Genomic DNA, 72,089 nt, shown 5'->3' on the forward strand with positions numbered 1-72,089 from the left:
TCAGAGATAAGAGTATTCTTTTTGTCCTCTAACGTTTTAATTGTCTCTTTATACTCATGAGTACGGTGTTGAAGATTCCTACAACAAACTAGCATTGGCCTATGGTCACAAATGAGAGCTTCATATTTTTGCCTCAACTCTTTCCAGCTAAGATCCTCAAGACCACGCATGGGAAAATTATCCACTGAGGTGCTAAGGAGATCTAAAAGGGCATCATTATCATCATGAAGTCTAGACGCCTCTTCGGTCAAGCTATAAAGCTCTGCAAGTATAAGTAGTAGAAGAAACATAAAGATAAAGTGAAGACGATGAGGAGCAAGGAAGTGGAAAGAAACACACCTATTAATTGATTATTTCTCTGACGAAGGGTTTCGGCATCCTTGGTCTTATCCGAAAGTTCCCCTCTGAGCTTCGCGTATTCAGTCTCCGAAGATTGACTCTTCCTCTGTGAGTCAGAGGGAACTGTATGAGAAGTTCGCGCCGCCTGTGAAGATGAGATAACAAAAGAATTAAATCAAAGTATGAAGAAGGAATGTCAACCTCGGACTCACCCAAAAATACAAGAAGAAGGATACAACATACCATAGAAACCAGGGAAAACAAGAATTCAGGAGAAATAGCTGAGGCAGATCCTCGCAGGGATTTATCACTCAAGGTAGGAGCATCACATATGGTTGAGATCATCTGGCATGTGCGAATTAAATTATCATCACCAACAGCTGTGAAGGGATCTTGGAAGATGAGAGACAACTGAGACATTGGAGAAACTGAGGAAGATGCATTTGGGAACGACAAATCATCTCCCTGAAGTTGTGGAACGGAAGGATTAGGAGAATAGGTTGTAGAAGAAATCTTCCTTTTCTTTGAGCGGTTGTTCTTCTTGCTAACATTCTTCGAAGAAGTTTTAGAGGCAACAACCTTGCCCTTTGCTTTCGCACGAATAACAATTTCCTCTTCATGCTCAGAAGAATCTTCATCACCAGAGCCATCAGAATCCTGCACGTCCACCTTCGCACACAGATAAAGATAAGAAATAGAGGAAACAATATTGTTCAAGTGCGAATAAAAGTATTTCTTACTTCAACAGTGACCGAATGTAGTGCTTTCAGAGTGTTTGGTATCTTTTTGGCCTTGTGGTCCTTCTTTAGTTTGGAAATCTGCGAAAAAGAAAAGAATATTGTTAAGAAAAGGAGGAAAGGAAAATTGGTAAAGGAGCGAAATTCAGAATGACGTACCACTTTGACCTTCTCGATCCAGCTAAATTCCCAAGGAGAACAAACTGGAAAACCCTCACGAAGAGGATTTATTGATTTATTATCACCATAGCCAGTGATATATGGACCTTCAAGAATCACAAGATACACATCCCAACGATTATCTTTGGAGTTTCGTGCAGTACGATTGGTCTTGTAATTAAAATCAACATCTCGCATAATCCTCTGGTTCTCTGCGAGGCCATCTTTTCTCTTCAGGCGAACATCCCAGCGAGACGACTCATACTTCATGATATTTACTTCATAGTTAGCAAAGAAACTGTCAACAATATAATCAGCAGGATTAATTTCTAAATCAGCGGACGCTGCATTCCTATATTCTTTAGGATAAAGGGACTCTAATCTAGCCGCACGGCGTGCGAACTCTACCATGATTCTTATAGCATCCCCACTTAATTGAAAAATCGCACGTTTAAAGTTTTCATGCGATAAGATTTTATAGAAAAGAGGAATTTGCGTATCCACAAGAGGGACAGGGAGGCAAGAAAGAAGTTTCCCTACAGAGATTATGATCTTCTGATCATTCCATTGATCAAGCTTGAAGATTTTAGGGTTAAGCGTCATAGTAGGTCCTGACGAGGGAGGAGCGGATAGTGTGTAACCCCTATCTCCGAGTTCGACCCGAAATCTTGGGAACTGTTCTACCATTCTCCACTCTGCTTTATGCTCCATTGATTGCACTAACAAAAGGGGATTGTAAATATCAAAGTTGATAAAGACGATCAAAAAAGTGAAATAAGTAGAAGGCTGAAGCAAAATGGAGGAAAAGAAAGTTGCAGAGAAAAGAAAGTTGCAAAGGTCGAAGGAAGAAGAAGGAGAGAGTAAAAAAAAAGAGAGAGAGAGAGAAAGAAAGTGAAAAGGGGATATATATAAAGGATTTTGTTCCCACCGATGAAAAATCGCTTTTATGAAAGCATTTATGGGTGAAAGGATGTGAAGAGACGGTTACAAATATCAGTCATAACGTGTCCAAAAGTGAGACGAGGAAAGCGACACGTGGAGTAAATGAGGCCGAGATCTCGGAATATTGTCAGTTAAAGAATATGGACAGTTAAAGGGGTGCGAAAGTCATCATATAAAGGAGCGAAAATAGCTAAGAAAGAATTTTTCTCATCGCTCTTTCCAAAATAAAGATCGATAAGAGAAGAGGAAAAATGTAGGGGTTAAATATCGCACACATGAATAATTGTGCGAGACAGTTGAAGTACTAAGGAGCGAACAGAGTTCGCACATAGCATATCTTGAATGACAGAATCAATGACGTCACAAAGGCACGAGTAAAGTGTGAGAGTTGTACGAAGTCCAAGAGTATGTGCGAGAAGACACATTATACAGGAGCGATCAATTCACATGCTAGATCCGAAAATAGGGGCTTTATTAGCTGTTCTCCACTATGTAAAATCCCTATATATAGGACCAACTACCCTTGTGGTAGAGAGAGATCTTTTTGAGAGTGGAGATAGAACTTTAGGAGAGAGAAAGTTATTTGGGGTTCTATCGATCATCTTTGTATTGATTTCTACACTTAATAAAACTATTTCTTGATGTTCTTCATAATATTTTCTTAGTTTGATACATAGATTGTTTAAGGGGTGTAGTAGTAGGATTTTCTACTACTACATTTTGGCGCTAGAATACAGCTCGGGATTGGGATTTGATCTGTTTGTGGAAAGTTAAGATGAATTTCTCTTTCAAATTTTTTTTTAAAAGTAAAATTTCTTATTGCTCTTGTTTTTGCGAAAGATTTAATCGCTACCATAACACGGTTTTCATTAAGAAAAGAAATTTTAGTTTACTTACGTTTTAGCTGTAGTTTTCATAAGTCTGTATAAGTATCATTTCAAGAACACAAAATGGACGGACAAACATCTGCAGGAGGAAACACACCACCGGTTAGGCGGAGTCGGAGAATTGCGGGTAGAAGAAGAGGTGAAATAGCAGAGACATCAAGAATGGGCGAGAGAAACAACAGATCTCAGCCGATCAGGTCCGAGATACAACAAGAACAAAGAGAGAACGACCAAAGAAATTACGATGCAGTAAGTGTCCATACTACGGATACGGATACCGCTGAGGAAAATGATGAAAGGACACATGCGGAAGGAGCTGAGAGAGAGATTGAAGACAACATAACCATTGCAGAATTAAGGCAGCGACTGTCAGAGGAAAGAAGAAGAGAAGCAGAACTACGTGCGAATTTGACACGAAAAAATGATGAGTTAAGAGAGGAAAATAAGAGGTTACAAGAACAAAGGTCCCAATCAAGATCCATAGCAACACATGCGAGCTCAAGATCAAGGACAAGCAGGAGTACCACTAGGAGGAGTAGATTTGAGCATGAAGATAATACACAAGGACAATTTTTGGATAATACTTTTCAGGAAAATGAAAAATTCGCAGGAGGAGCATGAAGGGTATCACATAGAAAATAGGTATATCCAAGTGGGAGAGGATGAACTAAGGCGAATGCGTCGTAGAGAAGGAAGATTGAAGCGGAATGAGGAGAACAATCGCGCACATGATGACGAGCAGCGATAGAATGACATAGAACAAGCAAGGATGATACTCCATGGAAGAGAGATGCTGACACAACAGAAGGAGAGAGACATAGCAGCACAAGGACATGAGAGAAATGAAAGTGAAAGGCTAAGAGAAAGAAGAAATGATGAAGAACGACAACAGCTAGAAAGAGCAATATGGCAAAGCAGACATGAAAACAGGATTAGGGAAGCCCGGTTAAAAAGGCCAAGGGAACAACAAGAAGAAGACATTCCCAAATGCTGAAATCCGAAGAGAAATATCGGAATTAAGATAATTAGTAACTAAAGGGAAAGATGGAGGAAGAAGACAACTAGAGGATGCGATTGAGGATGCAGCAAGGAAACCCTTCGCACGGAGGATACAATCAGTAACAATACCAAGAAAGTGTGCACTACCCACGTTTCCTAGCATCCTTGATGGATCTACATGTGCGATCCAGCATATAAAGACATACAACTTAGCTTTGTTATAATATGAGGACAATGAAGCAGTCTTATGCAAGTTTTTTCCAGCCAGCCTGCAGGAGAAGCCTTGAAGTGGTTTGATGGGTTACCAGTAGGAACAATAAAGTCACTCTATCACTTGCAGAGTCTTTTCTTGGGGAAATACATCAGCAGTAGTATGCTAAGACCAGGAATTGAAAAAGCATTCAGTCTGAGAAAGAGAACGAACGAAAGCATGTGAGATATGACCAACAGATGGAGGACAATGAGTAGTGAAATGGCGGGGCGAGTGGATGAAAGAAATCTCATTTTGTCATACATCAATGCACTGTTATCAACTGACTTGTTATTTACATAGATCTTTAGAATGAAAGATAGAATAAGAATGGCCGAGCTACGCGAATACCAACGAAAGAGATATGGAGTCTTACCCGATAGCAGTAATGAACGAAAGGACAGTAAATGCTAGTCTATTACCAAGAATGGCGAATGCAGTTGCGAGTACTTCGCAGGGAAGCAAACAGAAATCAATCGCAGAGGATCAATCAATGCAGGTCGATATGAGTAGCCGAGACGAAGAAATGTATGAACAAGAGTACAAAGAGAGGCAATACAATAACTATGGAGGAAACAGCAAAGTGGCAAGATATGATAATCGTGAAGACGGGTATGGAGGAAATACGAGATATTACAATCAGGGTACGAACTACAGAGGACTAGAGTTCAGGATGCCACCTCTTAACACAACAGTGGAGAAAGTTTGGGAGCTGTTATATTGATGAAAGAGATAACACCACCACCTAATCTTGGACAAGAACCACCATCGGGAAGGAGAAGCAAAGAGTTTTTCATTTATCATCGTTTTCACGGTCACATAACAAATAACTGCAAGAATACTCAAAGAATAATATTGTTAATGATCGGACAAGGAAAACTTAATCACTTCCTAGCTACACCACTACCTCCATCACCGCCAACGCAACCAATAGAGGAGGGTCATCATTAGGAGCAGACAAAGGAAAAAATACATTTCTCATTGAAGTGGGAGCGAGTGCCAAAAATTTACAATGCAATTCAATAATACACTAGTACAAAAGCATAGAGGACTTACATGACAATGTGTTGAGCCGGGTATATGCGAGTGATGCTAGAGGAAAATAGATTCTTAATTTAGCAAAGATACCAAAGCTCAAGGAACAGAAGAAACAACCAATAACATTTAGTGCAGACGAAGTAACTGGAGGAGGTGAACTTCACGAGAGTCCATTACTGGTTAAATTAGAGATAATCCCGAAAGAAAAACCTAACAAGTTAGAAGGGGAAGAAGACCTCGCGTGGGCGATAAATAGGATACTAATTGATTCAGGAAGTTCGGTGGATATTATCTTTTGCCACACATATAAGACAATGGGAGGAAAAGATGAAGATTTGATCCCGTCAACATGCAAAATATAAGGCTTCAATGGAACGGCAAACAAGCCGAAAGGAGAAGTCATGTAAGGACCCTCAAGCTCGTCAACGCTATTAGACTAGTCAAGTGACGTTTTAACCGATAATAACTCGATTAGTTTAACATGAATGTTAATTTATAAGATTTAATCTAACTACGATCTAGATACAAAATTAGTGTCATTGGATTGATCTCGAAAAGTTATGAGGAATGGACTACTCGAACGTGTCATTTGGACACCGGGCGAAGAGGATATCATCAGTCTAATTCGAAGGGCATAATGGTCTTTTTTCCTTGGTGTAAGAAGAACTGCGGTCGGCCTTATCTTCACCCACCGGGATGATAAACTCTATTCTTTTCTTATTCTTCTCTTTCTTCTTCTGTTTCTTCTCTTCTCCCGTTCTTCTTCTTCTGCGAGCGATTGAGAGTCTGTTTGAGAGATATTAGAGGATTATGTTTGAGATAGAGAGAGAGATACAATCGTTGAGATGGAGTAGATGAATTAGAAGATGTTACTGAAGAGTTGGGAGCGGTGTTGATGTTTTATCAGACCGATTTTGGGTTTCCGAGATTTGATTTTGAGATGAATTCGAGGATAAAATAAAGTAACTGGTGATGGGTTTTGTGAGTGAAGAGCAAGGAAGAAGGATCCACAACTGGTTTTCAACTCAAAGTGATTAATTTAAGAATTATTAGGGTTTTTCATGAATCAGGTGAAGAGGAATTATGGTTCTGAGTTTTGGGATTGGGTGTAACTAATGGAGTTATGGAGTTGATAAATATGAAAGATTAAGAGGGTTGTGATTAATCGAAGCTGTGGAGTTGTTTTGGGGACTGAAAAGAAACTAGGGTTTCTCTGTGAATCGTTGTTGGAGTTAGGAATTGAGAAATTGGAGTTGGGTATTGATCAATTTGATGAATTAAAGTTAGAGATGAAGAGTTATTCTACTTTGATGAAGTTCTGTAGTTTGGCAAAGAATTGAAGATGATTAGGGTTTCTGTTCTTCAAGAAATAAGAATTAAGGTTTCAGCAGAATTGGTTTGGTGAATTAACAATTCAGGGGAGGCCAATGGTTGGGTAAGTCTCTCTGTTGTTTAATTTTGCCGTTTGAAGTTGAATTGTTAATGATTATTGAGTTTGTATTTTTATGAATGAAATTGAGGTTGAGGTGGTAAAACAATGAAACTGTGACTGCAGTTAGAAGTGTAATTCATAGTGAAGAGATTGTTGATTTTTAGTTGAACTAGTATGAGTCAGGGAATGATTATGATTTGTTTGTGAGCTGCAATGGATTTGTTTAACTGGTGATGTGGTTGAACTGAATTTGGAGATAATGGAATTGAACTGGAGGTGTAGTGAACTGAAGATATCATATGGAGGGGAGGTTGTCTTGAGTGAACTGAGTTTTAGATGAATGCAAGGGCTAATGGTATGTGAAGCTGAGAAATGTTGTATGAGTTGAACTCAGTGGTTGTGAGGTGCTGATAGTGTTTCTTATATTTCGAGTAGAGTGTTAACTGGTTTTGTTTATGAGATAGATTTTGGTGTTGCAGTTCATGAGTTAGATTGAATTACAAGATTTTAGAAATGGTGATTGAAGTAATAGATTGAGACATTATTGGGGATGTGAATCTGAGTTGCAGTTACAGTCTAGTGTGGGTGGTGTGGTCTGGGTATTGGAGGTTTATGTAATTGGATTTTGCAGGTGTACTTTAGTAAGAGAATGAGTCTGGTTATAGTGTTGGGAATGAAGGTTATGAACTGCCAGAACTGACAATTGTATTGCTGTTGAGATTCCTGTTGTGTGTGCAGATTTGGAATGGATGAGGGTTGTATGAGTTGAAGTTTAGATGTAGAAGATGATAGTAAATGGTGTTGTTGTATGATAGTTGCAGTTACAGGATTTGGCTCTAAAGAAGATAGGTTGTTTTCTAAATTAGAATTGATGTTAGACTCAATGGAAGCTTGCAACTGCTGCAATTGCATGTAGGCATATAGTTTGTAATTGTAATTGAAATTAAGTTATTTGAATATGTGAATTTATGCAATAAGTAAATTGAAGTTGAATTTGAGTAGAGTTGTAAAGCTAGAGTTGTAGCTGTGTGAATAGAACCTTTATCCTATCTGACTGAACTTATTCAGTCTGATTTAGTTTACCTTAGCTGACTCAGTTAATCTGACTGAGTCGGATCTGTTGACTCACCGATTCCTGTTTGACTCAGTTGACTGAGTTAACTCATTGACCTTTAGTCCTGGACTTTGACCTTTGACTGACGATGACTGTTAGATGAACTCTTTGACCGTTATTGACTGTTAGTTGACTTGGGCTTGGAACCATTAATTCACTTAGCTTATAACCAGTACTTGTATGAATTATGTTATGAGCCTTGTGTGAGCCTTTTGGCTAAACTCTTAGAGTGCTTGTATGATTAACAGTTAGTCTATTAACAACGATCGATTCAAAGGATGAACCGGTAGATCGTGGATCTCGAGGTAGGCGTGGCTTGTCATCAAAAGAGGCGGGAATGCATTTGACTCTTTTGTAATCATTATTATTGTTTTTATAAAAGTTTATGCTTAATAAACTCGTGCATTGTCTGTTCATGCATTTCATGCTTTGTTTAAATTCCATTACGATAATTCTGTTGATTTTGCAGATCTTTCCATAATTTGGAAAGTACTTGTACTGTTTGCTTGAATTGCTAAGGGAAATAAGGATTTCCACTTGTGGTATATAGGATATGCTCTTTCGCATTTATATCTAGTGCATTTATAAGTAATCGGAGTGGAAGTGGGCTTCAATATTAGTAATTGGAGTGGAAGTGGGCTTCAATATTATACATTGTTTGAAGAAGGAGTTTGTCCATATACTTGTTTGTTTATTTCAGTGACTAGTGACTTGGTCACTATTTAATGTTTGAGGAAAACATTATTGTTTTCAAATTCTTGCCTATGATTACTTAGAAGTTAAATGTTAATTATTCTCACTTTCAGTTTCAGTGACAGATCAGAGTAGCGCAGCAAAAGCTTCAAGTGTTGAGTTCGCTAGATGATTAACTTCTGCTATGTTTATTATGTTGCATATTCTTTGTAAACTAATGACTATTGTATATGTATCATTTGAGAGGAGATTTTATATATATGTATATTTCAGAGCGGGGCTAGTTTTGGGTTAAGTTGTAGTAGATTTTCTTATTTGAATGCTTAAGTATTTGATTTAGATTCGTTAATGCCTCTTTATTTAGTTAAATTCTTGGATTATTCAGCTGCTAGCTTAGAGGGCGCTACAAGTCACCATGCGAATACCACTTAAGACAATCTCTACAGAAGTACCATTTTGTGTTGTAGATGTTGAATCTCCATATAATGCATTAATTGGGAGACCATGGTTACATATCATCCTGGGTGCGGCTTCCACATACCATCAGTGCATTAAGTTACCATTGCCCCAAGGTGTTGGAATCATAAAAGGAGACACTAATGAAGCAAAAACATGTAATGAAATCGATGTGGAGAAAAGTGAAGAGCGTGCGATTAAGAGAAGGAATGTCTGGAAGCAAGACGCAAAAGACAGCAAGAGGAGCGAAATACTGATGGTTCATTTCATAACAAAAGAAGAGGAAGATGATAAGAGTGCAAAATCCTTGAAGGAAGAAGGGAGTAATAGTGACCTAACTCAAAAGGGAGTCGAAGGAACAGAAGGGATAAAAGGAGTGAATGAAGGGATAAAAGGAGTGAAGCAGTGACTAAGTTTTAAGGTACTAGTAGGATATTTATATGTGTGCGAATAAATATGAAAAAGAAAAATCAGATGCATACGAGCAACAACTATTACAAGAAAAATTCTATTTTTTCTACAACTGAGTATTTTAAATGTGCAGAAAGAGGACAAGGCAAAAACAAAAAATCAAAGTAAGACCTCAAATAGGGGGCTATAAAATTTAAAACCTCTAACTAGGGAGGCCGGGTAACCAATTATGACGTGCACCCTAGTTTGCACTTGTGCAAGAGGCAAAATAAATAAGCCCTAACGCGCGTCATAATTGGGGAAAACCTAGTAATGCATGGCTCAGGCGAAAGCAATACCAACCTTAGGATCTGAGTCATGGAAGGTGGGGGCGAAATAAAAGCCCATTCGGTAGAGACTCCTTGGTAGAAAGTCTAAGGTACTAAGTTCTCTATTATGGAGTGTAGAAACTCGATTAGAGCGCCGCGGTACACGGTTGAGCCAAGGGTGCCGGGGGCGTCTGGAGCGTACCTTGCCACTCTTGTCAAGTCCTGGATATGATACACTCGGTCCTCAAGAAACCCCACTTAGGGAGCAAACTCGAACGAATCTGCGAAAACAACTGGTTGTTGCATCATTGGATGGGAGGAGCCCACCCCAACCCGGTAGGGGTACGTCTCCTTGAAGGGGAAACCAGGGGGAAGATAAGGACGACACCCTCCACTAGGGAGATGAATTGTGTCAAAAGAAGTCAATATCATGGGACTATAACTCAAACAAGAGTATAGACCTGTCATATTGGCGCATAAATATATCCTGCAGAGGCAATAATACGAAAGATGATAAGGCGAGATCAATGGGTCAATACGCGAACGCGTAAAGACCTCCTGCGATTTCGTCGCATGACCCAAATGAATACCCTGGGGCAAAAATAAGTCATGTTAACAGGGGAGGCTGATTAAGACCTCTGCTTAGGGAGGATCAATAAGACCTCATGAACAAACACAACAGACCATATTAACATCATTTTTGCAGACATAAAACCAGAGGCAAATGAGAGATCAAAATATGAAATACAACCACGCACAGGTAATCACAAAGGTAACTTGAAAAAAATAAGGATTTAATGGAGGCAATTACACTGTTGCGAATATCATAGGCAAGAAGGGGATTGTAAACTTAATAGGAATATGATATTCGCACTAGCCTAGTTTCCTCGTGTCAAACATGATAAAAATTGTATATTCACACGTACGGTAGATCCCTACACATGTATTGTTACATTCGCACATATAACAGGATCATAACATGTATTACTATTCGCACGTATGGTAGATCCCTACACATGTATTATTGTATTCGCACATATGACAGGATCATAGCATGTATTATTACATTCGCACACATAAAATACACATACACATGTATTAACATATTCATTGAATGATGAACTTATGCACATAGGTTATCATACCTATCCCTGAAACTGACATAAGTTGTTAGAAAGAAAACATTCATTCTCTGATGAACATCCAGAAGAAAGGGCGAAATCTATTGAAAGAGGAAATTTGTTCAAAATATTGACTTCAAGGTCATGATCGTGTACAAGGAAGAAAATGTCATATAAAGAGCGTGAAAGAAGAAAAAATTAGACGACTAATTCTTCCCAACATTATCTCTATCAACTTCAGAGTCACGATCCTCCTCAGTACTTTCATCAGTTTCAGAGTCATCACCATCCTCATCAGAATCTCTGTCCACAAAGTCACTATCAGAAATCTCAAAAAGTTCCTCATTCTCAGGGAGATCTGCGAACTCGTAATGTGAAGGAAAAGGAATTTGATAATGAGATCAGAGCTCGCCCACTTCTTCTTTAAGGGTTGAATCACGTATGCGAATAACATCCTTAGTCATATTGGAAATAATGGCCTTGATCTTTTTCTTGAGACGACTGTACTTGATATTACGAGCATCAAGCCTCGTTTCCAACCTTTGAATTTCAGCTTGAGATTTTGTCTGTAGACTTTCAATATTTCGCTGATAGTTCTTCTCCTTTTCAAGAAATTCCTTCTCTGAAGCTGTGAAGAGAAAAGAACAAATGTTAAAATCACGCATAACTTATAGCCAATGGGAAAAATAAAGCGGCAGCAGGGGCATAAAGCAAATGGGAAACCTTCTTTTTCGGAAATGATGGTTGAAAAAGCGGGGGTCTAACAACACCACCCAATATTTCGCTTAGCAATCTGTATGGACTAACTCCGAAACACTTTCTAGAGAATCAACTAGACAATGAAACTCAATCTAGGTAAAAGTATCTCAAGAAGTTAATATCTCTCTCTTGTTTTGAGTTACTCAAGCTAATAGAAATCAGCGAGTCTTTAATCAAACAAAAGGAATAACTTCGACGGTACCAAAAACCAATGTCCAAGGATCAATCAATGACAACCAACAAACAAAGATTGGATCACTACAAAAACAGGTACTATTAGTGACGTTGTTTTTATAAGGGAGTCACAAATAGTGACTGTTTGTGAGAGTTGTTGACCAACCGTGGGAAATAGTAGGTTTAGTCAAAGGAACAGTTTTCTTATGTCAGTTTCGTGTTCCCGGCAATGTAAAAAACAGTTCAGGAAGGATTGGCTCCGGTTTCTTTATATCGCAATGAGAGAGAAAAAAAAGAATAAACCTAAATCTATCTTCTTCTTCGCTCTTCCTCACCCTCTCTTCTTATCTTGCCATGAAATTACACAGAGATCTGAAGAAATATTAAGGTAATACAACCTAATTCGTGTTTCCGTTCTTCTTGAAAAAAGCTACAAGTAACAGTATGTAGATTCCTGTGGATTAGGTTTTTAGATTCATCTCCAGATTTTCTTCTTGTAAATCTGTTGATATTTTGTGAAATTAAAAATATTGATTCGATGTCTATGTAAACTAGTGGTTCGTTTTGCATTCCTGTTTTGTAATTTGTATGATTTGTTTTGTAATTTTTGTTTTGAAATCTAGGGTTTTATTTAGATTGGGGGTTTGGTGAATTTGTGTTTGTATGATATATTTTTATCTGTGTTGGGTTTATTTTCCTAATTTTGATTGATTTTTCATTACCGAGAAAGACTAAATTGTTGAGCTAAAGCTTGATTTATGTTTTTTGAATGTAGAATTTCCTTAGTTTTGTGGGGTTTTCACTTGATTCATTGTTGAACTCTCTCGATCTAATGAATTTAAAGATAAGTGCGTTTCTCTATACTTTGTTCTTTTATTTTGTTCCCCCTTTAAAGATTGCTTCAATTTCATTGAAACATTTTCTGTTGTTAGGGATCAGCTTCTCTTAAGTCTCCACTTGCCAGTGCTAGTTCAATTTGAAAGCATTGAGGGACCATCTTCTCCTAAGTCTCCACTTGCTGTGCTAGTTCTTTCGAAAACATTGAGGAATCAGATAATGTGGATTTGACTGGCAATGGAGATGCTGTAAGTTTGTCCTGCAACTTCTGCAAATATAGGGTTAGGGTTTTGGAAACTACCCTTTCTTTGATGTGTTTCAAAACCCCCCAGGAATGTTTTATTTTTCAAATTTCAGTACTTATTTTTCATTAATGGGTGGTTTTTAATTCCGGGTTTTTGTTTTTCAGGTGTTTAATTTGATGGTGGAAGATCTAGTACAGACGATTGTCACGGTTTTGAAGTCATCGATTATGTGTAGAGTTTTGCCTTTTGAGAAAGAGGAGTTTCTACAGATTGGGAGTTCGATATCGAGGTTTGATTGCGAAGAGTTGGTTAAAGCTTGTTTGGATATTATTGGGAGACTAGAAGAACATCATGGTATGTGCTATTTATGAGGTTTTTTCTGCAATTTTGTTATTTTGGTAAATGTAAATGTTTGTGCAGTTTTGATTTCCTTAACCTCCACTACCGGTACATCGTGCTTCATTCGTTCAGTGGTTAGTGTAAGGAACTTTCGTGGTTAGCTTGAAACTCCTAAGCTTTTTCGCAGCTGATATGCAAATTCTTTAGCACAATTTTCATTTCCTGTAGCTGTTGGATCAATAAGAACCATTTTTTATGCATAATGCTCTGTGGTGTGTCATGTTTGCAGGAACCCTTTCACATATGTTCTTTCGTTCTGTGCTGAGACTGACAGCATTAGCTTCGTCTCATCAGATCTTGTCCTCATTTCCATATACCAGCAGCGAAGTATCTATTGAACAATGATATGACAAGCATGATGTGGAAAGGGTTCCCATGATCTTCAGATCTTCTGAAGAAAACGTGCCTACTATGAAAGAGGGCTTGCTTTCTTCTTCGTGATAGAACTTTTGTGTTGTAATTATATCCTTTTCTCTGGTATCTCATTATTCAGGTCAGACCTGAACCAATTGAGCTTTCGGGGATTTTACACCGTGCTTTTGGAGCGAAACAATGAGCTCATCTCTGTGGCAGCAGTTAGGTATGCTATTCTATATCATATTTACTAGTGAATTAAATGGTATAATGTTCCACCATCTAATTGTTAAGTCCACAAATCTTTTCCAGGATACACGATGAAAAGCTCGCAGAAGTACCGCTTGTTTGTACACGTGTTCAATATCGTAGGCAAGGGATGAGTCGCATTCTATTTGATGTTCTTGAAGAGGTTAATAGAAAGGCTTTCACTGGACCCCTCTTAAATGTTTAGGTGAGACTCGTAAAAGAACGATTCATTTTGTTTTCTACTTTGTTATTTCAGAAGCTCAGAGAATTAGAAGTGGAGAGAGTGATTTTACCTATACCTCAAGTGCTACACACATGGTCGACTTTCTTAGGTTTCTCTAAGTTGACAAAATCTGAGAGCTTAGAGTTTCTTCAATACACTTTTCAAGATTTCCAGGACACCAGAACGTGCCAGAAATTCCTTAGGATGTCGCCAATAACAGACATACCAAGAGGTGCATAATTTTCCCCTTATTCCAACAAATGTAATGAATCTCATCTGAACTCAGATTTACACACCTTTATTCTTGCTCTGGGACACGGAAATGATGTATAAACAACTCTTTTCAACAGAATTACCGAGACAATCAAATGCAGATGCACCACGGTTAGTTGGTACATGTACTCATGTAGATGCTCTTGTTGCTACAGTAATTCAAGCAGAACGACTTGAATGGAGTCAAGTTGCAGAGAAACAGCTAGGACTAGAGTATGCTTTTCATTCTAGTAGAATAGAAATGACCTTCCCACACAAGCGTACTTCTGATGTTTTTAAAACGGTAAAATATGCTTTTTATTTGCATATATGTAAGTTTCAAAGCTTTGTAAAACTTTGTTATATATGAATATAAGTTCAATGGATAACTTTCTAAAACTTTGTTATATATGAAGTTTCTATCTAAGATTTATGTTTTGAGAATTATTCGACTCTAAAATCCAACTCTGGTGACCGGTTAATGTTAACGGACGGCGGTCGGAGAATATTAGTGAGGTTTTGTAAACCGTCACAAATACGAAACCGGACTTGGGAGCCGTTGCCGGAAAATTTTTAGCCGGCGGTGGTCGTATAATTGGTGAGGGCCAAACAACCGTCACAGATAGAGGATTTATTAGTGAGGGATAACCAACCGTCACAAAAAGAGAAAAACCGTCACAAATAAACATTATAAAATTTTTAGACGGCGGTTTATGGACCCTCACTAACGGGACTTATTTTTGTAGTGGATTATACTAATTGATGATCTAAACGCACAACCTGTATTATTTCAATTATAAAGATAAAATAATATAATGCGGAAACTGAAATAACACAGACAACAGAAATTTTGTTAACGAGGAAACCGCAAATGCAGAAAAACCCCAGGACCTAGTTCAGATTGAATACACACTGTATTAAGCCGCTACAGACACTAGCCTACTCCAGGCTAACTTCGGAATGGACTATAGTTGAACACCAATCAATCTCCCACTGATCCAAGGTACAGTTGTACTCCTTACGCCTCTAATCCCAGCAAGATACTGCGCACTTGATTCCCTTAGCTGATCTCACCCACAACTAAGAGTTTCTACGACCCAAAGTCGAAGACTTGATAATAAACAAATCTGTCTCACACAGACAAGTCTATCGAAGGATCAATCTATCTCCCGCAGATAAACCCTAAAAGGTTTTGTTCTGTCTTTTGATAATAATCAAGGTGAACAGGAACCAATTGATAATCCGGTCTTGTATTCCCGAAGAACAACCTAGAGTTATCAATCACCTCACAATAATCTTAAACGTATGGTAGAGAAACAAGATGTTGCGGAATCACAAACAATGAGACGAAGATGTTTGTGATTACTTTTTATATCTTGCCTATCGGAGATATCAATCTCGAGCCAATCAATATGATTGTACTCGTACAATAGAAGAAGCAAGATCAGATCACACAACTACGATAAAAGTAGTATCGGTCTGGCTTCACAATCCCAATGAAGTCTTCAAGTCGTTTAACCTGGTTTTAGAAGAAGAAACCAAAGGTTAAAGGAGAACCGACTCCAGCACGCAAACTAGTATCACACGTAAGGTGTGGGGATTAGTTTTGCAGAGTTGCTAGATGTCCCCTTATATAGTCTTTCAAATCAGGGTTTTGCCTTGGTAACAAAGCAATCAATATCCACTGTTAGATGAAAACCTGATTTAGATTCAAGCTAATATTTCTCAACCGTTAGATCGAAAACTTAGCTTGTTATACATAAATGAAATGCACGCTTCTAGGTTTGTTAACCGTACCCAAACGTGTACATTGTTGGTTCAACAATAGTCAACCAAAAGGTTAGCCATATGAGCTTTCATATCAACCATGTTCTTCTTCACCATAACTAGTTCAAATGAACTATAGAAAGAGAGTTGTTCAATTGCAAGGAAATCTTATGTAACTACACAAGACACAATTGAAGCAAAGATGATTTGATTCACTTGAATCGGTTCATGAACTTTTATAGCCACGGTTTGCAAATCGCATTCCTTAGTCTTTTTAAGTTTAAGTTCAGAAATCATCTTTAGATATATAACTTTCTCAAGTTCGCAGACTAGGTTCGCGGACTTAAGATACCGGACAAAGTTTAGAACTCCAGCAGAAATTCCTGGGATGAGAACTTCGCCGATTCGCGGTCTGGGTTCGCGGACTGAGTTCGCGGACTTAGCTTCACGCAAGTAGTTTGTCAACTCCAGCATAAATTCTCGGGTTTGAGAACTTCGGCAGTTTGTAGACTGAGTTCGCGGACTTGGCACTTGCCATTCTTCCGTTTCTCTTCATCAACAAAGTTCGAAAACTTTGGTTCAAGGAATAGGACTTATACATAACTGTGTTTCCACAACAATGCTTATGTCCACCATTGGTTATGTAATCTAAACTCTCATTCCAATCATTGAAACATTTTTAGAGGACGTTATATAATTGTTACACCATTTCTCGTCAAAGCAATTTTCAAAGTGATTGATACATATCATGACTTTCGTCACTAGGTAAAGATAAACTTGGTCGAAGAGAAAAGCTTACCAACACATATTTCGAGATATAGATAGGCGAGGTATACTCGTACCGAAATACCAAATGTGTATAATCATAGTCTATATATATAGCATACGAATTTTTGTCTCAAAGAGTAGGAGATAGAATAGATAGACTTTTGAGTGACAGATAAGTTCAAGTCTACACATACCTTTTTGTCGAGAAGTTCCACCGGTTCCTTGAGTAGATATTCGTCTTGTATGATGAATCTCCATGGAATCCTTGAGCTCAACTACACTTACTATCCTAGTCCGAGACTTAGCTATAGTAGACTAGAAATCAAGACTTATAGTTTTGATCACTAACATAGACAAACATGCTTGAGATAGCAACGCATGCGAGTTCGACCGAGCAATGTTCTAACAATGTTTTCAATTAGGGAATCATGTTCAGAATTTAAACTAACACTTGTAGCCAACTCCAGTCTAGCATTATCAAGGATTCTATAAGCCCATGCGAACTCAACATCACTCTCAATCAGAAGGCAAGAGCGAATTTCATTCTCACGAGCGAGAAGAGAATTCTTCCCACTAATAGCACGATCCCTTTCTATTTGAACTTCGACTGTAGTATCATGAAGTTTTTTCAAAGCTTTCGCACCATTAACAGTCACCTGTTCTTTCTCGGAGATAAGAGTATTCTTTTTGGCCTCTAAAGTTTTAATTGTCTCTTTATACTCATGAGTACGGCGTTGAACATTCCTACAACAAATTAGCATTAGCCTATGGTCACAAATGAGAGCTTCATATTTTGGCCTCAACTCTTTCCAGCTAATATCCTCAAAACCACGCATGGGAAAATTATCCTCTGAGGTGTTAAGGAGCTCTAAAAGGGCATTATTATCATCAGGAAGTCTAGACGCCTCTTCGGTCAAGTTATAAAGCTCTTCAAGTATAAGTAGTAGAAGAAACATAAAGATAAAGTAAAGACGATGAGGAGCAAGGAAGTGGAAAGAAACACACCTATTAATTGATTATTTCTCTGACAAAGGGTTTCGGCATCCTTGGTCTTATCCGAAAGTTCCCCTCCGAGCTTCGTGCATTCAGTCTCCAAAGATTGAATCTTCCTCTGTGAGTCAGAGTCCACTCCATGAGAAGTTCTCGCCGCCTGTGAAGATGAGATAACAAAAGAATTAAATCAAAGTATGAAGGAGGAGTCTCAACCTCAGACTCACCCAAAAATACAAGAAGAAGGATACAACATACCATAGAAACCAGGAAAAACAAGAATTCAGGAGAAATAGCTGAGGCAGATCCTCGCAGGGTTTCATCACTCAAGGTAAGAGCATCGCATATGGTTGAGATCATCTGGCATGTGCGAATTAAATTCTCATCACCAACAGCTATGAAGGGATCTTGGAAGATGAGAGACAACTGAGACATTAGAGAAACTGAGGAAGATATATTAGGGAACGACAACTCATATCCCTGAAGTTGTGGAACAAAAGGATTAGGAGAAGAGGTTGTAGAAGAAATCTTCCTTTTCTTCGAGAGGTTGTTCTTCTTACTCACATTCTTTGAAGAAGTTTTAGAGGAAACAACCTTGCGCTTTGCTTTCGCACGAATATAAATTTCCTCTTCGTGCTCAGAAGAATCTTCATCGCCAGAGCCATCATAATCCTGTCCGTCCACCTTCGCACACAGATAAAGATAAGAAATATAGGCAACAATATTGTTCAAGTGCGAATAAAAGTATTTCTTACTTCATCAATGATCAAATGTAGCGCTTTCAGAGTGCTTGGTCTCTTCTTGGCCTTGTAGTCCTTCTTTAGTTTGGCAATCTGCGAAAAAAAAAATAATATTGTTAAGAAAAGGAGGAAAGGAAGATTGGTAAAGGAGCGAAATTCAAAATGACGTACTACTTTGACCTCCTCGATCCAGCTAAATTCCCAAGGAGAACAAACTGGAAAACCCTCAGGAAGAGGATTTATTGATTTATTATCAACATAGCCAGTGATATATGGACCTTCAAGAATCACAAGATACACATCCCGGAGATTACCATTGGAGTTTCGTGCAGTACGATTGGTCTTGTCATTAAAATCAACATCTCGCATAATCCTCTGGTTCCCTGCGAGGCCATCTTTTCTCTTCATGATCTTTACTTCATAGTTAGCAAAGAAATTGTCAACAATATAATCAACAAGATTAATTTCTAAATCAGCGGACGCTGCATTCCTATATTCTTTAGGATAAAGGGACTCTAATCCAGCCGCACGACGTGCGAACTTTACCATGATTCTTATAGCGTCCCCACTCAATTGAAAAATCGCATGTCTAAAGTTTTCATGCGATAAGATTTTATAGAAAAAAGGAATTCGCGTATCCACAAGAGGGATAGGGAGGACAACAATAAGTTTCCCTACAGAGATTATGATCTTCTGATCATTCCATTGGTCAAGCTTGAAGAATTTAGGGTTAAGCGTCGTAGTAGGTCCTGACGATGGAGGAGCGGATAATGTGTAACCCATATCTCCGAGTTCGACCCGAGATCTGGTGAACTGTTCTACCATTCTCCATCCTGCTTTATGCCCCATTGATTGCACTAACATAAGGGGATTGTAAATATCAAATTTGATAAAGACGATAAAAAAAGTGAAATAAATGGGAGGTTGAAGCAAAATAGAGGAAAAGAATAGAGAAAAGAAAGTTGCAAAGGTCGAAGGAAGAAGAAGAAGAGAGTAAAAAAAAAGAGAGAAAGAAAGTGAAAAGGAGATATATAAAGGATTTTGTTCCCACCGATGAAAATTTGCTTTTACAAAAGCATTAATGGGTGAAAGGATATGAAGAGACGGTTACAAATATCAGTCATAACGTGTCCAAAAGTGAGACGAGGAAAGCGACACGTGGAGTAAATGAGGCCGAGATCTCAGAATATTATCAGTTAAAGAATATGGACAGTTAAAGGGGTGCGAAAGTCATCATGTAAAGGAGCGAAAATAGCTAAGAAATAATTTCTCTTATCGATCTTTACAAAATAAAGATCGATAAGAGAAGAGGCAGAATGTAGGGGTTAAATATCGCACACATGAATAATTGTGCGAGACAACTGAATTACTAAGGAGCGAACAGAGTTCGCACATAGCATATCTTAAATGACGGAATCAATGACGTCACAAAGTCACGAGTAAAGTGTGAGAGTTGTACGAAGTCCAAGAGTATGTGCGTGAAGACACAATATACAGGAGCGAGCAACTCACATGCTAGATCCAAAAATAGGCCTTTATTAGCTGTCCTCCACTATGTAAAATCCCTATATATAGGACCAACTACCCTTGTGGTCGAGAGAGATCTTTTTGAGAGTAGAGATAGAACTTTACGAGAGAGAAAGTTATTTGTTTCCCAAGTTAAGGTTCTGTCTATCATCTTTGTATTGATTTATACATTTAATAAAACTATTTCTTGATGTTCTTCATAATGTTTTCTTAGTTTGATACATAGATCGTTTAAGGGGTGTAGTAGTAGGATTTTCTACAACTACAAGCAATAATCGGGATCAGTTGGTAATCACGTAAAATAGCCCCCTATCCTTCACCTACGGAACCACATACATGAATTTCTAAAGACATCGTCTGCGGCTTCATGAGTGACCTGATTTCATTATTATTCTTAAGATTTCATACCTTTTGGGATTCCGCAATCCAATTTATTTTTGATAATTTTTTAACATCAGTATCATCATCATCATCATCATCATCAGAAAGCTCCTCTACAAGCCTGGATTTATCTGAAAATAAAATTTCAAGATCCTCCTCCTCGGTGTATCCATGCTTTGCTGCTCTTCTGTTATCCATGTCTAAAAACGCAATTCCAACTGCACCCAGATGCAAAAACAATTTAAAATTTCTTCTTCTCTTGTAAAGATCCACAATATTGTTCCCGGTATATATATGCTAAAAAGTAGTAAAAACCATGTTGAATTTTAGAGTCTCAGTTCTTGCTCTGCCTTTTCAGTTCCACTGTTATAATAGGAAACAAGAAAAATTGCTACCGCAATTTCTTTAGAAGCCTCTAAAATGCCTCTCGAATGCTGCCAAAACATATGAGAATGCTATTTTACAGCACATTCCTTTCTCTGTAGTTTACGAGCCATATGCATTCGTCCATGGATCTAAATACAGAGATATTCATTCCAAACCTCAAATTTCATTGTTACTGCTTCATGCTAGAGCAGGCTTTCAAAATTGGGCGACATATGTGACTACCGATCAAAACTTAGGCATTCTAAAGGGTCCGATAAAATTAAGCAGACCTACACAATTTTTACGAGTTTTTGTTAATCGAAGATAAGAAAGGAAAACAAGAGATACTAAGAAACTTCACAGAATATATAATAAGTTGGCTATGCATAGATAAGATGACTAGCCCGGTTTTTCTATATACTAGGTGGATGCACTTAGCCAGAAAAGTTTAGTAAATGAATAAAATTAGAAAAACACTTGCCAAATTGTTCAAATTATTTTACTGAACTGGTTAAATGCGTTTGTGATTTAAATGGCTGATTATATGATATTATTATATCATTCTCGAGCAACATACGAAGTAACTAAAATCTTTTCTCTCATTTAAAATGGCATTGTTTTTGCTAGTAAATACTCTACACGTAAGATTGTGGCCGCTTCTTGCATGGATGATGCTAAAGATCGTACCTCCAGGTTATTGGAGGTTCTTGAAAAGTCCATGCCCTCGAATGGGGTGAGGTAGTAAATATGCTTGAGAAAGAGAACTTGATGTTGAAACATAACTTGGAGAAAGCTTCTAGTAATAACTTCAACGAGTCGTGCTTGATCTTTAATAGTAGCAGTTATCTTAGTCGTCACACAAGTTCCAATCTTTTCCCTGTGAAAGGATTTTCAATGTTCAACACAAACATCAGTCTAAATTCATATATGCCCCAAAACATAGAGCAAATTAGTAAAACAGATAGAATGACTAATACGTGATCTTCACCACTAATCAATCCTTAGAATTTCTCCATGACACCACAAAAATTAAGCTGATCAACTTGATACGCATTAGTGATGCTGATAAGTTGCCTATAATTAACATAAAGGGCAATGTTGGTCTATGCATTTGTTTTCATGTTGCAAAATTGGAGGCTGATTCGGTAGAAGAGAGATTGAGAACAGTTATGTGAATGACGAGTGTAAGTCTGGATTGCTGCAGAACTCGACTTACCTTATATTTCTTATTGAGTTATGTGAACTTAACTCAGCGTCCCTGAGTCGACTTTTTAACCAGAGTCTCGCAGAAGAATCGTTCACTTACTTGTTCTCGACATCAAAAGTTGCACAATTCTTCAATTATTTCAGCTACACCAAAAGGACAAGCATTTATGATCGAATATCGTAAACGAGCAACCAAAAAAAAAGAAGAAAACGAAGGATGACAAAAACAAACCTCGTAACCAAGCAACAAAAAAAAAGAACAAAAAAACAAAAGAAAACAAAGGATGACAAAAACCAACCAGCAAGGTAAGGTGTATACTCGGCTATCCGGCTAACCTCTCTCATCCTTGCATTGGTGCGCATTGCTTCGGACAGGCGTTGACCAAGGCGGCTAACCTCTGGCCTGCCGGCCAAGACCAGGTAGGGCTAGCCTCTGGCAACCTGTGCTGGATTGGTGCGCATTGCGTTGGCAGCACATACAACGGCCTAGCTCAGGCTTAGCCTTTCTGGAACCACCATATCATACCGCTGCCGCTTGGTTGAATATGATAGCATTACCAATCGATTATATGGTAGATCCTCTAATTTTTAATTACCGATGTGGGACATATTATCTTTTATTAAGACAAGTAACATTATATGTTTAACGGGCCTGGATTCGTCCCAAGCCCGATTTTACCTTAAGACGGGGCTTATGAAGAAGATAGAGGAGGAGGAGATTATGCTGCAGCGCCGCTTGGAGTGGTTGTCCTCTAATGCGAGATCTTAGGTCAGGTCAAAAGAAAAGGCAGTTTTGGGTGATGAAGTGTTCGGATATTTCGTCATCTTAAAATTCTACGCACCTCTTCATTATAAAGACTACTGTGTCCCTAGAACCAATGTGCGTGAGATTATTTATGGCGCTTCTTGCATGCATGAATGATGCTAAACAACGTACCTCCAGGTTGTTCAAGGTTCTTGAAAAGTCCATGCCCTCTAATGGGGGTGAGGTAGTAAAGATTCTTGAGAAAGACAGGTTGATAATTATTTTTCGGTGAGCAAGGTTTTAACAGGGAAAGGATTTAGGATGTGTTTCACGGCATTACTAGAATGCTCTTGTAATACATGGACGAGAAAAAGATGAAGAGACAACTTAGAAACTGAAAGGAGCTTCCAAAGGGATTCAAATTCAATAGACTAGATGTGCAACATGCTTCTCACTTACTAGGGAATACTTGAGATATTGCATCAGTAAGAAGTATTGCTTCTTCTTTTGTCTGCCCTATTTTCCAAACCCCGAAATCAGATTCACACCAATCCCTGCTCTTCCACGCTTTGAGAGAATTCACTGAGAACAATCCTTGAACTTCTTGAGATGGATCTAGATAATACCATATATCAATTTCTTCCGAAAGTGTGACCGATGCTCAAAATCTTCCAAAAGTGTGACTGAATTTATCTAATACCCAAGGTATCCTTTATAGCCCGATGTTTATATATGGATAGCTAGATGTCCACACGTTATAGCTGATGTCCACATATTTATAGCCTGATGTCCACATATTTTATGAATAGTGTCCGATGTCTAGAATTCGAAACATGGATGTGTACACTTATCCAACATATGATTATGCCTAGATTCTGGATGTCTACATATAATATCTACACATCATTTTGAAAAATGGTGGGGTACCAGTGTGTCTATATGTATACATCCATGAAGGGGTATCTACACATCCTTACACGATGTGTACACATATGTTGTCGATGTGTACACATCTGAGGACAAAATTCGGTATTTTCGTAAAAGATTAGGGCATACATGTCCGTTGACCGGTCATGGTCACACTTTTGGAAGATTTTCCCAAAAAGCATATTTTTGGAAGAAAGTGACAATTCAGTCACATTTTTAGGTAAGATCCCTACCATATGGTGCTTTCAGGGTTATCAAGAATTAGGTTTCCATTATTTATCGTCGTCATCATCATCTAAACGTGACAAGATTTAGACAAGTTTTATTCAGGTAAGTTTTATTGATATAAGTTCAGACAAGATTTATTAATGTACAAAAAGTATTGTGTACCAAAGAGAATTCAAATGTGACAAAAATAAACTACACTTATCAGAAATCTCGATGACCATCTCCTGATCGATACCATTCAAGACATCCTCGTGGTCGCCTGATTCATGATTCTCTGAAAGAGATTGTAGAGACAAGTTAGTGCATGCAAAATCAAGTTATAAGTTCAGAAGTACATGTTTTATTGATGTTTTAAAGAATTGTGTTGGTGTTCTAAAGAATTCACGTTTACCTTCATCGATCGATTCTTAATGAGGTTTTCACCACGCTTTCCCCAATCACTCAAAAATTCATCTTTAATCATAGGTTCTCCAGCTGCTCCGTTGCCACCTTTTCTTGGGTCAGGCAGATGTTTACGTTGAGTCAAGGTTGATTCATCTAAGGCGTCAATGCCAAACTGTTGAGGTGCCATTTCCGGGTAGTGATGAGTAATCCTATCTAAGCAGATAAGGTTCGTGCAGGAGCTGTCCAAGTTGGTGTGCGCCATATGTGATGCAGATAGCGCTATCTCCTTGTAAGGCTGCCATACAATCTGAAAAGTAACACATAATAAGCTATGTCACAAAGAAAAAGAAAGAAGAAGCAAAGACCGTTGAACACTAGAATACCAACAACTTATATCATCGTCCACCAAATCCATGAATATAGGCAGTGGTTGATATGATTTCCGTGTTTTTCTTCAGGCAACAAAAACCAGATAGCAAGCATTGAGTGTATACTTGGCTATCCGGCCGACCTCTGCTACGCATTGAGTTGGCATGGCTTAGCTGAGGCTTAGCCTTTCTCGAACCAACTCATACCGCTGCAGGTTAGTTGATACGATGGCGTCACCAATTAATTATATAGTAGACCCTCAAACTTTTAATTCTCGATGTGGGATTATGTTCTACTAACAAACTAGATTTGTGCCCGTGTTATCTTGGTGTGTGCGGGGCTTCCCCGACCCGTGGCAACGCATTTTTGATTTGGCGTGTGCGGGGTTTCGCCCCGGTCCGGTGCTTTTTTGATTTATTTTTCTGCAATTATTCTTTGAGTCCACCAATCCTTTGATTCAAGTGACGTGAAATGCTTGGTAGCTAGACAGAACTATCAAGAACAAAAGAATGAAATCATTTATCTTAGTTAATCTTTGTGAAAAATTAAACCTCAAAATATTTAATTTGAAATTGCAGAAGATCGATAAATCCTAGTCGAAAGTTAGACACATACAGCACACCATGCCACACAACAGATACAACTAAACCAAAAGATCGATAAATGTTTGGTGCATTCACTATTTTTAGCTTACTGTAACCAATGGTAGCTGTGCTAGACATCTTGCCAGCCCCTTGACATATATAGCCGACAAAACCAATGTTTCCATCCTCTAATTGTCATTTCTCCAGTATAAACATCATGTTAACTGTCATATGTAATTTCCAATGTTGGTTTATGATGTTTCAGTAACCTATCCATTTTAGTTCTCGAGTACGACACCAAAATCATACGACCAAATCAGACCCATGAATCTAAGAGGGGATGCATATTTATCAAGCTTCTCGGCTGAAGGCAAAGTTTAGGAAGATGAAATTCATATTAGCAAATTGAATACTGTAAGACTCTGCATAAATAGTACTATCACATAGACACATACATCTCCATGATTCACCCTATAGATAGCAGTTATGCCCAAAACATATTCAATGGGCTGAATGTTAAACCACTTATTCATGACATGAGAATATCAAGACTCTATGAATCAAAATCACTACCTTTTATTGATTTAGTATCATAAGGCCTACCAGCTTTCTTTTACTGCATCGCTGGTACATGAAAGAATGACAGCAAGTTATGGACAGTGTACGAGTCTAATTCTAATTCGTTAACTAGGTCGATTCTATAGCGAGTCAAGTTTTTGTTTATCTGTCGGACCAAAATTTTCCTTTTCCCTAATAGAATTGGTAAATCAGATTTTTATTACAACTCAGAACAGTGTACGAGTCTAATTCTTGTTTCTAATTAGATTCAGATTCGGATAATTTTACTAAATATATAGATGAAATCGACTCTTGGTTATTCACATCTCGTTCATTACAACTCGCATCCGTTTTGTTTTTCTTCTACTTCTTCACTGATTCACATCCTTGGTTCATAGTTTCTCTTCTATTCTTTAGTTGATTGATACACTCGTTAGCGGTTCAAGATGGTTAATTCAGCTCTAGGTCGTGAAGTTGCAGGTATCATTGGTAACCTAATTGCATTAGGTCTTTTTCTTTCTCCTTTACCAACTTTCCACAGTATCTATAAGAAAGGTGAAGTCAAGGAGTACTCTCCCTTACCGTACATAGTTACCCTCCTCAACTGTTTATTGTGGGTGTATTACGGTAAAGTGCATCCCAACAGCCTTCTTGTGATCATTATCAATGCGATTGGCATTGTTATCCAGTTCTCCTATGTTGTTTTTTATTTCATCTACGCCAATAAGAAACAGAGAAGATTCGTAGCTTGTTTGAGTCTGATCGAGATTGCTATCTTCATCTTGGTGGTGCTTTTGTGCTCTTTGATCCCGAGCTCTACCAAGCACTGGGATATAGCTGTGGTAACCGGAATAGCATGTGACCTCGTCAACATTGCCATGTATGTTATGCCATGTCTCGCGATTTACAAGGTTTATAGGACAAAGAGTCTTGAGTACATGCCGTTCTGGCTTTCGTTATTCAGTTTTGTCAACGGTGGTTTCTGGCTAGTTTATGGGCTGCTCCCTGTTGATCTATATATTATTTTAAGCAACGGCATTGGTTGTGCCTTGGGTGTAATTCAGATGAGTGTTATTGGGTACTACTTTTTCAAGTACCCACAACCAAAAGATTACATCTCATTGCCGGAGTATCCAAACTGGTTGAAGTTCTGGAAATCGCGGGAGAACAAGATCGCCGATGAAAAGGCCGGTGAAGGCGGCCAAGTAGAGATCTCCGATATGGTCTAAAATAGCATTATGACTTTTTATTTTTAAGGATTAATTAATCATTTATTATTTAAAATTGATTAATTATTTACTTATGTATTTAGGATTTACATCCTTTTTTTCTATTTGGTTAATTTTTATTGTTTAGGATCCAAATACAGTTCGGATTTATTTCAATTAGCAGCCTGCAATCTGTATTAATCATTTATTTTTTTATTTAGTTAATCCAATGTGCATTACGTTGTTATTTTTGTACTTAATCTCATTAGAGTTTCTTTTTTTTTTAATGTTATTTTTGTATGTACTGTAGATACTGAATTCACAGATACATGAAAGAACTCAAACCTAAGTTCATCTCATAAGAAAGCGAAAGTGGCTGACTTAGAGCATCAATGGAGGTGGAGAATCAACCTAAGTTCATCTGCTGCAGTTACGTGAACCGTTTATTCTTATAGAGGTGTCTGGTCATCCAACAACATGAGGCTGGGGATGCTTAAAGCTTGCCTCTAATAGCCAGCACATGAAATTTGGGGTTGTGGCAAGCTAATTTGTGTATTGCCATGAAATATAGTAGAATGCTTATCACTAGGAAATTCTTTCAAGTGTATTGGAGTCTTTTGAACGGTACTAGGGTGCAATCATGATCTATGATGCCATTGGAGTGAATGCTTGCTGGTTATTAATCTTTGTTACTGATTACGTGTTTAATCTCTTAAACATCGACCTGTGCTGTGGATTTCGATTTTGGTCGAAAGGCACACGAATGTCAGATCCTGATAACATGAGAGAGATTATGGTTCCTGTGTTTTTGAATTAATTGGACAAAATAGACACCGATCAAAAATGACTCGGGTGTGAGACATACTTGGCTTGGATGGTTTGTGCATGAGCCTAGCCTGTCAGAGGGCTAATTTACCATGTAAGCAGGACATGCATAGTACAAGAGTTAGAGCTTTGGAGGCTGCTGCATGGGGATTACAGAAACTCGCATAATGTTTTCGGAAGTTCTGTCTTCATCATGTCCACCTCTACTGAGTAGTTTCCCGAGTATGGGAAAAAAAAATTTGAAGGGGAGTATGGGAGATATTACTTATAGACATATCGTTTATGGAAGGGTGCATGACGGTTAGATGCACATGATTTAAATTGACGGTTAATTTCACAACTGGCAGTTGAACAAGGCTTTGGATTTTTAAAATGAAAGATGGAATTTGAAAAGCCGCCGATGATGAAGCATAGTAAAATGTACTCGTGCCATTAATTTGTGTTGGTACTGTTACCATATCAGTACAAAAGATTTGGTGTTTAGTTAAATGCCATGGTTTATCCTTTAAAAGTAGTTCCATTGTTGGATAGTTTTCCATTAATGGGAGTTATTGGGCCGACCGAGCGAAGCGAGGGAGGACTTTTATGTGGCCATTTTTTTGTACTAGTAGGACCGTTTCCACGGTGGGAGGGCCGACCGAAGAAGAATATGAAGATTGTGTTTGTCTGCGACTACTTTCGTCTCGTTTCAGAAAAGGTGATAGTTTCGCCCGTTTCGAAAAAAGTGATAGTTTCGCCCGTTTCAGAAAAAGTGATACTTTTTCATTCATTCTTTTCGCGTCAAGCATCTTAGAGAGGGCCTATGGAATGACCTGCGATAAAGTACACCTTCTCTTACTTCGTAGTTTGTTGCACGAATTTTTAATTTGTGTGCTTCCAACCTCTTTGTTATCATTCTTTTCTCCTTCTTTTCTTTCTACCATCATTACATTTGCCTCTTCTTATTTTTTGATTGACGAGAAAAAAAGTGTCGCAATCTTTATATGTCGAGCGGTGGGATCCACCAGCATTGACGTGAGGAATGCTAGAGCCTCTGCGAATTTATTGTCTTTCCTGCATATGTGTCTCCATTTTATGTTCTTTATTTTTGCTGATAGCTCCTCCGCGAGTAACTTGTATTTTTGTAATGATGGTTCATTCCTGTTGTATATCCCCAATATTTGGCGGATCACCAACTGCGAATCACTAGTTATCCTGACGTCATCTATCTCCATTTCTACCGCCAATCACAATGCATGTATTACCCCTTCATATTTTGCCTCGTTATTGGTGGATGCGAATTCCAATATGAATGAATTTGCCATTCTCCCCCTAAAGGTGAGATAATTACTATCCACAATGACATGTGATTTTGGTGAAGATAATATCTCATACTTAACTTCGAATTGCCCCATTTGTGCATTCCATCTTTCTATTCTTCCAGATCTTTTTGAATTCTTCATTACAGATTCAATTGACACTTTCTTAAGGACTCTGATGTTATGGGCCTGAAAGTACGTGCGAAGCTTTTGAGTTTCATATACCAGCGCGAGGATAAACCCTCTCGATCTTCGTATAATTTTTCTCTGTTGCATTGTACGTTTTGCTTATGTAATAAATCCGCTTTTCAACTCCTCCATCTAGGCTAAGTAGAACCGCACTTAATGCATGCGGTGTCGGAGCAAGGTATAATAATAATTCCTCTCTTGATTCAGCTTTCTGCAAAATAGACACATTCACTAAATAATTCTCTATGCTTAGTAGCGCCTTTTCGCGAATTTGGCTCCCTTCTTTAGAATGTTAAAGAATTGCTTGCATTTATCTGAAGAGCGCGAGATAAATCGTCCCAATGAATCCAATAGCCCGTTCAACTTCTGTACGTCTTTCAATGTTGCTGGTGCTGGCATGTCGCGAACTGCCTGTACCTTCTATGGATCTACCTGTATTCCTTCCTCTGATACGATATATCCCAGGAATTTCCCTGACGCCACTCCAAAGATGCATTTCGCAGGATTTATCTTCATTTTTTATTGCCGCATTTTCTCAAATATCTCTTCCAAGTGGTCTACATGATCTTTAGCCTTTTGCTCTTTACTAGCATGTCAACAACGTACACTTCTAAAGTTTTGTGGATCCACTTCGCGAATATCTTATCCACCATCCTCTGATACGTAGCACCTGCATTTTTTAAACCAAAAGGAATTCTGGTGTAACAGTATAATCCTCTTTGTGCGAAGAAAGTTATGTGTTCCTGGTCCTCTTCTGCCAATGGGATTTGATTGTAACCTTTATACCCTTCCATTAGTGATAATATTCTATTCCATGATGCAGCCTCTACCATCTGTGGTATATCTGGTAATATAAAGCTGTCTTTTGGACATGCTTTGTTCAAATCGCTGAAGTCGATGCAGATTTTTATCCCATTGTTCTTTTTTCGGCACCACCACCATGTTCGCTATCCACTCTGGATACTTTGCTGGTCGAATTATTCCTGTGTCTAGCATCTTCTGCAACTCAGCTTCTATTTGCGGGTGATATGTGGTTGTTATTTTCCTTATTCTCTGCTGGAATGGCTGCACGTCCTTCCTAATATCTAATATGTGACATGCAACATCCGAATCTATACTTGGCATTTCATCCATGTCCCACGCGAAGACATCGTGATATTTTCTTAGAAGATTAATTATTTTTTCTTCCTCCTCTGCCTCTATTCCGGTTCCTATCCTTATCATCTTGGGATCCTCTTCAGTTCTTATGTTTACTTCTTTAGTTGGTTCAGCTGCAATAAAGTTTTCCTTTGGTTCGCCTATCGGGGATGGCTCATTGATATCCTTTGCTGGTGCATCTTCTTTATCCGGTACTTCCCTTGGTATTCCTCTGCCTTCTTTCGCTCGCACCATGTATACCCTGAATTCTTCTTCTTTCTTTAACTACTTTGCCTTTCTCCATTTATCTTTTCGCTTTTTTTCTCTTCCTTCATAGTTCTTCACATCTAACTGGATACATGATTTTGCTCTTTCTGTGTCGCCTCAAATTTCTCCTATTCCGCTCGGCATTGGAAAGCGTACACATTGATGTAAGGTTGATGCCACGCCTTTTATACCGTGCAACCAAGAGCATGTTGTACGGTGACTTCACGTCCACAGTGTTACCTGCATTTCTATTTCTCCTAGCGGCATATTTATAATTACCTCCCCTTTTGGTTTTGTTTGCTTTGTTTAAACCATGGATGTTGTATGTAGAAGGCGTTAAGTCTGTGTCGTTGTATCCCATGTCCTTGAATGTGCGATAAAACAAGATCTCACGCTGAGCTGCCGGTATCTATCAAAGTTCTTTTGATCGCCCATTCCTTGAGCCTTTCGCATCTTTATCCTTCTCCACCTTTCGCGCAGTTATAGTTACTACCAATGGATCTATTCTCCCCCAGCTTCTCTGTGGTATATCATCCGCTTCGAACATGATCTTCAGTTTTTTCCATTCGTGCAGGGGTGACATCTTTTCGACAGTTAAGATATTTCTTCCTTCATAATCACGCTTGTGGATCTTCCCTGTAAGTCCTACATGAAAATCTATGATATCCACGTATGATTTTGTTATCATATTACATTGTAGACACTTGCTTCGTTTTTTTCGCTCCGACGGTCTTTATCACTCTTGTAGATTTGCTCGTTCCCTGCTTTATACACATGTATGTTTGCTCTCCTTTCCGCATCAATTTGTTCTTCTGTTATCTGTAGACAGTCTTGATTAGTTTTCTTCTGATATATAAATAATTTCTCCAAATACCTTTAAGAATTTTTTTTTCGGATCTGCAAAGTTTGTTTTTCGAAAGAGAACTTATAATCTGCAAGGTTACTCTATAAATTCGACACCAAAAAAATTAACCAACCTCTTTGTTTTATAAATCAAAAATTTTATAAATTAAACTCCATATTTGATGAGTGAACCTAGAGATTGAAACTCGGCAATTCATGAAAACAAGAATAATAAGAAATTTTCGAAAAATCAGTATAAGACTTTCACAAGCAGGTGTAATCCCTTTCCCGAGCTGTATTCTAGCGCCAAAATGTAGTTGCAGGAAATCCCACAACTACACCCCTTAAACAATCTATCAACTAAACCATGAAATCATGATGAAGAACACATATAAGAATTTTATTAAATTTTGGAAATCAATACAAAGAAAGAAGATAAAACCCTAACTTGGGGAGCAAATAACTTTCTCTCTCCTAAAGTTCTACATCAACTCTTCAAAATGATCTCTCCATCAAAACAAGGGTGGTTGGTCCTCTATATAGGAGTTTACATAGTCGAGGACAGCTAATAAAGCCCCTATTTTCGGATCTGACGAGCGATGTATTCGCACGCATATGTTGGGTCTTTTCGCATGTATTCTTTAACCTCGCACGGCTTTCACGCTTTTCTCGTGACCTTATGACGTCATTAGCTTCGTCATCCGGAATATGCTATGTGCGAGTGAGTTCGCCCCTTATAATAATACCGCTTCGCGTGATGCCTATGTGTGCGATATTTAACCCCTACACACACTTTATCTCATGAGTGATTTTTCACTCGTTCAGAACAAGACTCCTCCATTTTGAAAGGGATAGACTCATTTAAAGTCTCTCCCATATCCCTTGCTCTCATGAATAATATGTATAGTAGTAATGCTATCGATGTTTATGAAATTTTTTTTTGGACTAAAATTCTGAATTACTGCTATAGAGTTATAGCAGATATTCCAGGTATATCACATGAAGATCTTCCGCACACTTCGGATGTAGCAAACAATTGGGAAGGGTTGCTAATTCTACAGAGATATATAAGCAAATATCACTTGTACTACCAAAAGCTACCGGTCCTCAGAAGGGTCATCTCGAATAATGTCACCGGCTTTATAAATTACTAGATTCTATGCCCGTGCTACGCCCGGGCGGCTTCGCAAACTTGGTTCACCAATTGAATCTACAACTATAAATAGAATGGCATAGTTATGCACCAACTACAAATACAATGCATCACTGCCTCTTTCTTTGAGCCATATTTTTGATTTGGTAAAGTTCGGCTTCGCCTCTCCTCTCCCAGTCCCAATATGATTTGATACAAATATAATGCATCACTGCCTCTTTATTTGGACCATATTTTTGATTTGGTAAAGCTCGGCTTCGCCTCGCCTCGTCCCGATATGATTTGGTAAAGCTGGGCTTCAGCTTCGCCTCGCCTCTCCCAGTCCCGATATGATTTGGTATAGCTTTTCTCTTATCAGCCTACTTAATTTAGTAGTTTAAAATCCAAGAAAAAAATAACCTAGCTAAAATGCCATCGTTAACTATCTGATGATCTAGCCTTCCACAACATGATACACCAAGCAGGTAAACCATGTAAACAACATAGGTGAAGGGAAGGTACTGTGACCAACTTATATAACAAATGGTATCCATATTAAGTTATTATATAATTTTTGAATCCCCTAATTCAAAAATTGTCTAAGCATTGTGATGTCTACAGGTGTAATTTGTGAGTATCACTGGATCGGTTAATGGAATTCCATAACAACAGTAAATTAATTATAATATGGAATATCTTTGTAAACCAAGTGCAGAACATGTTTGTAAACCTGGTGAGGACACTTTGAGGTTGTGGGGCTGCTTCTTCTCCCACTTCCCCCTCTTCTTTGAATTCCTTTTATTTATCTTGTGCAGCCATGTTGCAAGGTTTTCATCATTTTCAGCTTTCTTATCTTTGCCTAAATCAGTTCCACAATCTGCAATTTCCCCATTAATTAGAATTGTGACATTGAAGCGAAATGTACCAATATTTGCTAAATTAGTCTTGTCGTTCTGTAAGTAAGAAAAAAGAAAATTGGTATATTAATCTGTGGCTCCAACAAGATTATAGAACACCAAAATGTTAATCCAATATTCGTTGCCAAGTAGTAATGCAAACTAAAGCCCACGCAAGATTATATGTCTAGAACTTAAATCTTAGTGGTGATCGTTTGTATGCATGCTTAAAAGTCCACAGAAAGAAAGACAATCAACAATCAAAGAACAAATCATTAAGGTTTTAATTTCCTAGTTCATAATGTAGAATTTTGTTGGGAAGGGTTTCATAATTTTGATGTTTTAATTGGTGCCCTTGACCATCCTACATGTTTTTCTTCTTTAAATTACTCTAAACACATATATTGCATCAATAAATACACTCCTATTAAAAATTAAATAAGGAAATTTCAACACTCTGTTAGTTTTGACGATAGCTTAATAATCACTATAATTTCATCCACCAGCAAAAGACAAACTAAATTGATTGCTAAATGAGGCACCCAAACAAATTAAGCAAGAATACAGAGATCCCTCATACTGGGAAGTGAACTCATTGGACAACAACTTTTAGAACGATTTAATTTATCCTTAGAAAAATAATGGGATATCTAATATCAGGGTCATGTGAATGCTTCAAAAAAAAAAATCATGGTAATGTGAAAGCCTTCAACTTTATATATATATATAGTAACATCAATACTGACCATTTTACACAGCTAAACATCACCTTGCAACTGATTATATAATTAGCTATATCCCAGTCCCACGCAACTCCAGTAAACTTTTCCCCACCAAATTCATCACCTTTTGTGAAAATGTTTCCCCACCAAATGTACTCTCTGACTAACATGTGGCCTGCAATTGGACACAAAATGCATTAGATAAATATACTAATCCGTAATCTTCTGCCATAGTAATGAAGGTCAGAGAGTATAATATGGAGTAACAAAAACTAAATCAGTTAGATATACAATGAATTATTGTTGACTAAAAGTCGCCATAGTAACTCCATAATCTTCTGCTATTATAATCTACTTTATATACATCAAAATAAAAAGTTGCTTTACTACTGGAGTTTATTTACAGATTTGGGTTAAAACAGAACCGGCGCAAGAAAATATTCAAAGGGTATCCAGATTCTTGATGTTGATGTTTTGTATAAACCTTGTTAATAAATAACAGTAGAAACATACCTATAGCACCAGATTAACATGTTTAAATTCTGAGTAGTCCAGCTTGCGGCTTGCAAGTAATAATTGAGAGAGCGTTGATCACCTTATCAGCTGTTATTTTTCCTCCGACAAGTAAACCTATGTGATTTGCTGGCATACGCAGTATAAACCATGAGCATCTAAGGAGAATATCATAATGCTACAGTTACCACATCTAACTCAAATACAACATATACCACCCCTTCTACCAAGGTCAAAAACGGCTGAAATTTCAAAATGCTTATATTACACAGCCAAAACTCCACCCAAAGGTTTTTCATTTCAGCTGCCACTTCCGTTAACATGAAAATTATGGGTCGGATAAAACCATGGATGATATAGTTATATATTTGTTTTGAGCCGCTTAACCTCTATAACCACATCCATCACAGTCACCGCCATCATATATATCAGCAACCAATCACCACAATTTTTGTGTCAACAAATTTACCGAACAAAGTTTCATTATTAACCTCAATACACAGCTGCATTAGTTGTTGTTTACAAATCTATCTATCCCCTAGTTTTCTAGGTATAATCTTGATTCTATGAATTAGGAACTAATTATTACTAACAGAGGTATATAATTTTATCGAAAAATCATGAAATGAAATGAGAACCTTCTATTGCTTTTGCACCCTAATACCAAACTCATGAGAATGAAGAGGAAAAATCCATGCTATATACCTTATTGGTTCACAAAGGAATATTATCCATTAAGTGCATATATACCAATCCATATAACTCTTTGGGTTTACGGTATCCAGACTTCTAAATCTTTTAAAGCATTGGCTTGATCAACTTTTGTCGCGAATCAGTGCATAACTGCCTGTGTTTTTCCAAGGCATAATATAATTAGGGAAACAAAGATCGTTATGCGCCACCGCTGAATAAGCAATGCATACACATGCACGTGTTAATATGTATAATGTGAATTTTCTCAAACCTTCTGGACAGTCTCTAAGATATATTAAGCTGCAAGCCTGTTTGTCTGGCATGTTTATCATGGAATCAAAACAATGCTTAGAGATAAAATCACATAATCACAAAATTTACAGATAAATAAAGAGTATAGAGAAGCATACCTCAAACTTATGACTCTAGTAGGATTAAGGATGAAGAGTGATCCCTTCATTTCTATAACACCATCTGACTCACAAACCACACCTTATTGTATTAAAGGGGCTTTAAACAAAGGTGCAGAATGCTACGGATCCAAAGTAGTTTTAGTGATAATAAACATTTAGCTGAGTACACAAAAGATATCCCTTATTTACACACTGGTTGTAATGACTACCTATTTACAACATGTCGAGTCATAAAATAATTTGTGAGTACAGACAACATCACCCAAGAAGATTTTTTTTCTATCATGTGTAAAAACAAAAAGAAAAAAAAACAGAACTTTAGGGTTCCTAGAGATCAAAAACCATCCTTACCAAGACATTGAATGAGCAGAACAATTCAAAAAATAAAAAATCAATAAACCCTTTGCTGCAATATTAATAACATACCACTAAAAATTGAAGAATCCTAATTATTAAACTTTGCATCAGAACACTTTTTTGGAGTCCAAGTCATTTGATTAAGTGACATTTGTGTTTCCTCCCCTACTTCTTCAGTACTTACCATTCATCTTTGAACAGAACCATGAACAAAAAAAAGGAACAAACATCATGAGCGATTTTAACCTTGGGAAACCTTCAGCGTGTGACATCAAAAATTATAGAATCACCAATATCAAACCGTTCAAAAGAAGAACCCTAAAATCAACAGAGATGAATATACTTTCCTTCCATGGAAATAAATATCACTAATAACGTCAAACCGTAAAAAGGAAGAACCATAACAGTAGGAAGAGAGAAGAAAAAATCTCACCTGCAACCTTCACTACCGCCATTAATGGAACCTTAAACATGTCTAAAAAAGGAGAACCCGAAATCTACACAGAAAATTATGGATGGTTTTAGGTTTCTTTTTAGTTTCCGCACATAAAATGTGTCTTCAGTAAAAGAAAACCTAATGATGATTTGTTCTCTATAGAAGAAAACCTAGGTTTGTTCCTAGCGTTTCTTTTTTGCTTTTTTTTTTGTTTTTTTTGTTACGGGATGATAAATATAAAAAACATATGTGAGAGGAAAGTTGCTTTTCTTTTCTTTGTATATCATCTCCATGAAGAAAGCATATCCTAGGGTTTTTAGGGTTCGTTTTTTTTTTCTGTTTTATGAGCGAAACAGAAAAGGGTTTGGTATGGATTTTTTTTGGTTTTATGTTTTGCGCCCGAAATTTATGTGGGAATTCCTCTTTTTTCTCTCCTTTGAGGAAAATTGAAACGGAGCAATTCTGTGAGAGGGTGATGGTCACCGTTCGATAAGAGAAGAGGCAAAATGTAGGGGTTAAATATCGCACACATGAATAATTGTGCGAGACAACTGAATTACTAAGGAGCGAACAGAGTTCGCACATAGCATATCTTAAATGACGGAATCAATGACGTCACAAAGTCACGAGTAAAGTGTGAGAGTTGTACGAAGTCCAAGAGTATGTGCGTGAAGACACAATATACAGGAGCGAGCAACTCACATGCTAGATCCAAAAATAGGCCTTTATTAGCTGTCCTCCACTATGTAAAATCCCTATATATAGGACCAACTACCCTTGTGGTCGAGAGAGATCTTTTGAGAGTAGAGATAGAACTTTACGAGAGAGAAAGTTATTTGTTTCCCAAGTTAAGGTTCTGTCTATCATCTTTGTATTGATTTATACATTTAATAAAACTATTTCTTGATGTTCTTCATAATGTTTTCTTAGTTTGATACATAGATCGTTTAAGGGGTGTAGTAGTAGGATTTTCTACAACTACAAGCAATAATCGGGATCAGTTGGTAATCACGTAAAATAGCCCCCTATCCTTCACCTACGGAACCACATACATGAATTTCTAAAGACATCGTCTGCGGCTTCATGAGTGACCTGATTTCATTATTATTCTTAAGATTTCATACCTTTTGGGATTCCGCAATCCAATTTATTTTTGATAATTTTTTAACATCAGTATCATCATCATCATCATCATCATCAGAAAGCTCCTCTACAAGCCTGGATTTATCTGAATAAAATTTCAAGATCCTCCTCCTCGGTGTATCCATGCTTTGCTGCTCTTCTGTTATCCATGTCTAAAAACGCAATTCCAACTGCACCCAGATGCAAAAACAATTTAAAATTTTCTTCTCTTGTAAAGATCCACAATATTGTTCCCGGTATATATATGCTAAAAAGTAGTAAAAACCATGTTGAATTTTAGAGTCTCAGTTCTTGCTCTGCCTTTTCAGTTCCACTGTTATAATAGGAAACAAGAAAAATTGCTACCGCAATTTCTTTAGAAGCCTCTAAAATGCCTCTCGAATGCTGCCAAAACATATGAGAATGCTATTTTACAGCACATTCCTTTCTCTGTAGTTTACGAGCCATATGCATTCGTCCATGGATCTAAATACAGAGATATTCATTCCAAACCTCAAATTTCATTGTTACTGCTTCATGCTAGAGCAGGCTTTCAAAATTGGGCGACATATGTGACTACCGATCAAAACTTAGGCATTCTAAAGGGTCCGATAAAATTAAGCAGACCTACACAATTTTTACGAGTTTTTGTTAATCGAAGATAAGAAAGGAAAACAAGAGATACTAAGAAACTTCACAGAATATAATAAGTTGGCTATGCATAGATAAGATGACTAGCCCGGTTTTTCTATATACTAGGTGGATGCACTTAGCCAGAAAAGTTTAGTAAATGAATAAAATTAGAAAAACACTTGCCAAATTGTTCAAATTATTTTACTGAACTGGTTAAATGCGTTTGTGATTTAAATGGCTGATTATATGATATATTATATCATTCTCGAGCAACATACGAAGTAACTAAAATCTTTTCTCTCATTTAAAATGGCATTGTTTTTGCTAGTAAATACTCTACACGTAAGATTGTGGCCGCTTCTTGCATGGATGATGCTAAAGATCGTACCTCCAGGTTATTGGAGGTTCTTGAAAAGTCCATGCCCTCGAATGGGGTGAGGTAGTAAATATGCTTGAGAAAGAGAACTTGATGTTGAAACATAACTTGGAGAAAGCTTCTAGTAATAACTTCAACGAGTCGTGCTTGATCTTTAATAGTAGCAGTTATCTTAGTCGTCACACAAGTTCCAATCTTTTCCCTGTGAAAGGATTTTCAATGTTCAACACAAACATCAGTCTAAATTCATATATGCCCCAAAACATAGAGCAAATTAGTAAAACAGATAGAATGACTAATACGTGATCTTCACCACTAATCAATCCTTAGAATTTCTCCATGACACCACAAAAATTAAGCTGATCAACTTGATACGCATTAGTGATGCTGATAAGTTGCCTATAACAAACATAAAGGGCAATGTTGGTCTATGCATTTGTTTTCATGTTGCAAACTTTTCCAATTAAAAGACATTCCATATGAATATTTCAGTACCACCAACTCAGTAACATTTAAACAACCGATTAAGAGTCTTACCCTTTCAGTCTCCTTGAATGCGCTTAGATAGCCTCAACATCTTCAGTAATACGAGGTTGAGCACCTTCAACAGCCGGATGATTTGCGCCAGAATGCAGGTATGCATCTCGTGAAATTCAAGTTTTGTGGTGACTGGTGAGTAACCAAAACCACTCCCTGCACCCTTTCCATTTGCAATGCTATCTCCATAGATTGGTGAGTTCTTTTGAGATTCCTGCATGAAGATTTAGGTTTTGGAAATGTCTGGTTAACCAAAATTGGAGGCTGATTCGGTAGAAGAGAGATTGAGAACAGTTATGTGAATGACGAGTGTAAGTCTGGATTGCTGCAGAACTCGACTTACCTTATATTTCTTATTGAGTTAGGTGAACTTAACTCAGCGTCCCTGAGTCGACTTTTTAACCAGAGTCTCGCAGAAGAATCGTTCACTTACTTGTTCTCGACATCAAAAGTTGCACAATTCTTCAAAAAAACAAAAGAAAACGAAGGATGACAAAAACCAACCAGCAAGGTAAGGTGTATACTCGGCTATCCGGCTAACCTCTCTCTTCCTTGCATTGGTGCGCATTGCTTCGGACAGGCGTTGACCAAGGCGGCTAACCTCTGGCCTGCCGGCCAAGACCAGGTAGGGCTAGCCTCTGGCAACCTGTGCTGGATTGGTGCGCATTGCGTTGGCAGCACATACAACGGCCTAGCTCAGGCTTAGCCTTTCTGGAACCACCATATCATACCGCTGCCGCTTGGTTGAATATGATAGCATTACCAATCGATTATATGGTAGATCCTCTAATTTTTAATTACCGATGTGGGACATATTATCTTTAATTAAGACAAGTAACATTATATGTTTAACGGGCCTGGATTCGTCCCAAGCCCGATTTTACCTTAAGACGGGGCTTATGAAGAAGATAGAGGAGGAGGAGATTATGCTGCAGCGCCGCTTGGAGTGGTTGTCCTCTAATGTGAGATCTTAGGTCAGGTCAAAAGAAAAGGCAGTTTTGGGTGATGAAGTGTTAGGATATTTCGTCATCTTAAAATTCTACGCACCTCTTCATTAGAAAGACTACTGTGTCCCTAGAACCAATGTGGGTGAGATTATTTATGGCGCTTCTTGCATGCATGAATGATGCTAAACAACGTACCTCCAGGTTGTTCAAGGTTCTTGAAAAGTCCATGCCCTCTAATGGGGGTGAGGTAGTAAAGATTCTTGAGAAAGACAGGTTGATAATTATTTTCCGGTGAGCAAGGTTTTAACAGGGAAAGGATTTAGGATGTGTTTCACGGCATTACTAGAATGCTCTTGTAATACATGGACGAGAAAAAGATGAAGAGACAACTTAGAAACTGAAAGGAGCTTCCAAAGGGATTCAAATTCAATAGACTAGATGTGCAACATGCTTCTCACTTACTAGGGAATACTTGAGATTGCATCAGTAAGAAGTATTGCTTCTTCTTTTGTCTGCCCTATTTCCAAACCCCGAAATCAGATTCACACCAATCCCTGCTCTTCCACGCTTTGAGCGAATTCATTGAGAACAATCCTTGAACTTCTTGAGATGGATCTAGATAATACCATATATCACTTTCTTCCGAAAGTGTGACTGATGCTCAAAATCTTCCAAAAGTGTGACTAAAATTATCTAATACCCAAGGTACCCTTTATAGCCCGATGTTTATATATGGATAGCTAGATGTCCACACTTTATAGCTGATGTCCACATATTTATAGCCTGATGTCCACATATTTTATGAATAGTGTCCGATGTCTAGAATTCGAAACATGGATGTGTACACTTATCCAACATATGATTATGCCTAGATTCGAGATGTCTACATATAATATCTACACGTCATTTTGAAAAATGGTGGGGTACCAGTGTGTCTATATGTACACATCCATGAAGGGGTATCTACACATCCTTACACGATGTGTACACATATGTTGTCGATGTGTACACATCTGAGGACAAAATACGGTATTTCCGTAAAAGATTAGGTCATACATGTCCGTTGAACGGTCATGGTCACACTTTTGGAAGATTTTCCCAAAAAGCATATTTTTGGAAGAAAGTGACAATTCAGTCACATTTTTAGGTAAGATCCCTACCATATGGTGCTTTCAGGGTTATCAAGAATTAGGTTTCCATTGTTTATCGTCGTCATCATCATCTAAACGTGACAAGATTTAGACAAGTTTTTCAGGTAAGTTTTATTGATACAAGTTCAGACAAGATTTATTAATGTACAAAAAGTATTATGTACCAAAGAGAATTCAAATGTGACAAAAATAAACTACACTTATCAGAAATCTCGATGACCATCTCCTGATCGATACCATTCAAGACATCCTCATGGTCGCCTGATTCATGATTCTCTGAAAGAGATTGTAGAGACAAGTTAGTGCATGCAAAATCAAGTTATAAGTTCAGAAGTACATGTTTTATTGATGTTTTAAAGAATTGTGTTGGTGTTTTAAAGAATTCACGTTTACCTTCATCGATCGATTCTTAATGAGGTTTTCACCACGCTTTCCCCAATCACTCAAAAATTCATCTTTAATCATAGGTTCTCCAGCTGCTCCGTTGCCACCTTTTCTTGGGTCAGGCAGATGTTTACGTTGAGCCAAGGTTGATTCATCTAAGGCGTCAATGCCAAACTGTTGGGGTGCCATTTCCGGGTAGTGATGAGTAACCCTATCTAAGTAGATAAGGTTCGTGCAGGAGCTGTCCAAGTTGGTGTGCGCCATATGTGATGCAGATAGCGCTATCTCCTTGTAAGGCTGCCATACAATCTGAAAAGTAACACATAATAAGCTATGTCACAAAGGAAAAGAAGAAGCAAAGACCGTTGAACACTAGAATACCAACAACTTATATCATCGTCCACCAACGCTATCTCCTTGTAAGGCTGCCATACAATCTGAAAAGTAACACATAATAAGCTATGTCACAAAGGAAAAGAAGAAGCAAAGACCGTTGAACACTAGAATACCAACAACTTATATCATCGTCCACCAAATTAGTAGTATTATAACATTGATTGAAAGACAAAAGTCTGATTTCTTCTTACACAATTAAAGCAATGCAGTCTTGCATTTATACAAGTTCTGAAAATCAAGATAAGAGCTGTCCTAACATGACAGGCTGTGAACAACTCATACTTAGCTAATAAGAGGCATTTCTCACACACTCTGCTACACGTGAGAACTCAAAGAGATTCTCAGCTATTAGCCCCCCTCAAGCTGGAGGTTATGACTAGAGAGAACCTGTAGCTTGTCTCTGAGTGTAGAAAATCGTGGCCCTGCCAGACCCTTGGTGAGAATGTCTGCAATTTGATCCCAAGTGGAAATTATGTGACCTGAATGTTTTTGTTCTGAACAAGTTCTCTGACAAAATAATAGTCAATGGCCAGATGTTTCATTTTACTGTGAAATACTGGATTAGATGACAAAGAGACTGCACTTTGATTGTCACAGGATATCAATGGTGGAGCAGGAAGTAAGAGATGAAGATCCTTAAGTAGCTGACAAACCCAAACAATTTCTGTTGTTGTGTTGGCTAGAGACCTGTATTCTGATTCAGTGGAACTTCTAGAGACACTACCTTGTCTTTTGCTAGACCAAGAAATTGGATTAGGACCAAAAAATATACAAAAACCTCCTGTAGATCTTCTTGTATCAATTGATCCTGCCCAGTCAGCATCACTGAATCCATGTAAAGTAAGAAGTCCTTTGGAAAACAGTATTCCATAGTCTAAAGTGCCTTTGATGTATCTTAGAATTCTCTTGGCTGCTAAAATGTTGATCAGTAGGAGCCTGCATATAAAGACACACCTGATTTACTGCAAAACTAATTTCAGGTCTTGTCCAAGTAAGATATTGTAGAGCACCTACTAATGATCTGTATTCACTTGGATCTTCTAATGGGATACCAGCTGAAGCAGTGAGTGAAGTAGACAGTGAGACTGGTGTATTGCAGGGCTTAGCACCAGTCATATTAAATTTCTCCAATAAGTCCAATGCATACTTAGTTTGACTAAGAAAGAGATTTTCTGAATTTCTTTTCACCTGAAGACCAAGAAAATAATGAAGAGAACCCAAGTCTTTGATAGGGAAGTATGCCTTAAGATGATTGATAAACTGAGAAATGTATTCAGTTGAATTCCCAGTGATAATAATGTCATCTACATAAACCAGAAGTACTGTAATCCTTGAGCCAAACTTTGAACAAATAAGGAAGCATCTGCTAATGAAGGTTTGAAGTCATGAGTAAGAAGAATTTGTAACAATTTATCATACCAAGCTCTGGGAGCTTGCTTCAGACCATATATAGATTTATGTAGTTTACATACATAATGTGGTTTTGTTTGATCAACAAAGCCTGGACGTTGTTGCATATAGACATCTTCAGCTAAATCCCCATGTAAAAAAGCATTACTAACATCCAATTGTTTCATAACCCAGTTGAAGTGAACTGCCAATGAAATTATGAGTCTAATGGTTGTTGGTTTAGCTACAGGACTGAAAGTTTCTGTATAGTCAATTCCTTCTTGTTGATGAAAACCTTTGGCAACCAGTCTAGATTTACATTTATCTAAAGAACCATCAGCCTTATATTTGATTCTAAAGACCCACTTACAGCCTACAACATTATAGGATGGATCTGGTGCAACAAGTGTATATGTTCCTGCATCCTTAAGTGATGTATGTTCTTCTTCCATAGATTGTTTCCATTGAGGTATTTTTATTGCCTTAGAATAACAAGTAGGTGTTGGTGGTGGTATATCAGAAGTAAAATGTGCGACAGAACATATTTTGTATTAAAGACTTTGGGTTTAAAAATACCTCTTTTACCCCTTGTAACCATGGAGTGTGTATTAGCCAGTGAGGAAATATCAGAAGCTGAAGTATGTTCAGATATTATTGTAGTGGAAGCATCAATGACTTAATAATATGTGAAGGATCAGTAGAAGCTGCTGGTGGTGAGATTGATGTTGCAGATGTTGGTGCAGATATCTTGGCATATGGAGCTGTAGAAGTAGTATCAGTTAATGCTGGTGAATTGGTAATGTCAGGAAGTATTGTATCTGAAGATCTCAATGGGAAGAAAGTCTCATTAAAAACCACATGTCTAGAGATGTATACTTTCCCTGTTTTAATATCTAAACATCTGTATCCTTTGTGCATAGAACTGTAACCAATAAAAACACAGTGTACACTCCTTGGTTGAAGTTTATGTGTAGTATATGGTCTTATCCATGGAAAACATGATGAACCAAAAGATCTGAAGAAGGAATAATCTGGTTTCTGACCAAACAGCTTTTCAAAAGGAGATAAGTAATCCAGACTTCTGACAGGCAGTCATTAATCACATAATTGGCTGTAAGAAAAGAATCAACCAAAAATTTTTCTGACAGACCTGATTGAATTAAGAAAGTTCTCCCTGTGTCTACAAGATGTCTATGTTTGGATTCAGCCAATCCATTTTGTTCTTGAGTGTAAGGACAAGAAACTTCATGAGTAATTCCATGTGAAATCAAAAATTCTTGTAGTGCATTATTGATGAATTCCTCTCCTCCATCAGTTCTAATTTTAATAATTGAAGTGTGCAGTAACTTTTCAGTCATAGACTTGAAATGTAGAAAAATTTCTTTGAATTCAGATTTTTCAGACAAAGGAAATATCCAACAGAATCTTGAATAGTCATCTATGAGGTTAACATAATATCTGAAGCCATTTGAAGATGTTACAGGACTAGGACCCCATAAGTCAATATGCACTAGCTCTAGTGGAGATTGAGCCCTATGTGAAGACAGAGTAAATGGCAATTTATGACTTTTCCCTAGATGACAGTCATTACAAAATAGTGGTGTTTTGACTAAACTAGACAATTGCATATCCCTGCACACCTTTTGAAGTACTTGAAATGATGGATGAGACAATCTTTGATGCCAAATTGTAGCTGAATTCTTGTTGCTAAAGAGAGCTTTATTCTTAGTAGTCTTGGTAAAATTCACTGGATATAATCCTCCTTTATGTGGCCCTTGTAAAATGATCTTCCCAGTTGAGTAATCCTTAACAACAAAACCAATAGAATCAAAAGTAATAGAACAGTTGTTGTCACTAGTGAACTTATGTACTGATAATAAGTTTTGAGATGATTTTGGAACAAGAAGCACATTGTTTAGATTAAAAGAATGAGAGGAAGTTGTTTTAGACACATGACCAATATGAGTAATTGGCATACCTTCTCCATTAGCTGTTTGAATCTCATCAGTTCCTTCAAAAGTTGTTGCTTCAGGCAGTTCAGTTTCATCATTAGTGATATGACTATTTGCTCCAGAGTCAGCATACCAAGGATTTTCACCCATGATATTGGCAGTAGCAAGCATGGCACTGAGGTTGTGAGGTGTAGTTGTTCTGATAGGCAAAATTTAATCTATGTCTACATTCCAAAGCAAGATGACCAGTTTTATTGCAAATCTGACAAATCTTGTCAGATATTGGTGGTGGTGCAGAAGATGAAGAAGTTGAACCATAGTGAGGTTTTGAATGAAAATGAGGTGATGTTGTGGATGAAGAAGCAGAATGCATCTGAAATTGAGAATAACCTCTTGGATAAAAAGATGAGGGTGGTCTGATATAGCCAGAGTATGGAACTGCAGGTCTTGAAGAATTATGATAACCTCTGCCATTACTTTTATAATTTTGAACAAAAGTCTTGTAGCAGCAAATGCCTTTGAATTGGCCTCATTGAGTAGATTCTTTTGCTTATTTGTAACAACTATTTCTTCAGTAAGAAGCAAATTGTGGAGTTCCTTTGAAGAGATTGGTGGATTTCGAATACGAATAGATGTACAGAAAGAACTATAATCTTGGCCTAACCCATTGAGTATAGTAACAACTAATTCATCATCATGAATTTGTGAACCAGCAGCAAACAATTCATCTGTTATTTTCTTGATTTCACTTAGGAAGGTAGAAACTGTACCTGACCCAAGTTTTGTGGATTGAAGTTTGAGACGAAGTTGAATTGAATGTGTAGATGAACTTCTTGCATATCTTGAATCAATATTATCCCATAAATCTTTTGAAGATTCTGCTCCAACAACGTATGGAATTACAGATTCAGAGATAGACATCTGAATCCATAGTACAAGAGTAGTATCATCATCATGCCAAGCTGTATATCCAGGATTGACTCCATTATTGAGCAGATAAGGTGGACATGGTAAAGATCCATCAAGAAAACCATTTACTCTATATCGTCGCAGAAGTGGTAGAAGAAGTGATTTCCAGGTAAGAAAATTGTCATCTTTTAATTTGTAACTGAGTATTTGTGAAATTTGATTGAGAGGAACTTGAGAGATTCTTGATTCATATGTTGCCATTGAGTGATTGAATTGAAAAACTGATTAAAGTTTTGAATGTTTTAAAGAAACTAGGTCTGAAAAATTGTTGAGAATTTGAACTCCATTAATGGCTGATGCGGAAGCCTTATCTGATACCATAGTAGTATTATAACATTGATTGAAAGACAAAAGTCTGATTTCTTTCTTACACAATTAAAGCAATGCAGTCTTGCATTTATACAAGTTCTGAAAATCAAGATAAGAGCTATCCTAACATGACAGGCTGTGAACAACTCATACTTAGCCAATAAGAGGCATTTCTCACACACTCTGCTACACGTGAGAACTCAAAGAGATTCTCAGCTATTACAAATCCATGAATATAGGCAGTGGTTGATATGATTTCCGTGTTTTTCTTCAGGCAACAAAAACCAGCCAGCAAGCATTGAGTGTATACTTGGCTATCCGACCGACCTCTGCTACGCATTGAGTTGGCATGGCTTAGCTCAGGCTTAGCCTTTCTCGAACCAACTCATACCGCTGCAGGTTAGTTGATACGATGGCGTCACCAATTAATTATATAGTAGACCCTCAAACTTTTAATTCTCGATGTGGGATTATGTTCTACTAACAAACAAGATTTGTGCCCGTGTTATCTTGGTGTGTGCGGGGCTTCCCCGACCCGTGGCAACGCATTTTTGATTTGGCGTGTGCGGGATTTCGCCCCGGTCCGGTGCTTTTTTGATTTATTTTTCTGCAATTATTCTTTGAGTCCACCAATCCTTTGATTCAAGTGACGTGAAATGCTTGGTAGCTAGACAGAACTATCAAGAACAAAAGAATGAAATCATTTATCTTAGTTAATCTTTGTGAAAAATTAAACCTCAAAATATTTAATTTGAAATTGCAGAAGATCGATAAATCCTAGTCGAAAGTTAGACACATACAGCACACCATGCCACACAACAGATACAACTAAACCAAAAGATCGATAAATGTTTGGTGCATTCACTATTTTTAGCTTACTGTAACCAATGGTAGCTGTGCTAGACATCTTGCCAGCCCCTTGACATATATAGCCGACAAAACCAATGTTTCCATCCTCTAATTGTCATTTCTCCAGTATAAACATCATGTTAACTGTCATATGTAATTTCCAATGTTGGTTTATGATGTTTCAGTAACCTATCCATTTTAGTTCTCGAGTACGACACCAAAATCATACGACCAAATCAGACCCATGAATCTAAGAGGGGATGCATATTTATCAAGCTTCTCGGCTGAAGGCAAAGTTTAGGAAGATGAAATTCATATTAGCAAATTGAATACTGTAAGACTCTGCATAAATAGTACTATCACATAGACACATACATCTCCATGATTCACCCTATAGATAGCAGTTATGCCCAAAACATATTCAATGGGCTGAATGTTAAACCACTTATTCATGACATGAGAATATCAAGACTCTATGAATCAAAATCACTACCTTTTATTGATTTAGTATCATAAGGCCTACCAGCTTTCTTTTACTGCATCGCTGGTACATGAAAGAATGACAGCAAGTTATGGACAGTGTACGAGTCTAATTCTAATTCGTTAACTAGGTCGATTCTATAGCGAGTCAAGTTTTTGTTTATCTGTCGGACCAAAATTTTCCTTTTCCCTAATAGAATTGGTAAATCAGATTTTTATTACAACTCAGAACAGTGTACGAGTCTAATTCTTGTTTCTAATTAGATTCAGATTCGGATAATTTTACTAAATATATATAGATGAAATCGACTCTTGGTTATTCACATCTCGTTCATTACAACTCGCATCCGTTTTGTTTTTCTTCTACTTCTTCACTGATTCACATCCTTGGTTCATAGTTTCTCTTCTATTCTTTAGTTGATTGATACACTCGTTAGCGGTTCAAGATGGTTAATTCAGCTCTAGGTCGTGAAGTTGCAGGTATCATTGGTAACCTAATTGCATTAGGTCTTTTTCTTTCTCCTTTACCAACTTTCCACAGTATCTATAAGAAAGGTGAAGTCAAGGAGTACTCTCCCTTACCGTACATAGTTACCCTCCTCAACTGTTTATTGTGGGTGTATTACGGTAAAGTGCATCCCAACAGCCTTCTTGTGATCATTATCAATGCGATTGGCATTGTTATCCAGTTCTCCTATGTTGTTTTTTATTTCATCTACGCCAATAAGAAACAGAGAAGATTCGTAGCTTGTTTGAGTCTGATCGAGATTGCTATCTTCATCTTGGTGGTGCTTTTGTGCTCTTTGATCCCGAGCTCTACCAAGCACTGGGATATAGCTGTGGTAACCGGAATAGCATGTGACCTCGTCAACATTGCCATGTATGTTATGCCATGTCTCGCGATTTACAAGGTTTATAGGACAAAGAGTCTTGAGTACATGCCGTTCTGGCTTTCGTTATTCAGTTTTGTCAACGGTGGTTTCTGGCTAGTTTATGGGCTGCTCCCTGTTGATCTATATATTATTTTAAGCAACGGCATTGGTTGTGCCTTGGGTGTAATTCAGATGAGTGTTATTGGGTACTACTTTTTCAAGTACCCACAACCAAAAGATTACATCTCATTGCCGGAGTATCCAAACTGGTTGAAGTTCTGGAAATCGCGGGAGAACAAGATCGCCGATGAAAAGGCCGGTGAAGGCGGCCAAGTAGAGATCTCCGATATGGTCTAAAATAGCATTATGACTTTTTATTTTAAGGATTAATTAATCATTTATTATTTAAAATTGATTAATTATTTACTTATGTATTTAGGATTTACATCCTTTTTTTCTATTTGGTTAATTTTTATTGTTTAGGATCCAAATACAGTTCGGATTTATTTCAATTAGCAGCCTGCAATCTGTATTAATCAATTTATTTTTTTATTTAGTTAATCCAATGTGCATTACGTTGTTATTTTTGTACTTAATCTCATTAGAGTTTCTTTTTTTTTTAATGTTATTTTTGTATGTACTGTAGATACTGAATTCACAGATACATGAAAGAACTCAAACCTAAGTTCATCTCATAAGAAAGCGAAAGTGGCTGACTTAGAGCATCAATGGAGGTGGAGAATCAACCTAAGTTCATCTGCTGCAGTTACGTGAACCGTTTATTCTTATAGAGGTGTCTGGTCATCCAACAACATGAGGCTGGGGATGCTTAAAGCTTGCCTCTAATAGCCAGCACATGAAATTTGGGGTTGTGGCAAGCTAATGTTGTGTATTGCCATGAAATATAGTAGAATGCTTATCACTAGGAAATTCTTTCAAGTGTATTGGAGTCTTTTGAACGGTACTAGGGTGCAATCATGATCTATGATGCCATTGGAGTGAATGCTTGCTGGTTATTAATCTTTGTTACTGATTACGTGTTTAATCTCTTAAACATCGACCTGTGCTGTGGATTTCGATTTTGGTCGAAAGGCACACGAACGTCAGATCCTGATAACATGAGAGAGATTATGGTTCCTGTGTTTTTGAATTAATTGGACAAAATAGACACCGATCAAAAATGACTCGGGTGTGAGACATACTTGGCTTGGATGGTTTGTGCATGAGCCTAGCCTGTCAGAGGGCTAATTTACCATGTAAGCAGGACATGCATAGTACAAGAGTTAGAGCTTTGGAGGCTGCTGCATGGGGATTACAGAATCTCGCATAATGTTTTCGGAAGTTCTGTCTTCATCATGTCCACCTCTACTGAGTAGTTTCCCGAGTATGGGAAAAAAAAATTTTGAAGGGGAGTATGGGAGATATTACTTATAGACATCTCGTTTATGGAAGGGTGCATGACGGTTAGATGCACATGATTTAAATTGACGGTTAATTTCACAACTGGCAGTTGAACAAGGCTTTGCATTTTTAAAATGAAAGATGGAATTTGAAAAGCCGCCGATGATGAAGCATAGTAAAATGTACTCGTGCCATTAATTTGTGTTGGTACTGTTACCATATCAGTACAAAAGATTTGGTGTTTAGTTAAATGCCATGGTTTATCCTTTAAAAGTAGTTCCATTGTTGGATAGTTTTCCATTAATGGGAGTTATTGGGCCGACCGAGCGAAGCGAGGGAGGACTTTTATGTGGCCATTTTTTTGTACTAGTAGGACCGTTTCCACGGTGGGAGGGCCGACCGAAGAAGAATATGAAGATTGTGTTTGTCTGCGACTACTTTCGTCTCGTTTCAGAAAAGGTGATAGTTTCGCCCGTTTCGAAAAAAGTGATAGTTTCGCCCGTTTCAGAAAAAGTGATACTTTTTCATTCATTCTTTTCGCGTCAAGCATCTTAGAGAGGGCCTATGGAATGACCTGCGATAAAGTACACCTTCTCTTACTTCGTAGTTTGTTGCACGAATTTTTAATTTGTGTGCTTCCAACCTCTTTGTTATCATTCTTTTCTCCTTCTTTTCTTTCTACCATCATTACATTTGCCTCTTCTTATTTTTTGATTGACGAGAAAAAAAGTGTCGCAATCTTTATATGTCGAGCGGTGGGATCCACCAGCATTGACGTGAGGAATGCTAGAGCCTCTGCGAATTTATTGTCTTTCCTGCATATGTGTCTCCATTTTATGTTCTTTATTTTTGCTGATAGCTCCTCCGCGAGTAACTTGTATTTTTGTAATGATGGTTCATTCCTGTTGTATATCCCCAATATTTGGCGGATCACCAACTGCGAATCACTAGTTATCCTGACGTCATCTATCTCCATTTCTACCGCCAATCACAATGCATGTATTACCCCTTCATATTTTGCCTCGTTATTGGTGGATGCGAATTCCAATATGAATGAATTTGCCATTCTCGCCCCTAAAGGTGAGATAATTACTATCCACAATGACATGTGATTTTGGTGAAGATAATATCTCATACTTAACTTCGAATTGCCCCATTTGTGCATTCCATCTTTCTATTCTTCCAGATCTTTTTGAATTCTTCATTACAGATTCAATTGACACTTTCTTAAGGACTCTGATGTTATGGGCCTGAAAGTACGTGCGAAGCTTTTGAGTTTCATATACCAGCGCGAGGATAAACCCTCTCGATCTTCGTATAATTTTTCTCTGTTGCATTGTACGTTTTGCTTATGTAATAAATCCGCTTTTCAACTCCTCCATCTAGGCTAAGTAGAACCGCACTTAATGCATGCGGTGTCGGAGCAAGGTATAATAATAATTCCTCTCTTGATTCAGCTTTCTGCAAAATAGACACATTCACTAAATAATTCTCTATGCTTAGTAGCGCCTTTTCGCGAATTTGGCTCCCTTCTTTAGAATGTTAAAGAATTGCTTGCATTTATCTGAAGAGCGCGAGATAAATCGTCCCAATGAATCCAATAGCCCGTTCAACTTCTGTACGTCTTTCAATGTTGCTGGTGCTGGCATGTCGCGAACTGCCTGTACCTTCTATGGATCTACCTGTATTCCTTCCTCTGATACGATATATCCCAGGAATTTCCCTGACGCCACTCCAAAGATGCATTTCGCAGGATTTATCTTCATTTTTTATTGCCGCATTTTCTCAAATATCTCTTCCAAGTGGTCTACATGATCTTTAGCCTTTTGCTCTTTACTAGCATGTCAACAACGTACACTTCTAAAGTTTTGTGGATCCACTTCGCGAATATCTTATCCACCATCCTCTGATACGTAGCACCTGCATTTTTTAAACCAAAAGGAATTCTGGTGTAACAGTATAATCCTCTTTGTGCGAAGAAAGTTATGTGTTCCTGGTCCTCTTCTGCCAATGGGATTTGATTGTAACCTTTATACCCTTCCATTAGTGATAATATTCTATTCCATGATGCAGCCTCTACCATCTGTGGTATATCTGGTAATATAAAGCTGTCTTTTGGACATGCTTTGTTCAAATCGCTGAAGTCGATGCAGATTTTTATCCCATTGTTCTTTTTTCGGCACCACCACCATGTTCGCTATCCACTCTGGATACTTTGCTGGTCGAATTATTCCTGTGTCTAGCATCTTCTGCAACTCAGCTTCTATTTGCGGGTGATATGTGGTTGTTATTTTCCTTATTCTCTGCTGGAATGGCTGCACGTCCTTCCTAATATCTAATATGTGACATGCAACATCCGAATCTATACTTGGCATTTCATCCATGTCCCACGCGAAGACATCGTGATATTTTCTTAGAAGATTAATTATTTTTTCTTCCTCCTCTGCCTCTATTCCGGTTCCTATCCTTATCATCTTGGGATCCTCTTCAGTTCTTATGTTTACTTCTTTAGTTGGTTCAGCTGCAATAAAGTTTTCCTTTGGTTCGCCTATCGGGGATGGCTCATTGATATCCTTTGCTGGTGCATCTTCTTTATCCGGTACTTCCCTTGGTATTCCTCTGCCTTCTTTCGCTCGCACCATGTATACCCTGAATTCTTCTTCTTTCTTTAACTACTTTGCCTTTCTCCATTTATCTTTTCGCTTTTTTTCTCTTCCTTCATAGTTCTTCACATCTAACTGGATACATGATTTTGCTCTTTCTGTGTCGCCTCAAATTTCTCCTATTCCGCTCGGCATTGGAAAGCGTACACATTGATGTAAGGTTGATGCCACGCCTTTTATACCGTGCAACCAAGAGCATGTTGTACGGTGACTTCACGTCCACAGTGTTACCTGCATTTCTATTTCTCCTAGCGGCATATTTATAATTACCTCCCCTTTTGGTTTTGTTATTGCTTTGTTTAAACCATGGATGTTGTATGTAGAAGGCGTTAAGTCTGTGTCGTTGTATCCCATGTCCTTGAATGTGCGATAAAACAAGATCTCACGCTGAGCTGCCGGTATCTATCAAAGTTCTTTTGATCGCCCATTCCTTGAGCCTTTCGCATCTTTATCCTTCTCCACCTTTCGCGCAGTTATAGTTACTACCAATGGATCTATTCTCCCCCAGCTTCTCTGTGGTATATCATCCGCTTCGAACATGATCTTCAGTTTTTTCCATTCGTGCAGGGGTGACATCTTTTCGACAGTTAAGATATTTCTTCCTTCATAATCACGCTTGTGGATCTTCCCTGTAAGTCCTACATGAAAATCTATGATATCCACGTATGATTTTGTTATCATATTACATTGTAGACACTTGCTTCGTTTTTTTCGCTCCGACGGTCTTTATCACTCTTGTAGATTTGCTCGTTCCCTGCTTTATACACATGTATGTTTGCTCTCCTTTCCGCATCAATTTGTTCTTCTGTTATCTGTAGACAGTCTTGATTAGTTTTCTTCTGATATATAAATAATTTCTCCAAATACCTTTAAGAATTTTTTTTTCGGATCTGCAAAGTTTGTTTTTCGAAAGAGAACTTATAATCTGCAAGGTTACTCTATAAATTCGACACCAAAAAAATTAACCAACCTCTTTGTTTTATAAATCAAAAATTTTATAAATTAAACTCCATATTTGATGAGTGAACCTAGAGATTGAAACTCGGCAATTCATGAAAACAAGAATAATAAGAAATTTTCGAAAAATCAGTATAAGACTTTCACAAGCAGGTGTAATCCCTTTCCCGAGCTGTATTCTAGCGCCAAAATGTAGTTGCAGGAAATCCCACAACTACACCCCTTAAACAATCTATCAACTAAACCATGAAATCATGATGAAGAACACATATAAGAATTTTATTAAATTTTGGAAATCAATACAAAGAAAGAAGATAAAACCCTAACTTGGGGAGCAAATAACTTTCTCTCTCCTAAAGTTCTACATCAACTCTTCAAAATGATCTCTCCATCAAAACAAGGGTGGTTGGTCCTCTATATAGGAGTTTACATAGTCGAGGACAGCTAATAAAGCCCCTATTTTCGGATCTGACGAGCGATGTATTCGCACGCATATGTTGGGTCTTTTCGCATGTATTCTTTAACCTCGCACGGCTTTCACGCTTTTCTCGTGACCTTATGACGTCATTAGCTTCGTCATCCGGAATATGCTATGTGCGAGTGAGTTCGCCCCTTATAATAATACCGCTTCGCGTGATGCCTATGTGTGCGATATTTAACCCCTACACACACTTTATCTCATGAGTGATTTTTCACTCGTTCAGAACAAGACTCCTCCATTTTGAAAGGGATAGACTCATTTAAAGTCTCTCCCATATCCCTTGCTCTCATGAATAATATGTATAGTAGTAATGCTATCGATGTTTATGAAATTTTTTTTTGGACTAAAATTCTGAATTACTGCTATAGAGTTATAGCAGATATTCCAGGTATATCACATGAAGATCTTCCGCACACTTCGGATGTAGCAAACAATTGGGAAGGGTTGCTAATTCTACAGAGATATATAAGCAAATATCACTTGTACTACCAAAAGCTACCGGTCCTCAGAAGGGTCATCTCGAATAATGTCACCGGCTTTATAAATTACTAGATTCTATGCCCGTGCTACGCCCGGGCGGCTTCGCAAACTTGGTTCACCAATTGAATCTACAACTATAAATAGAATGGCATAGTTATGCACCAACTACAAATACAATGCATCACTGCCTCTTTCTTTGAGCCATATTTTTGATTTGGTAAAGTTCGGCTTCGCCTCTCCTCTCCCAGTCCCAATATGATTTGATACAAATATAATGCATCACTGCCTCTTTATTTGGACCATATTTTTGATTTGGTAAAGCTCGGCTTCGCCTCGCCTCGTCCCGATATGATTTGGTAAAGCTGGGCTTCAGCTTCGCCTCGCCTCTCCCAGTCCCGATATGATTTGGTATAGCTTTTCTCTTATCAGCCTACTTAATTTAGTAGTTTAAAATCCAAGAAAAAAATAACCTAGCTAAAATGCCATCGTTAACTATCTGATGATCTAGCCTTCCACAACATGATACACCAAGCAGGTAAACCATGTAAAAACATAGGTGAAGGGAAGGTACTGTGACCAACTTATATAACAAATGGTATCCATATTAAGTTATTATATAATTTTTGAATCCCCTAATTCAAAAATTGTCTAAGCATTGTGATGTCTACAGGTGTAATTTGTGAGTATCACTGGATCGGTTAATGGAATTCCATAACAACAGTAAATTAATTATAATATGGAATATCTTTGTAAACCAAGTGCAGAACATGTTTGTAAACCTGGTGAGGACACTTTGAGGTTGGGGCTGCTTCTTCTCCCACTTCCCCTCTTCTTTGAATTCCTTTTATTTATCTTGTGCAGCCATGTTGCAAGGTTTTCATCATTTTCAGCTTTCTCTTTGCCTAAATCAGTTCCACAATCTGCAATTTCCCCATTAATTAGAATTGTGACATTGAAGCGAATGTACCAATATTTGCTAAATTAGTCTTGTCGTTCTGTAAGTAAGAAAAAAGAAAATTGGTATATTAATCTGTGGCTCCAACAAGATTATAGAACACCAAAATGTTAATCCAATATTCGTTGCCAAGTAGTAATGCAAACTAAGCCCACGCAAGATTATATGTCTAGAACTTAAATCTTAGTGGTGATCGTTTGTATGCATGCTTAAAGTCCACAGAAAGAAAGACATCAACAATCAAAGAACAAATCATTAAGGTTTTAATTTCCTAGTTCATAATGTAATTTTGTTGGGAAGGGTTTCATAATTTTGATGTTTTAATTGGTGCCCTTGACCATCCTACATGTTTTTCTTCTTTAAATTACTCTAACACATATATTGCATCAATCAATACACTCCTATTAAAAATTAAATAAGGAAATTTCAACACTCTGTTAGTTTTGACGATAGCTTAATAATCACTATAATTTCATCCACCAGCAAAAGACAAACTAAATTGATGCAAATGAGGCACCCAAACAAATTAAGCAAGAATACAGAGATCCCTCATACTGGGAAGTGAACTCATTGGACAACAACTTTTAGAACGATTTAATTTATCCTTAGAAAAATAATGGGATATCTAATATCAGGGTCATGTGAATGCTTCAAAAAAAAAATCATGGTAATGTGAAAGCTTCAACTTTTATATATATAGTAACATCAATACTGACCATTTTACACAGCTAAACATCACCTTGCAACTGATTATATAATTAGCTATATCCCAGTCCCACGCAACTCCAGTAAACTTTTCCCCACCAAATTCATCACCTTTTGTGAAAATGTTTCCCCACCAAATGTACTCTCTGACTAACATGTGGCCTGCAATTGGACACAAAATGCATTAGATAAATATACTAATCCGTAATCTTCTGCCATAGTAATGAAGGTCAGAGAGTATAATATGGAGTAACAAAAACAAATCAGTTAGATATACAATGAATTATTGTTGACTAAAAGTCGCCATAGTAACTCCATAAACTTCTGCTATTATAATCTACTTTATATACATCAAAATAAAAAGTTGCTTTACTACTGGAGTTTATTTACAGATTTGGGTTAAAACAGAACCGGCGCAAGAAAATATTCAAAGGGTATCCAGATTCTTGATGTTGATGTTTTGTATAAACCTTGTTAATAAATAACAGTAGAAACATACCTATAGCACCAGATAACATGTTTAAATTCTGAGTAGTCCAGCTTGCGGCTTGCAAGTAAAATTGAGAGAGCGTTGATCACCTTATCAGCTGTTATTTTTCCTCCGACAAGTAACCTATGTGATTTGCTGGCATACGCAGTATAAACCATGAGCATCTAAGGAGAATATCATAATGCTACAGTTACCACATCTAACTCAAATACAACATATACCACCCCTTCTACCAAGGTCAAAAACGCTGAAATTTCAAAATGCTTATATTACACAGCCAAAACTCCACCCAAAGGTTTTTCATTTCAGCTGCCACTTCCGTTAACATGAAAATTATGGGTCGGATAAAACCATGGATGATATAGTTATATATTTGTTTTGAGCCGCTTAACCTCTATAACCACATCCATCACAGTCACCGCCATCATATATCAGCAACCAATCACCACAATTTTTGTGTCAACAAATTTACCGAACAAAGTTTCATTATTAACCTCAATACACAGCTGCATTAGTTGTTGTTTACAAATCTATCTATCCCCTAGTTTTCTAGGTATAATCTTGATTCTATGAATTAGGAACTAATTATTACTAACAGAGGTATATAATTTTATCGAAAATCATGAAATGAAATGAGAACCTTCTATTGCTTTTGCACCCTAATACCAAACTCATGAGAATGAAGAGGAAAAATCCATGCTATATACCTATTGGTTCACAAAGGAATATTATCCATTAAGTGCATATATACCAATCCATATAACTCTTTGGGTTTACGGTATCCAGACTTCTAATCTTTTAAAGCATTGGCTTGATCACTTTTGTCGCGAATCAGTGCATAACTGCCTGTGTTTTTCCAAGGCATAATATAATTAGGGAAACAAAGATCGTTATGCGCCACCGCTGAATAAGCAATGCTACACATGCAGTGTTAATATGTATAATGTGAATTTTCTCAAACCTTCTGGACAGTCTCTAAGATATTAAGCTGCAAGCCTGTTTGTCTGGCATGTTTATCATGGAATCAAAACAATGCTTAGAGATAAAATCACATAATCACAAAATTTACAGATAAATAAAGAGTATAGAGAAGCATACCTCAAACTTATGACTCTAGTAGGATTAAGGATGAAGAGTGATCCCTTCATTTCTATAACACCATCTGACTCACAAACCACACCTTATTGTATTAAAGGGGCTTTAAACAAAGGTGCAGAATGCTACGGATCCAAAGTAGTTTTAGTGATAATAAACATTTAGCTGAGTACACAAAAGATATCCCTTATTTACACACTGGTTGTAATGACTACCTATTTACAACATGTCGAGTCATAAAATAATTTGTGAGTACAGACAACATCACCCAAGAAGATTTTTTTTCTATCATGTGTAAAAACAAAAAGAAAAAAAAACAGAACTTTAGGGTTCCTAGAGATCAAAAACCATCCTTACCAAGACATTGAATGAGCAGAACAATTCAAAAAATAAAAAATCAATAAACCCTTTGCTGCAATATTAATAACATACCACTAAAAATTGAAGAATCCTAATAATTATTAAACTTTGCATCAGAACACTTTTTTGGAGTCCAAGTCATTTGATTAAGATGACATTTGTGTTTCCTCCCCTACTTCTTCAGTACTTACCATTCATCTTTGAACAGAACCATGAACAAAAAAAAGGAACAAACATCATGAGCGATTTTAGACCTTGGGAAACCTTCAGCGTGTGACATCAAAAATTATAGAATCACCAATATCAAACCGTTCAAAAGAAGAACCCTAAAATCAACAGAGATGAATATACTTTCCTTCCATGGAAATAAATATCACTAATAACGTCAAACCGTAAAAAGGAAGAACCATAACAGTAGGAAGAGAGAAGAAAAAATCTCACCTGCAACCTTCACTACCGCCATTAATGGAACCTTAAACATGTCTAAAAAAGGAGAACCCGAAATCTACACAGAAAAATTATGGATGGTTTTAGGTTTCTTTTTAGTTTTCCGCACATAAAATGTGTTCTTCAGTAAAAGAAAACCTAATGATGATTTGTTCTCTATAGAAGAAAACCTAGGTTTGTTCCTAGCGTTTCTTTTTTGCTTTTTTTATTTGTTTTTTTTGTTACCGGGATGATAAATATAAAAAAACATATGTGTGAGAGGAAAGTTGCTTTTCTTTTCTTTGTATTATCATCTCCATGAAGAAAGCATATCCTAGGGTTCATTTTTAGGGTTCGTTTTTTTTTTCTGTTTTATGAGCGAAACAGAAAAGGGTTTGGTATGGATTTTTTTTTGGTTTTATGTTTTGCGCCCGAAATTTATGTGGGAATTCCTCTTTTTTCTCTCCTTTGAGGAAAATTGAAACGGAGCAATTCTGTGAGAGGGTGATGGTCACCGTTCGATAAGAGAAGAGGCAAAATGTAGGGGTTAAATATCGCACACATGAATAATTGTGCGAGACAACTGAATTACTAAGGAGCGAACAGAGTTCGCACATAGCATATCTTAAATGACGGAATCAATGACGTCACAAAGTCACGAGTAAAGTGTGAGAGTTGTACGAAGTCCAAGAGTATGTGCGTGAAGACACAATATACAGGAGCGAGCAACTCACATGCTAGATCCAAAAATAGGCCTTTATTAGCTGTCCTCCACTATGTAAAATCCCTATATATAGGACCAACTACCCTTGTGGTCGAGAGAGATCTTTTTGAGAGTAGAGATAGAACTTTACGAGAGAGAAAGTTATTTGTTTCCCAAGTTAAGGTTCTGTCTATCATCTTTGTATTGATTTATACATTTAATAAAACTATTTCTTGATGTTCTTCATAATGTTTTCTTAGTTTGATACATAGATCGTTTAAGGGGTGTAGTAGTAGGATTTTCTACAACTACAAGCAATAATCGGGATCAGTTGGTAATCACGTAAAATAGCCCCCTATCCTTCACCTACGGAACCACATACATGAATTTCTAAAGACATCGTCTGCGGCTTCATGAGTGACCTGATTTCATTATTATTCTTAAGATTTCATACCTTTTGGGATTCCGCAATCCAATTTATTTTTGATAATTTTTTAACATCAGTATCATCATCATCATCATCATCATCAGAAAGCTCCTCTACAAGCCTGGATTTATCTGAAAATAAAATTTCAAGATCCTCCTCCTCGGTGTATCCATGCTTTGCTGCTCTTCTGTTATCCATGTCTAAAAACGCAATTCCAACTGCACCCAGATGCAAAAACAATTTAAAATTTCTTCTTCTCTTGTAAAGATCCACAATATTGTTCCCGGTATATATATGCTAAAAAGTAGTAAAAACCATGTTGAATTTTAGAGTCTCAGTTCTTGCTCTGCCTTTTCAGTTCCACTGTTATAATAGGAAACAAGAAAAATTGCTACCGCAATTTCTTTAGAAGCCTCTAAAATGCCTCTCGAATGCTGCCAAAACATATGAGAATGCTATTTTACAGCACATTCCTTTCTCTGTAGTTTACGAGCCATATGCATTCGTCCATGGATCTAAATACAGAGATATTCATTCCAAACCTCAAATTTCATTGTTACTGCTTCATGCTAGAGCAGGCTTTCAAAATTGGGCGACATATGTGACTACCGATCAAAACTTAGGCATTCTAAAGGGTCCGATAAAATTAAGCAGACCTACACAATTTTTACGAGTTTTTGTTAATCGAAGATAAGAAAGGAAAACAAGAGATACTAAGAAACTTCACAGAATATATAATAAGTTGGCTATGCATAGATAAGATGACTAGCCCGGTTTTTCTATATACTAGGTGGATGCACTTAGCCAGAAAAGTTTAGTAAATGAATAAAATTAGAAAAACACTTGCCAAATTGTTCAAATTATTTTACTGAACTGGTTAAATGCGTTTGTGATTTAAATGGCTGATTATATGATATTATTATATCATTCTCGAGCAACATACGAAGTAACTAAAATCTTTTCTCTCATTTAAAATGGCATTGTTTTTGCTAGTAAATACTCTACACGTAAGATTGTGGCCGCTTCTTGCATGGATGATGCTAAAGATCGTACCTCCAGGTTATTGGAGGTTCTTGAAAAGTCCATGCCCTCGAATGGGGTGAGGTAGTAAATATGCTTGAGAAAGAGAACTTGATGTTGAAACATAACTTGGAGAAAGCTTCTAGTAATAACTTCAACGAGTCGTGCTTGATCTTTAATAGTAGCAGTTATCTTAGTCGTCACACAAGTTCCAATCTTTTCCCTGTGAAAGGATTTTCAATGTTCAACACAAACATCAGTCTAAATTCATATATGCCCCAAAACATAGAGCAAATTAGTAAAACAGATAGAATGACTAATACGTGATCTTCACCACTAATCAATCCTTAGAATTTCTCCATGACACCACAAAAATTAAGCTGATCAACTTGATACGCATTAGTGATGCTGATAAGTTGCCTATAACAAACATAAAGGGCAATGTTGGTCTATGCATTTGTTTTCATGTTGCAAACTTTTCCAATTAAAAGACATTCCATATGAATATTTCAGTACCACCAACTCAGTAACATTTAAACAACCGATTAAGAGTCTTACCCTTTCAGTCTCCTTGAATGCGCTTAGATAGCCTCAACATCTTCAGTAATACGAGGTTGAGCACCTTCAACAGCCGGATGATTTGCGCCAGAATGCAGGTATGCATCTCGTGAAATTCAAGTTTTGTGGTGACTGGTGAGTAACCAAAACCACTCCCTGCACCCTTTCCATTTGCAATGCTATCTCCATAGATTGGTGAGTTCTTTTGAGATTCCTGCATGAAGATTTAGGTTTTGGAAATGTCTGGTTAACCAAAATTGGAGGCTGATTCGGTAGAAGAGAGATTGAGAACAGTTATGTGAATGACGAGTGTAAGTCTGGATTGCTGCAGAACTCGACTTACCTTATATTTCTTATTGAGTTAGGTGAACTTAACTCAGCGTCCCTGAGTCGACTTTTTAACCAGAGTCTCGCAGAAGAATCGTTCACTTACTTGTTCTCGACATCAAAAGTTGCACAATTCTTCAAAAAAACAAAAGAAAACGAAGGATGACAAAAACCAACCAGCAAGGTAAGGTGTATACTCGGCTATCCGGCTAACCTCTCTTTCCTTGCATTGGTGCGCATTGCTTCGGACAGGCGTTGACCAAGGCGGCTAACCTCTGGCCTGCCGGCCAAGACCAGGTAGGGCTAGCCTCTGGCAACCTGTGCTGGATTGGTGCGCATTGCGTTGGCAGCACATACAACGGCCTAGCTCAGGCTTAGCCTTTCTGGAACCACCATATCATACCGCTGCCGCTTGGTTGAATATGATAGCATTACCAATCGATTATATGGTAGATCCTCTAATTTTTAATTACCGATGTGGGACATATTATCTTTAATTAAGACAAGTAACATTATATGTTTAACGGGCCTGGATTCGTCCCAAGCCCGATTTTACCTTAAGACGGGGCTTATGAAGAAGATAGAGGAGGAGGAGATTATGCTGCAGCGCCGCTTGGAGTGGTTGTCCTCTAATGTGAGATCTTAGGTCAGGTCAAAAGAAAAGGCAGTTTTGGGTGATGAAGTGTTAGGATATTTCGTCATCTTAAAATTCTACGCACCTCTTCATTAGAAAGACTACTGTGTCCCTAGAACCAATGTGGGTGAGATTATTTATGGCGCTTCTTGCATGCATGAATGATGCTAAACAACGTACCTCCAGGTTGTTCAAGGTTCTTGAAAAGTCCATGCCCTCTAATGGGGGTGAGGTAGTAAAGATTCTTGAGAAAGACAGGTTGATAATTATTTTCCGGTGAGCAAGGTTTTAACAGGGAAAGGATTTAGGATGTGTTTCACGGCATTACTAGAATGCTCTTGTAATACATGGACGAGAAAAAGATGAAGAGACAACTTAGAAACTGAAAGGAGCTTCCAAAGGGATTCAAATTCAATAGACTAGATGTGCAACATGCTTCTCACTTACTAGGGAATACTTGAGATATTGCATCAGTAAGAAGTATTGCTTCTTCTTTTGTCTGCCCTATTTTCCAAACCCCGAAATCAGATTCACACCAATCCCTGCTCTTCCACGCTTTGAGCGAATTCATTGAGAACAATCCTTGAACTTCTTGAGATGGATCTAGATAATACCATATATCACTTTCTTCCGAAAGTGTGACTGATGCTCAAAATCTTCCAAAAGTGTGACTAAAATTATCTAATACCCAAGGTACCCTTTATAGCCCGATGTTTATATATGGATAGCTAGATGTCCACACTTTATAGCTGATGTCCACATATTTATAGCCTGATGTCCACATATTTTATGAATAGTGTCCGATGTCTAGAATTCGAAACATGGATGTGTACACTTATCCAACATATGTATGCCTAGATTCGAGATGTCTACATATAATATCTACACGTCATTTTGAAAAATGGTGGGGTACCAGTGTGTCTATATGTACACATCCATGAAGGGGTATCTACACATCCTTACACGATGTGTACACATATGTTGTCGATGTGTACACATCTGAGGACAAAATACGGTATTTCCGTAAAAGATTAGGTCATACATGTCCGTTGAACGGTCATGGTCACACTTTTGGAAGATTTTCCCAAAAAGCATATTTTTGGAAGAAAGTGACAATTCAGTCACATTTTTAGGTAAGATCCCTACCATATGGTGCTTTCAGGGTTATCAAGAATTAGGTTTCCATTGTTTATCGTCGTCATCATCATCTAAACGTGACAAGATTTAGACAAGTTTTATTCAGGTAAGTTTTATTGATACAAGTTCAGACAAGATTTATTAATGTACAAAAAGTATTATGTACCAAAGAGAATTCAAATGTGACAAAAATAAACTACACTTATCAGAAATCTCGATGACCATCTCCTGATCGATACCATTCAAGACATCCTCATGGTCGCCTGATTCATGATTCTCTGAAAGAGATTGTAGAGACAAGTTAGTGCATGCAAAATCAAGTTATAAGTTCAGAAGTACATGTTTTATTGATGTTTTAAAGAATTGTGTTGGTGTTTTAAAGAATTCACGTTTACCTTCATCGATCGATTCTTAATGAGGTTTTCACCACGCTTTCCCCAATCAAAAATTCATCTTTAATCATAGGTTCTCCAGCTGCTCCGTTGCCACCTTTTCTTGGGTCAGGCAGATGTTTACGTTGAGCCAAGGTTGATTCATCTAAGGCGTCAATGCCAAACTGTTGGGGTGCCATTTCCGGGTAGTGATGAGTAACCCTATCTAAGTAGATAAGGTTCGTGCAGGAGCTGTCCAAGTTGGTGTGCGCCATATGTGATGCAGATAGCGCTATCTCCTTGTAAGGCTGCCATACAATCTGAAAAGTAACACATAATAAGCTATGTCACAAAGGAAAAGAAGAAGCAAAGACCGTTGAACACTAGAATACCAACAACTTATATCATCGTCCACCAACGCTATCTCCTTGTAAGGCTGCCATACAATCTGAAAAGTAACACATAATAAGCTATGTCACAAAGGAAAAGAAGAAGCAAAGACCGTTGAACACTAGAATACCAACAAACTTATATCATCGTCCACCAAATTAGTAGTATTATAACATTGATTGAAAGACAAAAGTCTGATTTCTTTCTTACACAATTAAAGCAATGCAGTCTTGCATTTATACAAGTTCTGAAAATCAAGATAAGAGCTGTCCTAACATGACAGGCTGTGAACAACTCATACTTAGCTAATAAGAGGCATTTCTCACACACTCTGCTACACGTGAGAACTCAAAGAGATTCTCAGCTATTAGCCCCCCTCAAGCTGGAGGTTATGACTAGAGAGAACCTGTAGCTTGTCTCTGAGTGTAGAAAATCGTGGCCCTGCCAGACCCTTGGTGAGAATGTCTGCAATTTGATCCCAAGTGGAAATTATGTGACCTGAATGTTTTTGTTCTGAACAAGTTCTCTGACAAAATAATAGTCAATGGCCAGATGTTTCATTTTACTGTGAAATACTGGATTAGATGACAAAGAGACTGCACTTTGATTGTCACAGGATATCAATGGTGGAGCAGGAAGTAAGAGATGAAGATCCTTAAGTAGCTGACAAACCCAAACAATTTCTGTTGTTGTGTTGGCTAGAGACCTGTATTCTGATTCAGTGGAACTTCTAGAGACACTACCTTGTCTTTTGCTAGACCAAGAAATTGGATTAGGACCAAAAAATATACAAAAACCTCCTGTAGATCTTCTTGTATCAATTGATCCTGCCCAGTCAGCATCACTGAATCCATGTAAAGTAAGAAGTCCTTTGGAAAACAGTATTCCATAGTCTAAAGTGCCTTTGATGTATCTTAGAATTCTCTTGGCTGCTATAAAATGTTGATCAGTAGGAGCCTGCATATAAAGACACACCTGATTTACTGCAAAACTAATTTCAGGTCTTGTCCAAGTAAGATATTGTAGAGCACCTACTAATGATCTGTATTCACTTGGATCTTCTAATGGGATACCAGCTGAAGCAGTGAGTGAAGTAGACAGTGAGACTGGTGTATTGCAGGGCTTAGCACCAGTCATATTAAATTTCTCCAATAAGTCCAATGCATACTTAGTTTGACTAAGAAAGAGATTTTCTGAATTTCTTTTCACCTGAAGACCAAGAAAATAATGAAGAGAACCCAAGTCTTTGATAGGGAAGTATGCCTTAAGATGATTGATAAACTGAGAAATGTATTCAGTTGAATTCCCAGTGATAATAATGTCATCTACATAAACCAGAAGTACTGTAATCCTTGAGCCAAACTTTTGAACAAATAAGGAAGCATCTGCTAATGAAGGTTTGAAGTCATGAGTAAGAAGAATTTGTAACAATTTATCATACCAAGCTCTGGGAGCTTGCTTCAGACCATATATAGATTTATGTAGTTTACATACATAATGTGGTTTTGTTTGATCAACAAAGCCTGGACGTTGTTGCATATAGACATCTTCAGCTAAATCCCCATGTAAAAAAGCATTACTAACATCCAATTGTTTCATAACCCAGTTGAAGTGAACTGCCAATGAAATTATGAGTCTAATGGTTGTTGGTTTAGCTACAGGACTGAAAGTTTCTGTATAGTCAATTCCTTCTTGTTGATGAAAACCTTTGGCAACCAGTCTAGATTTACATTTATCTAAAGAACCATCAGCCTTATATTTGATTCTAAAGACCCACTTACAGCCTACAACATTATAGGATGGATCTGGTGCAACAAGTGTATATGTTCCTGCATCCTTAAGTGATGTATGTTCTTCTTCCATAGATTGTTTCCATTGAGGTATTTTTATTGCCTTAGAATAACAAGTAGGTGTTGGTGGTGGTATATCAGAAGTAAAATGTGCCGACAGAACATATTTTGTATTAAAGACTTTGGGTTTAAAAATACCTCTTTTACCCCTTGTAACCATGGAGTGTGTATTAGCCAGTGAGGAAATATCAGAAGCTGAAGTATGTTCAGATATTATTGTAGTGGAAGCATCAAATGACTTAATAATATGTGAAGGATCAGTAGAAGCTGCTGGTGAGATTGATGTTGCAGATGTTGGTGCAGATATCTTGGCATATGGAGCTGTAGAAGTAGTATCAGTTAATGCTGGTGAATTGGTAATGTCAGGAAGTATTGTATCTGAAGATCTCAATGGGAAGAAAGTCTCATTAAAAACCACATGTCTAGAGATGTATACTTTCCCTGTTTTAATATCTAAACATCTGTATCCTTTGTGCATAGAACTGTAACCAATAAAAACACAGTGTACACTCCTTGGTTGAAGTTTATGTGTAGTATATGGTCTTATCCATGGAAAACATGATGAACCAAAAGATCTGAAGAAGGAATAATCTGGTTTCTGACCAAACAGCTTTTCAAAAGGAGATAAGTAATCCAGACTTCTGACAGGCAGTCTATTAATCACATAATTGGCTGTAAGAAAAGAATCAACCAAAATTTTTCTGACAGACCTGATTGAATTAAGAAAGTTCTCCCTGTGTCTACAAGATGTCTATGTTTGGATTCAGCCAATCCATTTTGTTCTTGAGTGTAAGGACAAGAAACTTCATGAGTAATTCCATGTGAAATCAAAAATTCTTGTAGTGCATTATTGATGAATTCCCCTCCTCCATCAGTTCTAATTTTAATAATTGAAGTGTGCAGTAACTTTTCAGTCATAGACTTGAAATGTAGAAAAATTTCTTTGAATTCAGATTTTTCAGACAAAGGAAATATCCAACAGAATCTTGAATAGTCATCTATGAGGTTAACATAATATCTGAAGCCATTTGAAGATGTTACAGGACTAGGACCCCATAAGTCCATATGCACTAGTCTAGTGGAGATTGAGCCCTATGTGAAGACAGAGTAAAGGCAATTTATGACTTTTCCCTAGATGACAGTCATTACAAAATAGTGGTGTTTTGACTAAACTAGACAATTGCATATCCTGCACACCTTTTGAAGTACTTGAAATGATGGATGAGCAATCTTTGATGCCAAATTGTAGCTGAATTCTTGTTGCTAAAGAGAGCTTTATTCTTAGTAGTCTTGGTAAAATTCACTGGATATAATCCTCCTTTATGTGGCCCTTGTAAAATGATCTTCCCAGTTGAGTAATCCTTAACAACAAAACCAATAGAATCAAAAGTAATAGAACAGTTGTTGTCACTAGTGAACTTATGTACTGATAATAAGTTTTGAGATGATTTTGGAACAAGAAGCACATTGTTTAGATTAAAAGAATGAGAGGAAGTTGTTTTAGACACATGACCAATATGAGTAATTGGCATACCTTCTCCATTAGCTGTTTGAATCTCATCAGTTCCTTCAAAAGTTGTTGCTTCAGGCAGTTCAGTTTCATCATTAGTGATATGACTATTTGCTCCAGAGTCAGCATACCAAGGATTTTCACCCATGATATTGGCAGTAGCAAGCATGGCACTGAGGTTGTGAGGTGTGTAGTTGTTCTGATAGGCAAAATTTAATCTATGTCTACATTCCAAAGCAAGATGACCAGTTTTATTGCAAATCTGACAAATCTTGTCAGATATTGGTGGTGGTGCAGAAGATGAAGAAGTTGAACCATAGTGAGGTTTTGAATGAAAATGAGGTGATGTTGTGGATGAAGAAGCAGAATGCATCTGAAATTGAGAATAACCTCTTGGATAAAAAGATGAGGGTGGTCTGATATAGCCAGAGTATGGAACTGCAGGTCTTGAAGAATTATGATAACCTCTGCCATTACTTTTATAATTTTGAACAAAAGGTCTTGTAGCAGCAAATGCCTTTGAATTGGCCTCATTGAGTAGATTCTTTTGCTTATTTGTAACAACTATTTCTTCAGTAAGAAGCAAATTGTGGAGTTCCTTTGAAGAGATTGGTGGATTTCGAATACGAATAGATGTACAGAAAGAACTATAATCTTGGCCTAACCCATTGAGTATAGTAACAACTAATTCATCATCATGAATTTGTGAACCAGCAGCAAACAATTCATCTGTTATTTTCTTGATTTCACTTAGGAAGGTAGAAACTGTACCTGACCCAAGTTTTGTGGATTGAAGTTTGAGACGAAGTTGAATTGAATGTGTAGATGAACTTCTTGCATATCTTGAATCAATATTATCCCATAAATCTTTTGAAGATTCTGCTCCAACAACGTATGGAATTACAGATTCAGAGATAGACATCTGAATCCATAGTACAAGAGTAGTATCATCATCATGCCAAGCTGTATATCCAGGATTGACTCCATTATTGAGCAGATAAGGTGGACATGGTAAAGATCCATCAAGAAAACCATTTACTCTATATCGTCGCAGAAGTGGTAGAAGAAGTGATTTCCAGGTAAGAAAATTGTCATCTTTTAATTTGTAACTGAGTATTTGTGAAATTTGATTGAGAGGAACTTGAGAGATTCTTGATTCATATGTTGCCATTGAGTGATTGAATTGAAAAACTGATTAAAGTTTTGAATGTTTTAAAGAAACTAGGTCTGAAAAATTGTTGAGAATTTGAACTCCATTAATGGCTGATGCGGAAGCCTTATCTGATACCATAGTAGTATAACATTGATTGAAAGACAAAAGTCTGATTTCTTTCTTACACAATTAAAGCAATGCAGTCTTGCATTTATACAAGTTCTGAAAATCAAGATAAGAGCTATCCTAACATGACAGGCTGTGAACAACTCATACTTAGCCAATAAGAGGCATTTCTCACACACTCTGCTACACGTGAGAACTCAAAGAGATTCTCAGCTATTACAAATCCATGAATATAGGCAGTGGTTGATATGATTTCCGTGTTTTTCTTCAGGCAACAAAAACCAGCCAGCAAGCATTGAGTGTATACTTGGCTATCCGACCGACCTCTGCTACGCATTGAGTTGGCATGGCTTAGCTCAGGCTTAGCCTTTCTCGAACCAACTCATACCGCTGCAGGTTAGTTGATACGATGGCGTCACCAATTAATTATAGTAGTACCCTCAAACTTTTAATTCTCGATGTGGGATTATGTTCTACTAACAAACAAGATTTGTGCCCGTGTTATCTTGGTGTGTGCGGGGCTTCCCCGACCCGTGGCAACGCATTTTTGATTTGGCGTGTGCGGGATTTCGCCCCGGTCCGGTGCTTTTTTGATTTATTTTTCTGCAATTATTCTTTGAGTCCACCAATCCTTTGATTCAAGTGACGTGAAATGCTTGGTAGCTAGACAGAACTATCAAGAACAAAAGAATGAAATCATTTATCTTAGTTAATCTTTGTGAAAAATTAAACCTCAAAATATTTAATTTGAAATTGCAGAAGATCGATAAATCCTAGTCGAAAGTTAGACACATACAGCACACCATGCCACACAACAGATACAACTAAACCAAAAGATCGATAAATGTTTGGTGCATTCACTATTTTTAGCTTACTGTAACCAATGGTAGCTGTGCTAGACATCTTGCCAGCCCCTTGACATATATAGCCGACAAAACCAATGTTTCCATCCTCTAATTGTCATTTCTCCAGTATAAACATCATGTTAACTGTCATATGTAATTTCCAATGTTGGTTTATGATGTTTCAGTAACCTATCCATTTTAGTTCTCGAGTACGACACCAAAATCATACGACCAAATCAGACCCATGAATCTAAGAGGGGATGCATATTTATCAAGCTTCTCGGCTGAAGGCAAAGTTTAGGAAGATGAAATTCATATTAGCAAATTGAATACTGTAAGACTCTGCATAAATAGTACTATCACATAGACACATACATCTCCATGATTCACCCTATAGATAGCAGTTATGCCCAAAACATATTCAATGGGCTGAATGTTAAACCACTTATTCATGACATGAGAATATCAAGACTCTATGAATCAAAATCACTACCTTTTATTGATTTAGTATCATAAGGCCTACCAGCTTTCTTTTACTGCATCGCTGGTACATGAAAGAATGACAGCAAGTTATGGACAGTGTACGAGTCTAATTCTAATTCGTTAACTAGGTCGATTCTATAGCGAGTCAAGTTTTTGTTTATCTGTCGGACCAAAATTTTCCTTTTCCCTAATAGAATTGGTAAATCAGATTTTTATTACAACTCAGAACAGTGTACGAGTCTAATTCTTGTTTCTAATTAGATTCAGATTCGGATAATTTTACTAAATATATATAGATGAAATCGACTCTTGGTTATTCACATCTCGTTCATTACAACTCGCATCCGTTTTGTTTTTCTTCTACTTCTTCACTGATTCACATCCTTGGTTCATAGTTTCTCTTCTATTCTTTAGTTGATTGATACACTCGTTAGCGGTTCAAGATGGTTAATTCAGCTCTAGGTCGTGAAGTTGCAGGTATCATTGGTAACCTAATTGCATTAGGTCTTTTTCTTTCTCCTTTACCAACTTTCCACAGTATCTATAAGAAAGGTGAAGTCAAGGAGTACTCTCCCTTACCGTACATAGTTACCCTCCTCAACTGTTTATTGTGGGTGTATTACGGTAAAGTGCATCCCAACAGCCTTCTTGTGATCATTATCAATGCGATTGGCATTGTTATCCAGTTCTCCTATGTTGTTTTTTATTTCATCTACGCCAATAAGAAACAGAGAAGATTCGTAGCTTGTTTGAGTCTGATCGAGATTGCTATCTTCATCTTGGTGGTGCTTTTGTGCTCTTTGATCCCGAGCTCTACCAAGCACTGGGATATAGCTGTGGTAACCGGAATAGCATGTGACCTCGTCAACATTGCCATGTATGTTATGCCATGTCTCGCGATTTACAAGGTTTATAGGACAAAGAGTCTTGAGTACATGCCGTTCTGGCTTTCGTTATTCAGTTTTGTCAACGGTGGTTTCTGGCTAGTTTATGGGCTGCTCCCTGTTGATCTATATATTATTTTAAGCAACGGCATTGGTTGTGCCTTGGGTGTAATTCAGATGAGTGTTATTGGGTACTACTTTTTCAAGTACCCACAACCAAAAGATTACATCTCATTGCCGGAGTATCCAAACTGGTTGAAGTTCTGGAAATCGCGGGAGAACAAGATCGCCGATGAAAAGGCCGGTGAAGGCGGCCAAGTAGAGATCTCCGATATGGTCTAAAATAGCATTATGACTTTTTATTTTTAAGGATTAATTAATCATTTATTATTTAAAATTGATTAATTATTTACTTATGTATTTAGGATTTACATCCTTTTTTTCT

At 37.5% G+C, this 72,089-nt stretch overlaps 4 protein-coding genes across 11 annotated transcripts; all 4 read left to right on the forward strand.

Annotated features, from left to right (window-relative positions):
* Positions 1 to 12,086: 12,086 nt before the first annotated feature.
* LOC113319429 lies at positions 12,087 to 14,820 on the forward strand. Of its 8 annotated transcripts, none has more exons than XR_003345482.1 (7): positions 12,089 to 12,207; positions 12,595 to 12,904; positions 13,066 to 13,255; positions 13,530 to 13,880; positions 13,967 to 14,066; positions 14,160 to 14,388; positions 14,477 to 14,775. XR_003345482.1 is itself a non-coding variant. In XM_026567686.1 (4 exons), exons 2-4 carry the CDS (start codon positions 14,034 to 14,036, stop codon positions 14,746 to 14,748), a joined length of 504 nt encoding a protein of 167 aa, XP_026423471.1. In that variant the 5' UTR covers positions 13,262 to 13,880; positions 13,967 to 14,033; the 3' UTR covers positions 14,749 to 14,779. The 8 variants fall into 8 exon arrangements, 1 of the variants encoding a protein (XP_026423471.1); XR_003345464.1 differs by having other exon boundaries at positions 12,090 to 12,207; positions 12,595 to 12,667; positions 12,752 to 12,904; positions 14,160 to 14,820; XR_003345476.1 differs by having other exon boundaries at positions 12,090 to 12,207; positions 12,595 to 12,667; positions 12,759 to 12,904; positions 14,160 to 14,820.
* An 11,544-nt stretch (positions 14,821 to 26,364) lies between these two features.
* LOC113272780 (bidirectional sugar transporter SWEET7-like) lies at positions 26,365 to 27,147 on the forward strand. The gene has a single exon (XM_026522581.1). The coding sequence runs from the start codon at positions 26,365 to 26,367 to the stop codon at positions 27,145 to 27,147; it is 783 nt and encodes a 260-aa protein (XP_026378366.1).
* Positions 27,148 to 48,787: 21,640 nt separating this feature from the next.
* LOC113272789 (bidirectional sugar transporter SWEET7-like) lies at positions 48,788 to 49,570 on the forward strand. The gene has a single exon (XM_026522589.1). The coding sequence runs from the start codon at positions 48,788 to 48,790 to the stop codon at positions 49,568 to 49,570; it is 783 nt and encodes a 260-aa protein (XP_026378374.1).
* A 21,633-nt stretch (positions 49,571 to 71,203) lies between these two features.
* On the forward strand, positions 71,204 to 71,986 carry LOC113272812 (bidirectional sugar transporter SWEET7-like). Its single transcript, XM_026522610.1, has one exon. The coding sequence runs from the start codon at positions 71,204 to 71,206 to the stop codon at positions 71,984 to 71,986; it is 783 nt and encodes a 260-aa protein (XP_026378395.1).
* The last annotated feature ends 103 nt before the right edge of the window (positions 71,987 to 72,089 follow it).

Source organism: Papaver somniferum, chromosome 1, assembly GCF_003573695.1.
Source record: "Papaver somniferum cultivar HN1 chromosome 1, ASM357369v1, whole genome shotgun sequence".
Lineage (NCBI taxonomy): Eukaryota > Viridiplantae > Streptophyta > Magnoliopsida > Ranunculales > Papaveraceae > Papaver > Papaver somniferum.

What these genes read in the sequence shown, in the direction of transcription:
- LOC113319429 (XM_026567686.1), top strand. Translation starts at nt 14,034, where the DNA reads ATGAGTCGCATTCTATTTGATGTTCTTGAAGAG. An exon ending in TATTTGATGTTCTTGAAGAG is followed by an intron (nt 14,067 to 14,159) that starts GTTAATAGAAAG and finishes TTGTTATTTCAG; the next exon opens with AAGCTCAGAGAATTAGAAGT. An exon ending in AATAACAGACATACCAAGAG is followed by an intron (nt 14,359 to 14,476) that starts GTGCATAATTTT and finishes TCTTTTCAACAG; the next exon opens with AATTACCGAGACAATCAAAT.
- LOC113272780 (XM_026522581.1), top strand. Translation starts at nt 26,365, where the DNA reads ATGGTTAATTCAGCTCTAGGTCGTGAAGTTGCAGGTATCATTGGTAAC.
- LOC113272789 (XM_026522589.1), top strand. Translation starts at nt 48,788, where the DNA reads ATGGTTAATTCAGCTCTAGGTCGTGAAGTTGCAGGTATCATTGGTAAC.
- LOC113272812 (XM_026522610.1), top strand. Translation starts at nt 71,204, where the DNA reads ATGGTTAATTCAGCTCTAGGTCGTGAAGTTGCAGGTATCATTGGTAAC.